The 72,089-nt window shown below is 36.7% G+C and overlaps 4 protein-coding genes and 1 long non-coding RNA gene across 7 annotated transcripts; 2 read left to right on the top strand and 3 right to left on the bottom strand.

Moving 5' to 3' along the window:
• Positions 1 to 11,369: 11,369 nt before the first annotated feature.
• Positions 11,370 to 13,426, bottom strand: LOC132300378 (anthocyanidin 3-O-glucosyltransferase 2-like). The gene has a single exon (XM_059797417.1). It carries the CDS (start codon positions 13,106 to 13,108, stop codon positions 11,675 to 11,677), a length of 1,434 nt encoding a protein of 477 aa, XP_059653400.1. The 5' UTR covers positions 13,109 to 13,426; the 3' UTR covers positions 11,370 to 11,674.
• A 15,812-nt stretch (positions 13,427 to 29,238) lies between these two features.
• LOC132300376 (uncharacterized) lies at positions 29,239 to 36,831 on the top strand. The gene is made up of 2 exons (XR_009480408.1): positions 29,239 to 29,454; positions 30,166 to 36,831. It is a non-coding gene; the product is annotated as an uncharacterized LOC132300376 (long non-coding RNA).
• A 373-nt stretch (positions 36,832 to 37,204) lies between these two features.
• LOC132300374 (anthocyanidin 3-O-glucosyltransferase 2-like) lies at positions 37,205 to 39,129 on the bottom strand. Its single transcript, XM_059797412.1, has one exon. The coding sequence runs from the start codon at positions 39,010 to 39,012 to the stop codon at positions 37,588 to 37,590; it is 1,425 nt and encodes a 474-aa protein (XP_059653395.1). The 5' UTR covers positions 39,013 to 39,129; the 3' UTR covers positions 37,205 to 37,587.
• A 2,014-nt stretch (positions 39,130 to 41,143) lies between these two features.
• On the top strand, positions 41,144 to 48,829 carry LOC132300375 (uncharacterized). 3 transcript variants are annotated; one of them, XM_059797415.1, is made up of 3 exons: positions 41,144 to 43,623; positions 43,861 to 44,009; positions 48,706 to 48,829. In XM_059797415.1, the coding sequence occupies exons 1-2, from the start codon at positions 42,420 to 42,422 to the stop codon at positions 43,896 to 43,898; spliced, it is 1,242 nt and encodes a 413-aa protein (XP_059653398.1). In that variant the 5' UTR covers positions 41,144 to 42,419; the 3' UTR covers positions 43,899 to 44,009; positions 48,706 to 48,829. The 3 variants fall into 3 exon arrangements, with proteins under 3 accessions (XP_059653398.1, XP_059653399.1, XP_059653397.1); XM_059797416.1 differs by lacking the exon at positions 48,706 to 48,829 and adding an exon at positions 47,748 to 48,453 and having other exon boundaries at positions 41,144 to 43,542; XM_059797414.1 differs by lacking the exon at positions 48,706 to 48,829 and adding an exon at positions 47,748 to 48,453.
• Positions 48,620 to 50,320, bottom strand: LOC132300373 (anthocyanidin 3-O-glucosyltransferase 2-like). Its single transcript, XM_059797411.1, has one exon. The coding sequence runs from the start codon at positions 50,238 to 50,240 to the stop codon at positions 48,813 to 48,815; it is 1,428 nt and encodes a 475-aa protein (XP_059653394.1). The 5' UTR covers positions 50,241 to 50,320; the 3' UTR covers positions 48,620 to 48,812.
• Between the last annotated feature and the right edge of the window lie 21,769 nt (positions 50,321 to 72,089).

Raw genomic sequence — 72,089 nt, 5'->3', positions numbered from 1 at the left:
ACCTCACCATTGAAGGCTAAATAATCTATCGAGTCATCGTCCATTCCATCATTCCCAAGACCGGTGGCTATTCTGACGTTTCCTACATGGAAACTCTTCTGACCTGCTGTGTGCTTAAGGGACGCAAAATTAACGTGCCTCACTTAATATACCATCACATAATGGATTATGTCAACCATAAGAAATGTCATATATACTACGCAATGCCTCTCACCAAGATCTTCCGAGCAAAAGGGGTTATGTTCGCTGGTCAGCCCAAAATGAACCTGCTATCTCAACATCACTTTGACAAGTCGGCTCTTCTACGTATGAGATTAAAAAGGGATGATGATGGAAATTGGTACGATCCCAAAATTGTAGGTGGTGATCAAACTGAAAACGAAACTGAAGATTCGGATGGAAAGGAAGCAGAGGGCAACCAAAGTGATGATAAAGTCCCTCCAGCTAATACGTAATTATCTCATATGGAAGTTGAGATTCCTCTTGACAATTTGCAGGCTGATCCATCTACTGACCCATCTATTCGAGAGCTCATCCTTCAGCAACTAGTTGTATCTTGTCAAACTCAAGAGGAAGTGGTCATGCTAAGGGCAGAACTGAGAAGCATGAATATTGATCTTCAGAAGTTGTACACCAATTTCGGTTTACCACCTCATTAGCTGTTTGCTCTTCCCCTCTTTTTGATGTGACAAAGGGGGAGAACAATGATGTGATCTGGCTAGCTTAGACTTTCACGTTTTGTTATCTTAACTATGGGTATATTTTGATAAAACTTTCGTATTTGGATAATGTGCTGTGATATTTTTAGCTATGACAATCTTGATAGTATATTTATCTCTTGTTATTATTTGGTTTTATTTTGATCCATGCATCATGAAAAATGTGAAATATTCTATATAGCATGTAGTAAGGGGGAGACATCATTTCCAAATTTAAAACATTTACTTGCAAATATTTTCAGTCATACCTGTCTTAAATTCCTTTTTCTACAAGCATGATCATTATATTCACTATGTGCAAATTGACAGGGGGAGTATTTTACAAATACAACCCAATATCATTTCTAGATCACATACTTGATTTGTCATCATCAAAAAGGGGGAGATTGTTGATCAAAGTCCTAATCCATTTGTTTTTATGATAACAAATCAGTTAAAGGAGTTTTATATTCTAATATTTCAATTGAGTTTAAATGCAAGGAAATAAATGCTTCTTAATTGAAGAAATGAAAGGATCTTCATGCCATCATATGGACTCAAATGCACATTCCTGAAACATAAAGAGGCTGCAAACATTCTATAAAGAATATGGTTAACTAACGCACAAGAGGATGTAAAAACAAGAGAATGCAAATGTTCTACAAGGCAGAGGCAAAAATTCAAAGAACAGCATACCATACATCGACCGGTTCATGCCATACGTCGACCGGTATGTATTCAGAGGCAAAATTCAAAGATCAACTCATATACGTCGACCAGTTTAAAGCATACGTAGACCAGTATCTATGCAGTAGCCAAATTCGAGGAGAAGCTCATATACGTCGACCGATTCATGCCATACGTCGACCGATATGTATTCAAAGGCGAAATTCAAAAGATCAACTCATATACGTCGATCGGTTTGCGCATACGTCGACCGGTATCCAGGCAGTACTGAAATCTCAGGAACTCAACATATACGTTGACCGGTAAGTAGCATACGTCGACCGGTTTGATAAAGGATACGTCGACCGGTTTATGTCGTACGTCGACCGGTTTGATAAAAGATTCAAACTTCTAACGGCTAGAATTTGATTTAATGCTTCCAACTACCTACAACAGCTCTATTGAACTCGAAATCTCTTCAAATACAGATAGATGGTCTATAAACAAAGGAACTTCTTTTAGAGATCATTAAATAATATCATCCAAGTGCATTCAAGAGCATCAAAAGGAGTCTGAAATTCTGATCTGAGCATTTACTTCTTATTCCTTCTCTTATATCAGTTTAAGAGACCAGAGCTTCATTTATTTCATCCTTCTACTCTAGTATGACAGTAATTCTTGTAATATCCTCTAGAGAAAGAGAGAGAGAAAGAAACAATATTGTAATCTACATATATCTCTACATTCTTGTAAGGGTTGGTGTGACCCAAAAGCAAAGCTAAGAAGAAGGGTGTTCTCCTAGCAAGAAAAGAAGCAAAGTCTTACTTCAAGTTGAAGGTTTGCTCTCCACCATTAAGGAGGAGCTTTAGTGATTTGGAAAGTCTCAAGGGAGGACCTTGAGCCGAGGAGTAGAAGCTTTCGAACCTCGCTAAATTACCGAGTCACTGTTTGCAATTCTCTATCTCTATACTCTTTAATTGTGCTTATATTGCTTGAATATTTTTATTATGTATTGCATTCTATTTAGTTGGAAACAAATTTTTAAAAATACGAACATTGGCCATTGACTCTATTCACCCCCCCCCCCCCTCTAGAGTCAATTATTGACTAACACAAACCTATGGAATCGATTATACAGAGACATTCACACCTGTAGACAAAATAAACACAGTTCGTGTTTTGTTGTCTTTAGCTGCGAACTTGGATTGGCCATTATAACAATTCGATGTGAAGAATGACTTTCTGCATGGTGAATTATCTGAAGAAGTCTACATGGATCTCCTACCAGGATGCATGATACTTGAAAAGTATAGTCGAAAGGCCTGCAGGTTAAAGAAATCATTATATGGGTTGAAACAATCTCTAAGAGCATGGTTTGGAAGATTCACAAAGTCTATGATAGCCTTTGGCTACCGTCAGAGCAATTCAGACCACACGTTATTTCTGAAGAAATATCAGGATAAGATCACTGCACTCATTGTATATGTAAATGACATAGTGGTTACACGAAATGATCCTAAAGAAATGAAGGCTCTCAAGAAATACTTGTCCAGAGAATTCAAAATGAAAGATCTAGGTCTTTTGAGATATTTTCTTGGGATCGAAGTATCTCGATTTAATAAAGGAATCTTTCTATCTCAAAGAAAATATGCCTTAGATCTATTATAAGTGACTGGCATGACAGCATATCAACCAGTTGAGACACCAGTGGAAAAGGACTGAAGTTATGTGTTAAGTCCAACTAAGTACCTACTAATAAAGGAAGATACCAAAGACTTGTAGGGAGATTGATGTACTTAGAACACACGAGACCAGATCTGGCTTATGTATTGAACATTGTTAGCCAATTTATGCATGATCCTAGAGAGCAACATATGAATACAGTTATGTGCATTTTGAGGTATTTGAAATCTGCTCCTGGAAAAGGAATTTTGTTCACTAAAAATGCTAATTATCAAAACATAGATGCATATATTGATGCTGATTAGGTTGGAGCTATAGATGATAGGCGATCTACTTCTGGTTACTTTACTTTTGTAGGAGGTAATCTTATTACATGGAGAAGCAAGAAACAAAATGTTATTACTCGCTCGAGTGCAGAAGCTAAATTAAGAGGTATAGCGCTTACAATTTGTGAAACATTGTGGTTAAGACTTCTCTTGCAAGATTTAGGTTATCTACCTGGGCAACCTATTCGACTATATTGTGACAATAAAGCAGCATGTAATATTGCCCATAATCCAGTTCAACATGATCATACGAAGCATGTTGAAATGTACAGATTCTTTATTCAGGAGAAGTTGGATGGGAAAATTATGGAGTTGCCTAAGATTCGATCTGAGAATCAATTAGCTGACATTCTCACCAAAGTAGTCTCAAAGCAAGTGTTTTCAAAAATTTTAGACAAGTTGGGCGTGTGTGATATCTATGCACCAACTTGAGGGGGAGTGTTAAGATTTTATCACTTATAGTACAGTTATAGGATTGAATTATTTACCCCTTGATTTAGAGCTAATTGGTAGGTAATTAGTTACCTATTTTAGCTCAATCCTATTCTATAAATTGGATGTAACACCATCAATGAATTATCGAATAGAGTTTTTAATTCTCATATTCTTTCTCTGAATTTCAAGTTCAAGTCAACGCGACAATGAGCACTGATGTGGATTGGAGGTGACAATCAATGACGGTAGTAGACCATCATATTCAATATCGCCGGCCCATCAACCAGCAGCCATTACTGCTGCTTCGAACTGCCGTCCTTCATCACCACAGACCCACTTCGCCGCTGTGCACCCATGCTCATCGGTGAAGACAGTTCCGCCGGTGAGTTTGCCGGCCACGTTAACCATCTACTACCGTCATCGATTATCACCTACTGCTCTTGTTGTCTCATGGTCATAGCCTATTGCTCTTGTTGTTTTATGCTGTCTTACAATCACGTCATCCATCATCATTGACGTTGGAACAACCTCACCCCCAATTCGGCGATTGCTAGCTGCCACCCATCACCGCTCACCGTTGTGGAATAGACCCACCTCTTACCGATCCATTCCTTGGATGTTGTTCCTTGCATTTTGGCGTTATCTATTACGCATTTCAAGCTTCCCGCCAAATAACTCATTCCACCAATAAACTCTACCGTCTTCACGACCATCTCACACATGTCCTCCATTGTCAGCGTTCTTCGAGCAGAACCTAGCTCACCACCAGCCTCATTGAATCTTTGACCACCAATTGCCAGTTTCTGTCCATTGCTGGCTTATTATAGGCTTTGCTTACTGCCATGCATTTCTGTGTGCCCACCGGATTTAGTTTGTGATTTGAGGATTAAATTTTAGGACATTTTGGTCATTTCAAATCGGTTTATTGGGGTAGTTAAGCCATTTTATATATGAAACAAAGTCAATTCAAAGTCAAAATGGTAATATAGTCATTTTACATCTAAAAGTACTCTGACATCATTAAAAGACATTTGGGGGTGTAAGTAGGGGTGTCAATTTTTACCGCCTCGCCCCATTAATAACAAATATGGGAACACTTTTTATACTACTCGGGCGGGCATGGATACAAATTTTGTACCCATTACGGGTACGGGGCGATTAGGGTTCAGTATACATATCCGTCGGGGCCCCGCCCTGCTAAGCATATAACTATATTTTATATATATATAATATTAATAACTTAATAATATTATGTTCTCGGAATTTTGTTATGTGCATGTTATTTTTTTATTTTTGTTGAGATTCATAATTTCATTTATGTTTGTGCCATTACCAAGCTTTCCACATTTAAATAACAGCAGCTTAAGTCCCAAAAAGTGGGAGAAAAAAATTTGTTAGCGAGGCGGGGCTGAACATGAAAATCTAACCTATCATGGGTCACGGGGTAGGTAGGACTTGACAAAAATTAAGCCGGACGGGGTGGGATTTAGGGAAACCCACTCTAAACCCGCTCCATTGCTATTTCTAGGCGTAAGTGAATTACAAATCATTCTTTGAAATATAAGTGAAAGTTAAAACTAAAATATTCATTTAAGTAAAATATGACGTGTCTGTATAATTTACCCTAGAGTGTTTTATCTTAAATTTTACTACCGTTAGTTTTATACCTACAAAATAAGAGTTGTAGTTCACAGACATCTCAAGATGAAAGTGACAATTCAAGTTCTTGTAGGAAGAATGAAGTGTGAGTTAGTTTTTAACGCAAAATATGATTTTTTTTATTTTTAATACCTTTTAATAACAATTGATCGGAGCCAATTGGGTACCTTCAAATAATTTATCCACTGGATTGAGCATTAGATTATTTCACCCAAGTTGCCCTCGAGGCAATAATTTCTCCAAACGAAATTCCCTCACAGTCCTCGACCTGCAAAACGATGAGATGAAAGAGTTTTGGTTCTATGACGTCTATGGCGCTACTGAGCCGTTTTTCGCCGCCTTCGACTATGGCTTAGGTGATGGGTGGCTCCGCCGCCGAGGTTAGAGTGCAATGCTTCTGAAGGAATAGGTATTCCTTGTTTTGGTTTCAATTTCTCGATATCATTCCTAGCTAATTACCGTTGCTGAAAGTGAACTTTTGATGACATTTCTGGATACATTCTGAACCACCGGAATGTCAATTATTGTAAAACACAATTCCATTTGAAAAAAATATATTCAAATTACAGAATTTATTTCTATGCTCATTTGTAATTTTGTGATTGAATTTGTTAGGGTTCGGTATCTAAGATTCCGGTGATTGATTCTTTTCATTTTATTAATATGTTACATTCTACTCTAACACAGAAACATACATGTATACATTCAAATTTTACTTTGAATACTTGCTTGTATGGAGCTTTCAACCCTTAGCAAAATAATTGTTTAGTAATTGACTCTATACAAGGTCTAGGACTGATTTTATGCTTATTCAATGTTTTAGATTGCTAACAATCCTTAATTTTGGTGGTGGTGGTTGTTGTTGTTGTTGTTGTTGTTGTTGTGTGTGTGTGTGTGTTTCTTTCACAATCGATTTCTCTGCATTTTGGTGGTTATTAATAGATATAAAAAATAAAAATCATAGTTTTGACCTGCAGTTCCATCATATGATTTCATTCATTTTAGAATTGTATTTATTTATCATCAATTGTCAATTACTCAATTGTTTCTGAAAGGGGAAACATTGAAATGTAGGCGGAGGGGAAAACATTGAAATGTAGGCGGAGCAGACTAAGGATTCATTTAAGCGGTCGGTACTCTCTGTTGGTCAATTTGTGATGCTTCAGAGGTTTAAGCAGGTACGCTACTCTCTGTTGTTCAATTTGTGATGCTTTATACTCCATACATTGAATTTTATATGATAAATATAAGTATGAATTTTTAATTTTTTTTCCCTCTTTTTTCCACCTAATGTTAACCGTCCGTGTCTAATTAGAGGTTTTACCCGGATCATGGCAATGCCTCTTTAAACTAGCACTTTATGGTGACACCAGAAGGGTGCATTCCTAGCTTAATTTATTGTGTTTCCTTAACATGTAATTGGGAGGGTCTCTACTAATAGTGAAGATGCATCTAATTAATGGATTGATAAAAGTTCTAACCATATGCAAGCTTCATCCTTAACATGTAATTGGGATGGTCTCTACTAATAGTGAAGATACATCTAATTAATGGATTGATAAAAGTTCTAACTATATGCAAGCTTAAAACTGAAAACATATTTCTCTCACTAAATGGATATGATTTATTATGCAATACAGTATGCTTGTTGATAGTAAACCTAGAAAAAATAGTATGTTATGTCTATAATGGTTATACTTATCGGGTTTGGGATTTTCTCATAGTATAATGATGTTTAAACCACTATTCACCCCATTGTATTGTAAAATTCATGGTAGTATATCATATTGATTGCACTGCTCGCAGATAGTTGTCCAAATGGTCAATATATTAATGACTGGGAATAATTCAAAGGTTTTCATTTTGGATGCACTTATTTCCTTTTACAAATTACTTGGTACTCTGTCGTTCATAGTATTGGTAACTTTACATTGAGATATTGGTATATTGATAATAGTGTAAAAATTGACTCTTTGCAATATAAATATGAAAAGTTAGGGTTACTTGCTTCGGTAGCCACTGTAGTTTTCCGTAGAATCTATTTGATATGGATTATGTTTACAATCCCTCTATTTTATGGGAGTCAAGAATGTCACTTGACGTTTGCTGTTTGTCACCTGATTTAAAGCAAGGGACAATAGGAAGTTTAGTTGCGTGATGCCAAAGTCGTCTTCACTTCTATTTATTTATTTTATCTTTCTTTGTTTCATTTTTCGTTTTTACACTTGGTTTTTATACCGGCTTTCCTTTTGATGGTTATAAGCTAGGTTCAATTGCTTTACTGTGGTTTTACACAAATAAGACACCTTATGAACTTTGGTTTAATAAAAAGCTAATCTTAATTTTATAAGAACTTCTGGCAGTACATGTCATATATTACAAGATAGAGAAAATGGTGTTGGGGTTTTCATTGTGATGATGTTGGTGGTCACGTGGGTATTATGGAAGATGAGTTTATGGGTATTATCCTCAATCAATCGACACAGCACTAGAAGATTACGAAATTTTATTAGTATGTATTACATTCGACAAATCTCCATAGCCTAGAGGATACATTGTTATGCCAATACAAGCTTAAAAAACCTAGAGTTATTTATGAAGAATAAGATGAAAGCTCATGTCTAGGTTTTGTAATCAGTGATGTGGAACATTCTTCTACTGCCAGGGTAGCATGGAGTTCTATTTCCGGTGCTTGTAATGAGGGGGGCTTGGCCTACAACATATCCTTGTACTATACTCAAGGCTCTAGGCTTAGTAGCAGGAGCAACTTTTAATTTATTATGAGCCCAAACGATCGATTTTTACGAATCTATTTGAATACTGGGAGTCAAGAACATGGCTATATATTTTTGGTTTGTCCCCTGCTTTGGGTTATAGTTTAGATTTGTAACAATTTGGGACAATAGGAGGTTTAGTTGCATGGTTCCAAAAATTATCCCCAATTCTATTTTCACTTGTATTCCTATACTCGATTTTCGTTAGGCCTGTCTTTGTAAAATATTTCCACTAGAAGCCAATCAATTATTGGTGGGGAATTTTTTATGTGAATAAATTTGAACAGACATATAATCCCAACTAATTCGCATAGTATTAAATAAATGGTCTCCTTTTATCCATAGATAATGAATCATATGGGAGAACTGCCCGACTCAATTACTTCAACTCAACAAAGCTTTTTCCCCAACTACTTTGAGAACTCCTCACATTATTTAGTGACTGCTAGTGATGAAAACTGTTTTCTTTTTTCAATCTTTCGGTCATCCGAACATCTCCCTCAGTCACCTAGGTCTTATGTTCTTGATGTAGGATAAGAAAGAGCTTTGTAACCAACCGATGCATGAGATAGAAGAGATATAAAGGAGAGAGAAGAACAAAGGCAAGAAGAGGATGATAGAGAAGAAGAGCAGAGAAAAAGCAGTTTAAGATGGGAATCGTATATCAGTAATAAATATTCAATCAATTAGCGTGGATAATCCTAGGATTATTACAAGAGCATTATTTAAAGGCAAAATCGTGCGCAAACCCGACAAAACCCTAATTACTATAAATTCAGAAATGGATATTGTCAAAAATGATAAACAACAAATATAAAGATAGATACTTAATAGCGTAAGTCCTAAAATTAGAAGAAAAGGCCCTAATAAATAAATATATATATTAATGTCTGCAGCTGACATAGGTATATGCATGATGTATGGTATATGGCTTTGAACTCCCTCATGATATGAATCAATTCTACCGGTGGAGAAGAACTTGTCTAGGGAGAGTTATAGTGGTAGTATAGCTTTAAAAATTGATGGGTGGACAGTAAGTCAAACCATGTTTGTAGTGTTTTTTCCATTATGAATGCTTGGTGACTTTTTTTCAACTCAAATTGGCTTGGGTTTTTTTTTTTTTTTTTTCTCTCTCTCAAATTTGACTCTTTTTAAACTCAAATTACCTTTTATAATTCAAATTTGACTTTTTTAAAACTCAAATTCACTTTTTAAAATTATATATATATAAAATTTATATATATATATCCGATGCAAAGGGGACGTTCCAGATGGACCCGGAGGCGGTGGTGACGCTTTAGCTTGTCGAAGAACCCGTCTAAGACGAGTGCTTTATACTGATAGGTACTCCCCTGTTGTTAGGTTTTGTAATCTGTAATCTGTATTGTATAATTATTATTCTTCTGTCAGTTCTATTTATGTTCATGTGATTAATTCTTTTGATTACCTAATAGTTCGTTTGTGAGTTCTGTTATTATTTACTAAATGATTTGGTTAAGATTCTGTTATTTTTTCCCTTTGATTTTTTTGGTTTTTTTTTTTTTTTTATTCAGAGTCTGACAATCTTTGCTGTTCATTTGGCGGGCAAATGTTCTTAATCTATCGATTGTTTTTTAATTCTTTTTGGGCCATATAATCTGTTTTGTTCAGTTAATTTTGTTTTGGCTCTATTACTATTCCATAATTTGTTTGAGGTTTTGACTTTAGGCATGAAGATTAAGACGGATACGCCTGTAATAAAGACGGTACAAGAAAGGGTGATGCAATTTTTGCTAATGAATCATCCCTTCGATTGCCCAAGATTTAGTTTTAGCCTAATACACAAATATTTATAGGCAAAATTGTGGGCAACCCCGACAAAACCCTAATTACTGTATATTCGAAAATGGATATTGTCAAAATGACAAATATAAAAGTAGATACTTAATAACAAAATTCCTAAAATTAGAAGAAAAAACCCTAAAATATAAACACACATATACCTCTACAGCTGACATATATGCATGATGAATGGCATTTGGATTTGAACTCCCTCCTGATCTAAATCAATTCTACTGGTGGAGAAGAGCTTGTCTTGCGAGAGTTATAATGGTATTATAGCTTTGAAGGATCAGGAAGTGCAGTAGTAAACTGTACTTCCTTATAAGGTTCATCTTACAAGCATACTGGCCTTTACTTTTAAAACATATTAATGCTTTCTATCCGGCTTCCTCTATTGTAGAATATTTCTTCCACATTAAGTAGAAGCAACATTTTCCTTGCAAAATTGGAGCTGCTTTGAGGAGTATAAATGTCTAGGTTTGGTATTTGTTACATCCTCCATCATTAAGATGAAAGATTTGGTCACATAATAATCCATTCTCAGGAGAGAAACATCTGGCACAAGTGACTTGGCCTCTTGAGATGTTTTATTGCATTCGTTTCCAATGACTAAAGACTGGGTTTACAATATATCTATACCTAGTTGAAGATCATGATAGTTTAGTTTATTCTAAACTGAATTCAGTAAATTTTTTGAATTTGTGATAATAAATATTCAACTATGTTCCCTATCCAATTTATTCCACATTTTTCTTTTGGACATAAAATGAGATAAATTGATTAAGATGGTTTGGACATTTGTAAAGATAAGATGGTTTGGACATTTGTAAAGACTACCGGTTAAGAACAGTGGCATGGTTCACATTGAAGGTAATGCTAGATGAAAGGGAAGTCCAAAATTTATATGGGTACAGTTAGTAAATAAAAACATTACAACATGTGGTTATGACCAATAAATTAGAATGCAAAAGTAGGATTCTTGTAAGAAACCCCAACTAGTTGAGAAAAGACTGTTTGCTGTTGTTGTATTCGTTCTTGTGTTTGATGCTGATATACATGTGTTTGTGGTGCAACTTGTACAGTAAATTTGTGCAGCTGAGTTCTATATAATTGGAACAATTGTATCTGGGAGAGGGAGATGATAAAAGAATGCTGTCTTGTTTAAGACTATTATGTTGCTCTCTGTTTCTTCTGATAGAAAGTAAGCTACATTTTCAAAGAATTATATAACGTGTTTACAGGCACACAATTGAAATTAGCTTTCATTTTAATCATTTCCCGCGCGTGTGTGTGTGTGTGAAGATAACTTTCTAGAAAATAGCCTTTGCTTTGTACGTGATTGTTATCTCAGGGGAAATACCTCAATACAATAGGATTAGCAATAGCTGCAATGTATATAAATCCTATCTAAGTGAACAGCCAATGTTAGTATCATTTTTCATTGAAACAAAATACATGCATTTGATAGCTCATTAAAGATATGACTTCCTGTTTTCATTTACTTCACATGCAACTTATGGAGAACATGTATCCGGTTGAAAGGAAGTGAAGGCCACCATGGTTCTCAGGAAAGTGTATTCCATGCACTGGGAGGCATCATTTATTCAGATTTTTAAGAGTGGAAATCCATACTTTTAATCACATCCTCAATTAGACGTCCCAGAGAAATGTAGGATGACCCACCCTCCATCATGGCTTCTCTGCTCTTTTCTTTCATCTCATTCACCTTCTTCCTAATTTCCTGGTCGTTCGTCATTACTTTTCTTATCCCAGTCTCTATCTCCTCTGCCGTCAAAGGCTCTTGGTTAATATCTCTACTGGGATCTTTCCTAAAGTCCATCTTGATCTCCACTGCTAACCCCAACTCTCTCACCATTTCAAAAGCATTCAATTGCTGCTCTGCGTACAGAGGCCATGCTGCCATGGGCACTCCACACCACACGCTCTCCAACGTAGAATTCCACCCGCAATGTGACACAAACCCTCCCACCGCCGGGTGTGACAGCACTGCCACTTGTGGCGCCCAGCCAATCACTTTTCCCATCCCTGCCATCCGTTCCAAGAATCCCTCCGGCAGGACTTCCTGTGGATTCTCGTATTCTTTTGGAAGCTCTACCTTTCCCTTTGGTGGAGGCTGACGCAGGGACCACAAGAAACGGTAGCCACTACGCTCTAGTGCATCCGCAATCTCTTTCACCTGTTCCTTACCGAAGCTTCCCAAGCTCCCGAAGCACAAGAACACCACTGACAATGGTGGCTGATCGTCGAGCCAGCTCATGATAGCATCGGATTGGTGGCTCCCATCACCAATCTTGAGGTTGAGTACAGGTCCCACCGGGTAGATTGGCGGGGTCTTACTGTCAGATAGGGACTTCACTGCATGGGATTCTAGCTCCATGAACGTGTTGACCAAGATGCCTTTTGTACGTCTGAACCTTCGGGCATGTGCTAGGAACCTGCTGCACTCATCTTGGTTTTGCAGCATCACAGACGGCAAGACCTTAGTCGGAACTGAATTGGCAAAACTTGGAACTGATAACTCAGTATCCGAGTCCTTGAACTGAATAATGTCTTTGTTTTGGTCATCTTGGATGAACTGGAGATGAAACATGAGGCCAAGAAAACCGGCACTGGACGTGAAGTAGATGTAGGTTGGGATCCCCAACTCGTCGGCCACATCGATCATGCTGCTGCAGAACACATCAACAACGAACCCAGCAAGCCTATTTGTTTGGATTCCGGCAGCAACATCTCTCACTCGAGTCTTGTTGGTTTCTATAAGGGTGGTCATGATGTGGAAACGGGACTTCTGTTCTGTACTTGGTTCTTCGTGAGGAAGTTCCACAAAACGTATGCGTGAGTTCGCGTCTTCAGCCGTTGATTGGGTATGAATACTGGTCTTGGTATCAAAGGGCACCTTCATTATGATGAATGTAATGAAGATCCGTTCGTCGCGGCGGATGAGGAGGTTGGCCATCTCCAGTGCCGATGTGAGGTGACCGACTCCGGGCGAGGGGATGAAGACCAGCTCTGCTATTTTCTTCATTTTTACTACGGCAATGCTGATATGGATAGGAAGACTTTGAACTTTTGATTCTATTTGCAGTACTAGATTAATGGTTGATATATACTAGATGTGTTTATATATATTTTAATATGTATGCAAGTGATGTAATGGCTTTGCTGGCGGAGAAACAGAGAGCTTTGAGAAATTATTACGAGGCGTATATATGGTCTTAGCAAATGTGACTGTAGAAGCAAAATAAAAAATAAAAAAATAATAATACAATTGCATACGTGTAAGTGATTTCGACCCTGTAAATTTATTATAGCCTTTATTATATATCTCATCATACGTTATATTTAATATAAACTAATATAATCTAATCCAGCCCACATCTACAAAACCATCAATAAAGGCAAAACGAAGATAATCAACAATGACGGAATTGCATTAATAAAAGGACGACTTTAACATAGTTGGCACTTTTGACTTTAGGAGGGCAGAAAAAACTTAATGAAAATAATTGGCCCTCCCCTCTTGAAGAGTCCAATGTCTGTCAAATCAGTGAATTTTGAAAATCTATCCTGGCCGTGGCTGCAATTCGGGCAGGTTCGAGTTGGTTTCGGTTATTCAATCCAAATTGCATACTTTTGCTTATTTTTAATATAAAAAATTGAGTTAATCAGCACTTAGCATATGTGCAGGCCCTCTTCCATATTTATTTTTTGAAGTTTTTAAGTACCCAAATAATTAATGCATTATTTTTTAAAAAAAAAATTATCAATATATCCTTTTAATTTAAGTATATATATTGTCAAGTTTGTAATTATTTAAAAATATAAAGAATAATGATAAAAAAAAATTAATATCTATTTACTTTTACTTTTTTTAAATGACAACTAATTTGAGACATCAAAAAAATAAAACAGCAAGTGATGTAATAATTGGCATCCTTTGTTTGTACCTATCAGTAAGAGAATGATTCTAATTGTCCGTTATATTTTGGCTCACCCCATATCTTTTGAAGAAAACATAGACAATATCTCCTCGTAAGTCCACAAAACAAAATCTCCTCATACATGATATATTTCTTTAAGAAAGCTCTTAGTACTGTGTGTGTGTGTGAAACACTTGGCTCCTTACACATGTTAGTAGGAACCTCCATTTCAGTAATGTTATGGCATAATTAGATTATATTAAATTGGATTAACTGATTTTCGATCTCGATCCAAGTTTAAATGAGTCAAATTTTTTTTTTTTGGATTTATTTTTTAATATTATAAAAACACATGTCACATTAATATAATGATACATCAACCCTAACGAAAAGGTTTTTACTTATATTTAAGGAGATAATTATATATAATATTTGATCAGCGGTTCAAACTACATTCATATGTGACCAAAAATCTCTCTTGCAAATTAGTACGGATCTTAATACAAATGGATCCCAGTTCTTTCTAAACTATTGGGTTTGGGGACCCTGATCGTTTGGGGTTGGGTGGAGCCCTAGACATTTGATTGGGAAAATTAAATTATTTTGGCTACTAAGGGTATTATGGTGATTATGATGTAACCCTAGTGTCAAGGCTACATGTTTCATTGTTGGCTACATAGTCATCTGTGAGAGGGCTTGTAATCGTATATCACTATATTCCTCCATTTTTTTTTATAATAGTGAAACCATTGTGAGCTGTTGACTTGTGATGCCCTGAACCCCATGATCCATTGCATTATCGACAATGACCTGAAATCCCGACCCGATACCAAGTTTGAAATGTAGAAGTAATAGCAAGCAAAAGACATCACTAGAGATGAAAACTATCTGTAAGGCAACAATAGAACCACGATGAGAGTCAACAAGACTTAAACCCAATACTATTGCGGAAACTAAGGACAAAAAGGTCATAACATACACGAATGAGGAAGCAAAGGTCAAAACAGTCATTATGAAGAATTAGGAGTAAAATGGTCGTTATGACATCATACTATAGGTGAATAGGTCTATCCTAGTATTGCGGATCAATATTAGACCTGAATACCAGATACAAACGCCTAAAAACAATATTGAGATGAAATGACAAAAATGTTGAGATTATATGTCCTACAAGTCAATTAATTAATATTAATTCGATATTTTATTTATAAATATGATATTCATACATTGGGCTTTACATATATTTGCATGAGATGCATTATTGTCCTCAAGTTACATTATAGGTGATTTAAGTGTATAAATGAGATTTACACATAGGAGATTTGGGCTCACCGATTTCTTGCACCTTGGCATTGTTCACAGTCAGTGATAAAAGTTGGGCACTTTTATCTGTAAGACTGTAACATACTTCACCTTTATAAGATAGGATGGTTTGTCTCGACCATTAGGGTAGTTGACTCTAAGGCAATGTGTTAGTGTGCTTGGAGTACACTGAACTAAATCACCATAAGATCACACCATACAAATTACTGTTATTATTTTGGTGTGATTCTTATCTACTAAATATATTAAGCTCTAAATCCTGAAAGGTTTAGTGGATTCAAGTTTCAGTGTTGGTCACTTTGACTTACCAACATGTGAGATCTTTTAAGGTCAATACTTTGTATCTTGGGTGGCTAATATTGGAGTTCTGGGAACACAAATGCTCAACATGGAATCCACACTATTTATAAGAGTTAGAATATCCCCTTGATGCAATTTAATAAGTTTGATGCAATTTAATAAATTTGATCACTGGAACCTGGCAGGGCATTTTAGTAAAATGTTTACTAAATTATTTATTTAGAAAAATATTTATTTTGAAAATTCTTTTATAAAAGAAATTCAGTGATCATAAGGATTAAATTGGTTACTCAAGGAATATAAGAAGGAAGCATGCCTTAGGTGGGACAGTATTTATTTTCCTAGGGGCTACTTATGGATATTCGGTAGTGGAGGGACTTGTATATAGTTATTTAGTATAAAAGGGCCTTGTTGTAATTTCTGAATCCTATAGTACAATTACAATATTATTGTGGTATTTATTGTAATTAATTAGATAGGATGGAGTTATCATAACTCTATCCTATCTAATTAGATAGTATCTCTATCTAATTGAAGCTAGGATAAGAATCCCTTTTGATCCTCATCTCTAGCCCTATCTAAATACACAATATATCTCTCAAGTTGAGATTCGGTAATTGAGATACAATCTTATAGAATACAGAATAAGGAGGGATATAAAGGTGAACGTTAACTGGTGTTCAAGGTCAAAGGAGGACCAATTTATTCTCGTAGTAGATTAATCGTCTAAAGGTATAAGTTTCCTTTACCGTATCAGAGCCAGGTTTCGATCCTGGGACCTGTGGGTTATGGGTCCACCATGTTTCCGCTGTGCCTTTAATTGGTATCAGAGCCACCCATGTGATTTTTATTAAATCATAGTAATGATTTGATTTTTTTGATAAAAGTTAATGTTTGATTATTTTTATTCAAGATCATGGAATTAATTTTGATAGCATGAATAAATTGATGTGTTATATTAATCTAGACCCCATCTGATTATTGTGTACCAAAGGTTTGTATTGGGTCAGTGCGTTGAGCAGCCGTTGGTAGCAAAAAAAGACTACCCAGTGGAAATTATCTTTTTGTTATTATTATTATTAGTGTAAAACAGTCCATTAGATGGGCTTCATTGTTATCTATTAATAATTTAATACAAAGGTTGTACCCTTTTCATGGTGATTCACACACACACACATAAATATGTATATATGTGTGTGGGACGCACTGGCTAGACAAAGGCTATATATAAAACAGTGTTATGTATGCAGTCCATATAAATTATTTTTTATAATGATGGGGTTCGTATGAGATCACTGTGTATAAATGATAAACAAGTTCCGTGGGCCACAACGAATTATTTATTTTTGATAGGAGTTTATCACTGTTTCATCGGTTTGGAGCTTGAGATAATATCGAGGGAAAATTATATTTTGGTGACCAAAATTAAACATAATTGTTATATAGTGATCTTAAAGTCAAGAAAAGGTGAATAGTGACCAATCTTGAAACTTAATTGATATTAAGTGATCATTTAAGGATAATTTGGTCAAAACACTTAAAAATTTAATAAATATTTTAAAAATAAATTTTAGATGACAAAATTGCTATTCAATATAAATAATAAGTCATTAAATTCATCCTCCTACTCTCTCTCTCTCTTTTTAATCCAACGTTTTTTTTTTTTTCCTTTTTAGTTTATAATTTACCAATTTAAAAAATTAAGATTTTTTTACCAACATTATCTTTTTTTCACCCTTTATCTATTTTTCAAGACTCTCAACCATCTAATATTTTCCTTTTTAGTTTACAATTTACCAATTTAAAAAATTAAAATTTCTTTATCAACATTATCTCTTTTTCATCCTTTATTTATTTTTTAAGACTCTCCAACATGAACGCCATTTACAGTGGCAAATCATACTTTTAAAACACCCTTTAACGGTTAGTAAAATTATGAAATTAATCAACAATAGTCATTATTTCTTAAATTATAACTAAGTAGTATTAAAAATTCCTAAAAATTACAATCTTATATCTTAAGAAAGATCTCTCAGACAAATCAACTCGTAAAGTATAATAATTATACCTTGAAAATAATGAATAAGAAGAAAATTTACAATTTTCTCGTCATGTCTCTTAGAATCTTGAAGAAAATGATGTATAATATTCATCATCAGTTCTTTCCCATCTTGATCTTCTCTTCAGAGACTCACCCTAATAATCTGTCGTCTTTTTGTTAGTCAATTTAAGTAATTGTTTATTTAGGTTAATGTAAACGGTAAATTTGTCTGCTTACATAATAATATATTATAAGAAGGCTATTTAGGTAATAAACCATCAAATGGTCACTTAATATCAATTAAGTTTCAAAATTGGTCAATATTCACCTTTTCTTGACTTTAAGGTCACTATATAGCAATTATGTTTAATTTTGGTCACCAAAATATAATTTTCCCTAATATCTATGGTATAAAAATTATTTGAATTTTTATAAACATATAAATATAATATATATATATATATATATATATATATATATATATTTGATTTGTTTACTGAAATTAACAACCATGAGATGGGTTTTCAGTTAAGAAGAATTGATGAATAAATGTTTACTGAAATTAACAACCATGAGATGGGTTTTCAGTTAAGAAGAATTGATGAATATAATATATATATATATATATATATTTAGCAATATATTTCTTTGATTGGTTAACCCATAAGATGGGAATCCTAACAGTGTATAATTAAAAGTTTTTATTTTTTACTTTTATTGTATCCAGCGGCTGCACATGGCTAGTACCAACACCCATGAGATTGGGTGTTAGTAAAGAAAATCCATTAATTACTAGATTTATGTTCCTTTTATAAAATATATGAGATTTTGATTTTCTAATTATGACCTTCCAGCAAAGGACTTTCTATTTGAGGATTGTCCATGTATATATGGTTTAGTGATGGTCAGTAACACCCATGTGATGGGTGTAATGCAACAATATATAATTAAAATATTACCAGAATAAAATTGTTTTTTGACCATAGTTGGTAGTGTCCAGGGATTTCTCTGGTTATTAGTCTGTAATTGATTAGATATATAGTATTAAATATATAAGGTAATTAGAAGTTTGATTGCCTTTTCCATATATTCATGTGATGAATACTGGAATAAAAAGGCAATGTTTGATTACCTTTTGTGAGTAAAACATGATGTATTTCCATATATTCATGTGATGAATACTGGAATAAAAAGGAAATGTTTGATTACCTTTTGTGTTACCCAATTTTGTGTAACTTCAACTACTAATTTATAATAATATATATTCATATTGCTTACACTGGTGAATAAAAAAAATAATAATAATAAAATGGATGTTTGTACTCCCAGCCACTGTAACCGGGTGATGCCCATGTGATGGGTATAATCAAAAGGAATTATTTTGATTACCTTACACTGGTGACCAGTAGATGCCCATGTGATGGGTATGATGAAATGTAATATTTTGATTATTTTTAAGTTCAAAATCGGTATTTTATTTCCTTACTAATGATATTGAAGTTTGGTCTTCATTTTAAATTACATATTGGATGATTGTTGCGGCTGCACAATGCAGCTACTGACATCATTGTTATATATATATATATATATATATATATATATATAAAAGAGGGTATCCACTGGTTCATGCATGACTTGCATGTGGTAAACCAAAAGTGATTAGATTACTTTTGGTTTTGACACAAATGTGACGTGTACATATTATATGTATGTCTATGATCATGTATTTGTACATGTTTAGCGATCTATGCATGTGATGTGTAGAAGTTACTTTTATGTTATCACTGTTTAAATTGTTTGACATGTAGCAAGTGTAATCTGTTTACCAATTGAATTTATATATATTGTTAAATGCATATGTTTATATAAATGGAATATCAAAGCTTGATTACAGGTGCAGCTAAATAATTAATCTCTCTCGTGGCTCCGTTGAGTTTTAATTTATTATTTAATTGCATGTGATGTAATTAAATAATTAGAGGCGGCGTTTTTAAAGGGCTGACCCAATAAAGGTTGGTTTTCCCTAGTCGAATAAGTTTATTTTATTTTATCTTATTTAGAATTTTTGTAAACCCTAAATTGGATATAGGACAAAGACTTGTGCTATATTTATTAAATTTAGGATTGAAATTCTTGAAGAGTTCAAAAAAGGATTCAAACAAAATAAGAGTTCAAGGCTTCCAATGAAGGAATTTGGAAGCACAAGGTGATCATGAGATGATATTTAACCGGCCATGAGAGGGGTTTAGCACTATTTATGGTGCAACATGATTTTTATTTGCATGTTTATATTCATGTGATGGTTATATGCTTAAATTATGAATTGCTCTAGTAGTGTTTTAGTTAATTTTAAACTAAATAAAATTGAAATTTTTTTTATTGGGGTTGTTTTGGGAAAATTAGCACTTTCCAAAATCTTTTCAAAAATTTAATTTTCTGAAAATTAAATATTTTATTTTAATTAAATTTTGTGGAAAGTGTAAGATTATCTCATAGTTAAGCTCAAGAATTTGAGCTAAGTTGACCCAAATGGATTAGGTTCATTGAGCCTAAAAGAAATTGTAAAATAGATTCCAATATTATTTAGATTAAAATTAATATTGTAATATGATGATATTATGCATAAGATGTATGGAATTTAAAAACTCTCTAATTTCAAAAGTTAAGTGGGAGCGGGATTTAATCTTAAATTCTACAGCTTTCCATTGTCGATCTATTGTAAGGTGGAACAAGTACCTCACCACCAATCTTGGGTGCTCCTCTGGAGGGTATTTGTTTCACTGGTTACTAGATATAGATCTCGCATAATAGAACTAACGGCAGGTGGATGGGAACGATTACCATTAGAAGACAGACTTCATTCAATTGCACTGCTTCTAGACAACGGTATGCACTTGACTAAGTGGGAGTACGCTCCACCTCAGGGGGTATTTTCACTTAGAGGCCAAGGATAAATCGGTTGCCATATTTCATTTGGCATGAGATGCCTAGACAGTAGGATATGGTGGAAATTGTTTCCGTCTAATCAAGGTAGTGACATGATCTCTTGGTAGTGGCATGTTCTTATTGCCCCCCTAAGAGAAACGAGTGAATACCTACATGGATTATGATTACCGATGTTTTCATTACATCAGTGGTTTAAAGAGGCCCACTGAGAGACTATATGTAATACCTCTAGTTTTAAAAAAGATAGTCCTGGCATTTGTAATTATGTATTTAGTTGCTTGAATTACATGAATTATTTGTTTTATTTGAATTGTTTGAATTGTTGGATTTATTTGCATTATTTGATTATTTGATTTAATTGTTTTAGTTAATTTAATTTCATTGTTTGATTTAATTAGAATAAATTGTTTTATTAAATTTTAATTTTATTTTTCCTTTATGGGAATTTACTTGTGGAGTAAGTAGATTAAATCTGTATCAGTTATAAGGTGTTTAATTAATGACGGGTATAGTGTTACACAGTAGGGTTCTCTAAGAAGTTACGATTATATAGCCGATGTATAGTATAACTTAGGTGGTTTGTGGGCCGACTAAGATTTACATTAGGGCTCTGGCTCTAATTGTACAAGGATTAGGGTTTAAGTGTTAAGCCTATAAATATGTTGTCATGTAGATTTAGGGTTTTGGGAAAAACAAAGGAAAAACAGAGAGTTAGTTCATAAAACGGAGGGTTGAGAACAAAGGCATCTTAGGAGCTGTCAAGGAGAAAAACAGAGAGGACCAAGGAAGGGTTGTGGTGGATTAAACCAAAACCATAAGGGGCTTGAAGATGGTCAGTAGTTACCGGAAATTAGAAAGACGGCGACAAAGTTTTGAGACCAAAACTACAGACAATTCTTTTCTTTCTCTTTCTCTTTAGCTCATGTTCTGTGCACCTAGATAGTCTCTAGGGTTTAATTAATCAATAACTGGAAGTTACATGTTTAATATATGGTATATGGATGATCTGTTTGTTTTGAAATCCAATCTGTTACAGTTCATGCATGTTTTATTTCAGTTTTCTGTTCTTTAAGCATGTTGTTTCTGTTATAACTTTAGTCTCTGTAATTGATTTCAACTTCTATAAACAAACCATGGGAAAGTTACTAGGGTGTTATAAGACTCTTAAGATGAGTTTTAGAAATCAACAGAGTGGTAGGAATGGTTCGGAGATAGGGTTGCAAATGAGCCGAGCCGAGCCGAGCTTTAGGCTGTTCGGGCTCGGCTCGTTTATTTATGGGATCAGCTCGGGCTCGGGCTCGGCTCGTGACGAGCTCAAAAATTTGAGCTCAGGCTCGGGCTCGTCTTGATTTTAAAAGCTCGGGCTCAGCTCGAGCTCGGCTCGTTTAACAAAAAAAAAAATTAAATATAAAATTCAAAATTAATTAGTATTCTACAGGCCACAATACCTTTTTCCATTGCTTTATCAATTATCACATAAGCAAAAAGAAAAAGGGCAAAAAAAAAAAAAAAAAGGTGCAGTAGTGCAAGCTTTTATGTTTCAAGAACAAATTAAGGGTTAATTTCGAAAAAAGAAAAAAGGACAAAATTGAGCATGAGTGCATTATGCATTTTCTATGAAAATACAACACATCAAAAAGTTATAAATTCCCATGATAATAATATCTATAGAACCACTGAAACATTGCATATATTAAGTAGAAAAAGAAATCACAAAGGAAAATAAGTTGGAGATAAATTAATTTAGCTACCTATGGCCATTGAGCATTAGTCTTCATAAATTTAGAGGAAGCAGAAGAAAAGGCTAAACAAAATTGTCTACAACTGCCTAAAGAATGTTTTGAGGTTGTCCAGATCCATGGAATTAAAGTGAAAATAAAGTTTTGCCAAAAAATTGCAGTACCTAATTGATGGCGAGGACAAAGGATGGCCAACGATGATGACGAGGATGGAGGGACAGCGGCACAGACGACGGCGGGAAACGGACGACGTCCATGGCGAAGACAGAGGACCGCGGCCGACGATAATGATGACAGACGATGCATTCAGATCTGAGAGAGAGAGTTATAGCGATTGAGTTGATTAGAGAGAGACAGAGAGGTAGTTGTGTAGATGGAAGGGTTGTCGTCGCCGGTGGAGTTGATTCGTAACTCGTGAGTGAGTGATAGAGAGAGAGAGACTGACGATGTTGTGGAGAAGAGGTAGATCTGAATAATGGGATGTAGTTTTAGGGTTTTTTGATATCTTACAAAATCAATGGATGAGATGGGCTCTAATTTAATGGGTGAGACAAAATCTTATTTGGGCTATGGATCTATGTTGGATTTTCTTTGGGCTAATGAGTTATAATTCTTGGGCCATATTAATGAAAAATATGAGCTGGTCCAAACTTAAAAATAATATGGACTAAACATTTTAAATGTACAATAAAAACAAATGGGCCTGATATATATAGAATGGGCCTGATATATGTAACGAGCCTGATACGAGCTTTGTTCACGAGCCCTAACGAGCCTTAATGAGCCCATGTTCACGAGCCGATGCGAGCCGAGCCCAACGTTGCTCAGGCTCGGCTCGTTTAGTAAACGGGCCTAGAAATTGGGCTCAAGCTCGGCTCGTTTACTTAATGAACGAGCCCGAGCCGAGCCCTTAACGAGCCGAGCCCGAGCTGTTCATGAACAGCTCGGTTCATTTGCAGCCCTATTCGGAGATGGAGCAGATGGGCTAAAGCGAAGCAGGAACGGACTGAAGCTCTCATAGGGGGAGAGAGCCGGCTTTATGGAGGGAGGAACTGGCTCCCCCATGAGTAGAGCCTACTCTAGAGGAAGTAGAGCAGGCTCTACCTCTAAAAGAGGCGGCTCTAGGCTCACAAGAGCCTACTCTTAAAAAATTAGAGCAGGCTCCCTTCAATTTATACATTCTATTATTGTTTTTACGAACTACTTGCTACTGTTTGGGCACTTGGGGTTCTTGAACAGTTTTAGGACTTTAATGGGGGTTTCAATAATTAATTTAGGATGTAATCAAGGTCTTGGATTGCATAAAATACCCTCTTTGTATTAATGGAATTAACAGTGCACTATTTAACAACTTGCACGCGGTTAACTGCTGGAAGGAAGTTAAATTGTCTAATTTTAATTTGACAATTTAAAGTGCTATAATATGATTCTAAATTAAATTTTAGATGTATAAGAGAGTCTTTTAATTAACAAATAGGACTTGTAGCATAGTTTATGGCTTGGTGCTAAAACAATAAAACAGTATACAAGGATGCAACCTAGTATGCTATTGATGGATAAAAGGAACTGAATTGCTAGAATTAAGTTTAGCAATTTCTTGGACAATATTATGATTTTAAAACTTATTTATATGCATGATAGAGTTGTTGATTTATTAAAACTAATCTATTCATGCTCTGGATGCTAGTTGTTGAATTGTTAAACAATACATGGTTTAACTCTTGGATTTAAATTGCTGAACCTTTAAATATCTTTCTGCAATTATTTGGATATTGGTTTTGGACTGTAAATTGCTAAACGATTATATATATGTTGTGATTTACATGGATATAGAGGATTCTATGCACCGGTATGGGACGGTGACATACTAGGAATGGTTTAGCTCAAAACGCCTAAACCTAACCTAATGGATTAAAGAAATGGATTGAAGAATATTAAATCCTAATTGTGACTAAGTCAGATCAACAACGACTAAGTTGAATGGCTTCCTGGATTAATTGGTTTGTAGTTAAGTCATATCAACTGAATAAGTTGAGTAACTAACTGGTTTGTGTATTGTGTGTCAGCTCAATGAACTATTGAATGATATACTCTGTTGGACGGATTTTAAATATATGGTTATGATACCACGAGATGAGCTTGAGTCTCGGACCGTTGGTTAGGGTGCGTATATGCAGTGGATGCGTAGTTGGCTATAGTAGTTTGAGGTGTACCCTGTTAGGTCTAGGTACTCATGTCCACCCTTGGGTGCGTATTCGCATGTTGCCTTCTATTCAGGTTGAGACCCCTACTGTAGTCCAGTGAATGTCTTTAGTGTGGATATATATATGTATGGACTAGATAGATTTTATGAGGTATCTACGGTGTATCTGCGTATCGGGTCACTGTATGGATTGCAGTTAGATTAGAACTTGCTCGTGAGCCTGACCCACTCTTCTATTATTCTTTTAAGGTGCAGGATGGTTCTAGCCTTAGAGCTTGATCGTGCTTGTTGAGGACAGTCTCACATTCATCTGTTTACGTAGGACTTCTCTCGATGATTCTAGCTTAAATTATTTTCAGTTTTCAGTTCAGTTGGGATATTATTTAGGGGTCCACTAGTTGGATTCCCGAGTTGTGCTCTTGGAGATTTTGGAAGATTTGAGTATTATTATTATTATTGTTTGGAGGATTTTATATTTCTTTTGGTTTCTTTATTTAAATTCTTAAATTTCTATTCTGTGTTCGTTTTAAAATACTTTAATTATTTGATATTCCCTCGGGTTTGGGCCTGGGCCTGATCAACCCGTGTCTCGGATCCAAGGAGTATCACACTATATGAAAACTAAAGTTTAATTTTTGTTTTAGAATGTATGCACTTTTATTTATGCATGAATGTTTATATTTCAGATGTCGAATGTTTTCAGTCCACTTGCTACTATACTTAAGGACAACAAATTAACCGAGTCAAACTATGTTGACTGGAAGAGAAATCTTCACATTGTTCTTATTGCACAGGAGTACAAATTTGTGCTCACTCAAGAGTGCCCTCCTATGCCTGGCCCTGATGACAGCTAGAAGTTAAAAAAAATGTATGAGAATTGGCAAAAGGCTGATGAAATGGCCAAGTGCTATATTTTAGCTTCAATGTCAAATGTTTTACAACATCAGCATCAGTCTTTTGTCAATGCTCATGACATTTTGTTGAACCTTAAGGAAATGTTTGGGGAACAAAGTAGAGCGGCACGACAAGTCGCAATGAAACAGATTATGAACGCTCGTATGCCCAAAGGAACTCCAGTTGGCGAACACCTTTTTAAAATGATTTCTTATTTCAATGAACTGGCAGACATAGATGGTGAGACCCAGGTTGATATAATTTTGCAATCATTGCCAGAGTCATTCAATCTATTCAAACTAAATTATTCTATGAATAGTATGGCTTATTCTTTATCAGAATTGATGAATGCTCTGCAAGCTGCAGAAGGTATTTTTAAGGGTCAAGGGAGTGTTCATACAGTGGAAAATGGTTCTTCTTCTCATGGAAAGCCGAAAGGCAAGAACCATAATAAGAAGCAAGGTTCCACTGTCCCCAAAAAGGTTGATACTAGTGGTGGAATTGTCGAGGCTAAGGGAAAGGCTAAAATCAAAGGAAATTGTTTCCATTGTGGTAAAGAAGGACACTGGAAAACGAATTGTCGGGTGTATCTAGCAAAGAAGCACTCTGAAGGTATGCTTCAGTCACTCATTATTCAGACATGATATGTGGTTGGATCTACGGATACCTAGTTTTTAGATTCTAGAGCTACTAACCATGTTTGCAATTTATTGTAGGAGTTCCAGGAAACCAGAAGACTGAGTGAAGGGAAGATATCTATCTTCATCTTGCTTCACAAGCAAGGGTAGTGGCAATATCAGTAGGAGTAGTTATTTTGAAATAAATGATAGGAGTTTATTATTAAATATTGTCTTTATGTACTAAAGAGTAGAAGATATTTGATTTCTATTTCAGTTTTTTCAAAATCTAGGTTTTCAATATTTTTAATTTAGAAGTTTTAATAAATAAAAATAAAAGGTTTATTTATTCTGGTATATTGAGGGATAGTCTTTATTTAATTACTCTTATACCTCACTCCTTATATGATACTGAAATAATTGAGACATCAGAAACTACGAGTCCAGAATCTCTTATTATATCGAAACCTTAACGTAGTGGGAGGGTTATCAGGCCATATGATAGGTTAATGCTCTTGGGAAAGTCTAATGAGGTGATCCCAGAAGAGCAAGATCCCTCTATACTTATGAAAAGGTTACAAATGATTGTGACACAAAACATTCGGTTTGTTTAGAATCTGAATGGGGTTTGTGTATATAAGAAGAGTGATGAAAGCGTGGTGGTGTTTTAAAGAAATAGTTCAGTATGGGGATATTGTTGTCACTAAGATTGCATCTGCAAATAACCTTGCAGATCCTTTCACTAAGACTTTACCAACTAGGGTTTTTGAGTCTCATATTGAAGGGATGGGTGTTAGATGTAATGGTAATTGGCTTTGAGTGCAAGTGGGAGATTGTTGGGATTATATGCCCTACAAGTCAATTAATTAATATTAATTCGATATTTTATTTATAAATATGATATCATACATTAGGCTTTACATATATTTGCATGAGATGCATTATTGTGCTCAAGTTGCATTATATGTGACTTAAGTGTGTAAATGAGATTTACATGCAGGAGATTTGGGCTCACCGGTTTCTTGCACCTTGGCATTGTTCACAGTCAGTGATAAAAGTTGGGTACTTTTATCTGTAAGACTGTAACACACTTTACCTCTATAAGATAGGATGGTTTGAATCGACCATTAGGGTAGTTGACTCTAAGGCAGTATGTTAGTGTGCTTGGAGTACACTGAACTGGATCATCATAAGATCACACCATACAAATTACTGTTATTATTTTGGTGTGATTCTTATCTACTAAATACATTAAGCTTTAAATCCTGAAAGGTTTAGTGGACTCAAGTTTCAGTATTGGTCACTTTGACTTACCAACATGTGAGATCTTTTAAGATTAATATCATGGTATCTTGGGTGGCTGATGTTGGAGCTCTGGGAACACAAATGCTCAGCATGGAATCCATACTCTTTATAAGAGTTAGAATATCCCCTTGATGCAATTTAATAAGTTTGATCACTGGAACCTGGTCAGGGCATTTTAGTAAAATGTTTACTAAATTATTTATTTAGAAAAATATTTATTTTAAAAATTCTTTTATAAAAGAAATTCAGTGATCATAAGGATTAAATTGGTTACTCAAGGAATATAAGAAGTAAGCATGCCTTAGGTGGGACAATATTTATTTTCCTATGGGCTACTTATGGATATTCAGTAGTGGAGGGACTTATATATAGTTATTTAGTATAAAAGGGCCTTGTTGTAATTTCTAAATCCTAGAGTACAATTACAATATTATTGTGGTGTTTATTGTAATTAATTAGATATGATAGAGTTATGAGATAACTCTATCTCTATCTAATTGAAGCTAGGATAAGAATCCATTTTGATCATTATCTCTAGCCCTATCTAAATACACGATATATCTCTCAGGTTGAGATTTGGTAATTGAGATACAATTTTACAGAATATAGAATAACGAGAGTGAGGGATATAGGGTTTCCACAAACCTGTGTAGTCCAAGGATATAGAGGTGAAGGTTAACTGGTGTTCAAGGTTAAAGGAGAACCAATTTATTCTTGTAGTGTTAACGATTAATCAATCATCCAAAGGTATAAGTTTCCTTTACCATATTAATTGATTTGATGAAATATCATGTGGATATGTTCCTGAAAATTTATTAAATGCTTCCGTTGTGCCTTCAAAAAATGTGCCTTAAAAGGACCTAGGAGCGCTCCAAAAGCACTGTGCGAGCGCTCGCACAGTCAGGAGTGTGGTTCGAAAGCGAGATCTCAAAAATTACCCCCTAGATCCCTACCAACACTGCTATGCCCATGGGGCAAGTCTTATATAATTAAGTAGTATTATAACTTAAGAGAAAATAAGTAAATAAGACTTACTAAGGTAACAATGTTCTATAATATTGGAATTATTTTTCTTATTCTCATTGGTTTATGTTGTATATATATAAATAAACATATAAAAAAATGATATCATAATAATAAGAGATTACTTACTACCCTTATTATTACATGAAATGTTATTACCTTTAACTCTATCCAACCCGCACACCCCCTTCGATTCCTCACTATCGTCCTCTTTCGACTTTGATCTCACATTGGATCAATTGTGGGAATGGTGGTGGTTGCGGGGGTGGGAGTGGAGGTTGTGGCGCTACATATTGTGGTGGTTGAGGCTAAATTTCTGTCAACCACCATGGCTATGGGGGGTTAATTTGTAAGAATACACGGTGGTGGTGATTTTTGGGTGGTAAAGATGGTGGTTATTTGCTGCAATACACAGAGTAGCGCTGGTGGGGTGGGGATGCTATGGTGGTTGTGGAGGTGAGAATGGTGGTTATGACAGAATCCATGTCTCGGCGGAATGCATGGCGCCATCATTGTTAATGAGTAGTTACTGATTGTTAATGGGAAATTCAACTTTGAGATGAAAAAAAAAATATAAAATATACTAATGTTATGTTTTGGGATACCGAATTCGTGTTTTGGATTTAAAGTTGAAATAAGTTTAGTTCAAAATAAAATGAGAGTAAAGTGTGAATTAAGTTCAGTTCAAAATAACATGAGAGTAGAGTCTGATTGAAATTATACAAATATGGGGTCTGCTTGTAGTATTGACAAACTACAGGGGTCTAAATGAATTTAACCCTAAAAAGAAAATCCACTCGCACTGGATTGGGCTCTAGATTATTTTATCCACGGCTGTGCCATCTAGTAGTACCGTACCAACATTGCTTTATACAAAATTCCCTCACGGTCCCCGACCTCTAAACCGATGAGATGAAGTTTTGGTTCCAAGAACATGGAGGAGGAGCTCCTCAATAACATCTATGGCGATACTGAGCCGTTTCCCGCCGCCTTCGACTATGGCTTTGGTGGTGGGTGTCTCCGCCGCCGAGGTTGGAATGCATGGCTTTTGAAGGAATAGGTATGGTTTTGTGTTCAATTTCTCGATATAATTTGTAGCTAATTACCGTTGCTGGAGGTCAAACTTTTGATGACATATATGGAATGCCAATTATTGTAACGCACAGTTCCATATGTAGAAAGCATACTCAAATTACAGAATTTATTTCTCTGTTCATTTGTAATTTTGTGATTAAAGCTGCTAGCCGCGGCTTCTGTTCGGTCAATTTAAGATTCCCAATTGGTGATTAATTCTTTTCATTTTATTAATATGTTACATGGTAACATTGAAACATACTTGTATACTTTCAATACTTGCTTATATGGTGCTTTCATCCCATAGATAAATAGTTGTATTGTGATTGACCCTATACAAGGTCTAGGACTGTTTATATGCTTATTCAATGGTTTAAGATTGCTAACAATGCATGATTTTGGACATGCAAGCAGTAATTTGGTGATTTTGCTACCCCCCCCCCCCCCCCCCCCCCCCCCCCCCCCCCTCCCTTTTCTCAATTTCTTTTGCTTGTCATGCTGTTAAACTGGTGGTGGTGGTTGATTTTTTTTACAATCAATTTCTCTGCATTTTGGTGGTCATTAATTAATATCATAAAAAACATCATAGTGCTGACCTGCAGTTCCATCATGACTTCATTCATTTTAGAATTGTATTTATTTATAATCAATTGTCAATTACTCAATTGTTTCTGAAAGGGGAAACAATGAACTGCAGGCAGACCAGACTAAGGAGACATTTAAGCAGGTACGGTACTCTCTTTTGGACAATTTGTGATGCTTCAGAGGTTTAAGCAGGTACGGTACTCTCTGTTGGTCAATTTGTGTTACTTCATTCTCCATACATTGAATTTTCTATGATAAAATTAAGAATTGATTTTCATTTTTTTTCCGGTTTTTTTTTTTTTTTTTTTTTTTTTTTTTTCTCCCACCTAATGTTAACTGTCCATTTCTAATTATTTTACACGGATCATGACGATGCCCATTTAAACTAGCACTTTATGTGACAGCAGAAGGGTGCATTCCTAGCTTAATTTATTGTGTTTCCTTATTGCGAGTACATTTTACATGTAATTGGGAGGGTTTGTAATTAATGGATTGATAAATTTTCTAACTATATGCAAGCTTGGTTAAGAAAATTGAACAACTATTGCTCTCACTAAATGGATATGATGGCTCCATTTTTATTATGTAATCAAAGGATTCTTCGGAGGAAAATAACTTATGCTTGTTGATCGTAGATGTGTGCATGAATAAACCTAGAAAAATTAGTTTGTTATGTCTATAATGATTATAGTTATCGGGTTTGGATTTTCTTACAGTTTAATAATGTTTAAACCACTATTCACCCCCCATTGTATTGTAAAATTCATTGTAGTACATCATATTGATTGCATTGCTTGCAGATAGTTTTCCAAATGGTCAATATACTAATGAAATAAAAGGAATAATTCAAAGTTCTTCATTTTGGATGCACTTATTTCCTTGCACAAATTACTTGGTACTCTGTAGTTATTGTTATTGGTGACTTTACATAGATATATTGGTTTATTGATAATAAAGTAAAAATTGCCTCATTGCAATATAAATATGTTATCTCTATGTTTTTTATTGTCTTTGGTATGTTCTGGGTCTTTCCAGAAACCACGATTGATATGTTAGAGGCTTGGAAAGGGTGTATACTAGAAAGCTGAGTTAGAGATGCTTGGAGGGCCACTCCCCTTTGTATTTGGCGGGGGTTTGTAGTGCGAGAGGAATAGGAGATCTTTTGAGGGAGAGGAGTCTCCCATTTGGTCACTTAAATACAATATTTTATCTTCTTTATTCTTTTGGGTAAATGGGCGGGATTGTACCTCTATGGAACATCTTTTGGATTTTGTGAATAGTTTAAGGTTATAGTCAGGGGCGGAGCCAGAAAGTTAAGGTGGGAGGGGCAGGGGTGAAGTGAGGATTTGAACTATGTAACAAAAATAAAGCAAATTTATTGTAATATAATTTTTTTTTTTTAAAAATACTAGTCATAGTATATATACCTTGAGAAAATTAAAAAATGAGAAAAATACAACTTAGACCAAAAAAAATAAAAATGATGTTAGAAAGAAAATTATGGAGAAGAAACGTAAAGAAATAAGCATTGTTAGAAAATCAATTTTCCTTATTGTTTCAGTTTTTTAAAAATCTAATTTTTCGAAGAAGAAAATTAAGTACTTTGATTCCACTTGGGAAGGATATACATAGATAAAAGATTAGAAAAACATAATGATTTTTAACTCAAAAAAATTATTTTAAATTCAACAAGATTATTATTGAGTTATTAACCAAGATACAAATAGTTATAAAATTTGTTAGGGTTAAGTGCAAAAAACCCACTCGTTATATACAAAAAGTGCAAGAAACATACCTATTAGATAATAAGTGCATATAAATCCCTATATTTTCAAACTTTGGAGCAAATTGCCCCCTATTTGTTAATTTTGACCAATTTTTATACAAAAATCCTAAAATGCCCTTGTTACTAATGTCAGCAAAAAAAATATAATTAAATATGCCACAGGCCTCAATTTACTCTCTCTCTTTGTAATATATATATATCACCTTCATCCCTCTCCCTAATTCTCCACCTACTGCCGCCACCTCCCCCACCACTTCAACCACCACCACGAACATAATCCCATGAACACAACCGAACCCTCCACCACCCACTGCCCATTGTTACTCCTTTGAGACATCTTTGTGGTGAGTTTGGCCACGACCTTTGCTATCCTCTGTTAAACCTTCTTGATTCCATATATTATGCAAATATAAAGGGAAAGCTCCGGGAAAGCATCTACAAAAATCACTGTATCCATTCAAAATTTATAATTAACATATCTCATTTTCCTTCCAAACAAACACTTTCTTAACACAAATTCATCCACCAATGGTTTCTTTCCTTCATATTCATCTATTCTGTTTACTCATCTTCATATTCTTCTTCTTCCCTCACATATTTTCATCTAGACACTTCAGCTCTCAAGTATCTTACCCAAGAAACATTCTTCCAAGCTCACTGACTCTCTGAAGCTCAAATTACTGGCATTAGTTCAAATATCTGATATGGGTTTAGTTGAATTTAGTTGAATTGCTTGTTATTATTCTCAATTTTTTGCTTTAAATTTTGTACTTTGCATCATCGATATATATTGACGGCAACTCTCATCTCCATTTCGTTATCATCAATACACCACCACCCACCTCGCTACCTCCATTGCCGCCACCGTCACACCATCACCACTACTTTTATCTAACACCCAAATAGGGCCAAATACCCATCAAAATCAATCAATCGATCAACACACTAAAAGAAAGAAATTGCGAACCAAGAAGCTGCGATTGTGAACAGAAATTGAGATATGGAGGTTAATTGTGGACATGGCGGAATCTGGGGTGGTCGTGAAGGATATGGTGGTGGTGAGAGATGAGATTGAATAGAAATTATGTTGGTCATGGGGGTTACAGTGATGGCTATGGCTGTAATTGTGAAATTGAGGTCTAGGAAAGCTCTGTAACAATGGCGTAGTACTCGATTTTGGTGGTTGAGGCATCCAAAGGTGATGAAGCCACCAGATGGAGTTGCAATTGCGAACCAAGAAGCTGCGATTGCGAACGGAAAGTGAGAACCTAGGTCAACCAACGGGCGGCGATGGAGTGGCGATTGAATATATGGTAGAAGGATGCATGGGATGATGTAGAAGGAGCAACAAAGAAGATGCGGTGGTCACGATTTTGAGGCTGGTGGAGGCGGTGGTTGGCGTTTCTGATGGTGGCAGTGAAGGAGACGGTTGACAGTGGTCGTTCTGTATAAAGAGAAGTAAAAGATAAAATGGGGGACACACACACACACACACACACACACACACTGTACACAATTATTTTTTATATACTTTATCAATTTTTTTATATTATTTTATTGTAAGGCTACATTAGTCCATTCATAGTTGAATTTGCTCAAAGTCCTTATGTGCACAAATTAAAAAATGCAAGGGTGTTTATTGAACAATATGGGGTTAATTGCACATTTTGCATATAATAGAAAGTCTCACCATACTTTAGTTTATCTTGTTTCCAAATATTCCTAGGACTTACCAATAAATATTTTTGTATAAATTTAGATATTTTTCCTGTAAATACTATTTTACAAAAATGTTTGACAAAAAATGCTTCATGCATTTTTACTAAACATGAGGGAATATTAGTTATTTTATTCCTTTTTTTCTCTATTTAATTAATATTATAGATATTGTACTTGTTTATATAAATAAAATAACAATGTGTTGCGATAACGACTATAATAATTATTTACAAAAAAAATAAAAATAGAAATGACTATAATAATAATGAGCTTAAATTTTTCTTTCATAATATTTGAGCTTTTAGAAGTATAGTTAAAAGAGTTGCAAGTTGAAATTTTTTTAAATTTGAAGGAGACACAAAGTAAATTTATTTTCAAACTCTTTATTTTGGGTCAATATATGTGTTTTTTTTAAAAATTGGGAAAAAAACTTGGATGGTCAATATATGTGTTAAAAATATTGGGGGGCCAATTAAATTTTTTAATAGATTTAGGGACAAAATTTAGAAATTAATTAATATTTAGGGATAGTAAAAAAAAAAATTAAAAAGTTTTGGGGAATCATGGCCCCCCCCCCCCCCCCCCCAAACAACCACAGCTCCGCCCCTGGTTATAATGCTGCTGTGTTTGGCTTCTGTTTTCTTTGGGAGCGCTCCCCTTTTGGGCGCCTTTTATGAAATCTTTACTTATCAAAAAAAAAAAAAAACAAAAAAAAATTTACTTCTGTGCAGCACGTGTTAATCCACTGTAGTTTTACTTAGAATCTATTTGAGTATGGATTATGTTTATAACCCTCAATTTTTTGGGAGTCAAGAATGTCACTTCATGTTTTTTGTTTGTTCCCTGATTTAAGGCAAGGGACAATAGGAAGTTTAGTTGCATGATGCCAAAGTTGTCTTTAGTTCTATTTATTTATTTATTTTATCTTTCATTTTTTTTTACACTTCGTTTTTATACTGTCTTTCCTTCTTGATGGTTACAAGCCAGGTTCAATTGCTTCACTGTTGTTTTAGACAAATAAGACACCTTATGAACTTTGGTTTAATAAAAAGCTAATCTTAATTTTCTAAGAACCTATGGTAGTACATATTATATATTAGGAGATAGAGAAAATGCTTCTTGGGGTTTTCGTTGTGATGTTGGTGGTCAGGTGGGTATTATGGAAGATGAGTTTTGGGGTTTCTTGTGTGCTACACTTGGTTTTTATACTGTCTTTCCTTCTTGATGGTTACAAGCCAGGTTCAACTGCTTCACTGTTGTTTTACACAAATAAGACACCTTATGAACTTTGGTTTAATAAAAAAGCTAATCTTAATTTTCTAAGAACCCATGGTAATATATATTATATATTAGGAGATAGAGAAAATGCTTCTTGGGGCTTTCGTTGTGATGTTGTTGGTGGTCAGGTGGGTATTATGGAAGATGAGTTTTGGGGTTTCTTGTGTGCTACTGGAAGATGAGTTTTGGGGTTGCATGGCAATGTTGAGGTTACGGAACTGGCGTCAAGGCATTGTTTTGACTCGGACCCACAGAATTCTGGCTACTATATATTGCTATCAAATAAATGTCCATTCTAATGTTGGTAAATGGGAATAAAACTAGAATAGATATATTTTGTTTCCTTCTCACGCGAGCCCACATCCTTGCTTCTCTATCTACCTCTAATTACTCCAGTGTACTTTGATTGATACATCATAAAGACATTAGAAGATTGCGTAATTTTATTAGTTTGCATTAGATTTGAAAAATCTCCATAGCCTAGAGGATACATTATTATGCCAAAAATCATTTAAGATTTTGTTGATTCATGTACAACAATGACTCTTTCAGTGTTGGATATATCAGTACAAGTTCAAAAACCTAGAGTTATTTATGAAGAATAAGATGGCAGCTCAAATATAGGTTTTGTAATCAATGATGTGGTTGTGGAACATTCTTCTACTGCCTGGGTAGCATGGGATTCTTTTTCCTGTGATTATAATGAGGGGGACCTTGGCCTACAGAACATCCTTGTACAATGCTCAAGGCTGAGTAGAAGGAGCAACTTTTAATATATTATGTGTCCAAATGATAGATTGTTACGAATCTATTTGAATATGGGTTATGTTTATAGTCCCTCAAGTTCATGGATGGGAGTCAAGACTCAAGAGCATGGCTAGATATTTTTGGTTTGTCCCCTGCTTTGAGGTACAGTCTAGATTCCTAACAATTCCGGACAATAGGAGGTTTAGTTGCATGGTTCCAAAAATTATCCCCATTTCTACTTTTGTTCATATTCTTCTACTCAATTTTCTTTTACGCCTCCTAAAATACTTCCAGTAGAAGACATTCAATTATTTGTGGGGAATTTTTATGTGAATAAGTTTGTTTTTTAAAAAAAAAAAAAAAATTAATTTTTTGTCTTTTAACTCAGTTCTACTCAACATTACAGACATATAATCCCAACAACTTCGAATAGGATTAAACAAATTGTCTCCGTTTATCTATAGATAATGAATCACATGGGAGAGAGCTGCCCAACTCAAGTATTGAACTCAACAAAGCTTTTTCTCCAACTACTTTGAGAACACCTCACATTATTTAGTAACTGCTAGTGATGAAAACTATTTTCTTTTTTCAATCTTTCGATCATCTAAACTTCTCTCTCTGGTCACCTAGATCATATTTTCTTGATTTAGGATAGAGTAATGCTATTAAGGGAGGCTCTCTTGGGTGTATTGACGAGCTCTCCTTTTACGCAATTAGATTAGGAAAGTTTAGAGATATGTACCAGGTGAAAAAGCGGACTTTTAAGGAGATCGAAAATGGCATTTCCTTAAAAATAGAAAAAAAGAAAAAAAGGAAACACAGAACCAATAACGCGAATTTTCTCTCCTCTCTGTGTCTCTTGATCTCTCGCTCCCCTGGCTCTCCAAATCTATGCATGGGGAATATGTACGACTCATCTTTGGGATATTGCGCGATTTTTTATTCATGATGGCAGATTCAGGTCTTTTTTGTCTCTAACCTCTATTTTCAAATCTGTTCATTTATTTATTTTTTAATACATTGAGGTGGTGCAAATTGGAGCAGATCTTCTGGGGTTATAGTTTCAAATCAACCAAAAGATAAAAAGAATAGTAGTATCAGAAAAATAAGAGGATTAAATGTTTGGATAAAAATAAAAATGTAAAAGGTTATTGACAGAAAGGGATTAAGAGGAAAACAATAAAACAATAGTGATTTTATTTTATTTTATATATATATATATATATATATATATATATATATATATATATTTTCACACAACAAGAAGAAAAATTACTGTGATTAGAGTTTAGTCTTGGGATTTACCAAAAACAATAATAAATGGAAATTTCATGAACTTGGATCTTAGAAGATTGTCTAGCTAAAGATATAGTGGTTCAGGAAAAATTGAGATTTTTTATATGTTACACATGGAGAGATTTTTTTATTTATTTTTATCATTGCAAAGGCGCAAAGGCCAAGCCATCATTAGCGGTACAGAGACAAAAGCCAAGCTAGAAAATACATATAAATCTTAAAGCAAAACAAGAAAAATGAAGAATAGGCTCCAGATTTGTAAAGAACAAGAGTCAAAGCTCTGCAACGAAAACTATCAAGGGGGGAAATGCAACAACAGAAGTGATCCAAAGGTCTAGTTATCATTAAAGCAACAGTTTTAAAGTAACATTCACAAGGCGCTCTTACAAAGGGAAGACCCCCAAAATCCAGCACAAGATCAAATCAAGGAGAAAAAGATAAGATCAAGTTGGAAACAACCAAAACCGAAATACATTGGACAGTTAGTTGGAGAGAAAACAGATCCACTCATGTTAGCCGAAAACAAGCAACATGAGCAGATCTAGCTTAACAAAAACAAAAACGGTGTTACAAAATACATACAGACCTAACTTATTGAAACATGCTGAATTTATTGCAGCCATAGGAGATAGAACATCACCTCCCCACTCCGGAGCAGGGAGAAAAACGGAGGGGAGGAGAGGGTCTGGTTTAGAGGAGAAAGCTTTATTCTTGTTCAACGGATTTTTGAGTTGGGAACTCCATATTCTTAATTAGGTCCTCAATCAAACATCCCAGATAAATGTAGGATGACCCACCCTCCATCATGGCTTCTCTGCTTTTTTCTTTCATCTCATTCACCTTCTTCCTAATTTCCTCGTCGATCGTCATAACTTTTCTTATCCCAGTCTCTATCTCCTCTGCCATCAAAGGCTCTGGGTAGATATCCGTCATCATATCTTTCCTATAGTCCATCTTGATCTCCACTGCTAACCCCAACTCTCTCACCATTTCAAAAGCATTCATTTGCTGCTCTGCGTACAGAGGCCATGCTGCCATGGGCACTCCACACCATACGCTCTCCAATGTAGAATTCCACCCGCAATGTGACACAAACCCTCCCACCGCTGGGTGTGACAGCACTGCCACTTGTGGCGCCCAACCAATCACTTTTCCCATCCCTGCCATCCGTTCCAAGAATCCCTCAGGCAGGACTTCTTGCGGATCCTCATATTCTTTTGGAATCTCGACCTTTCCCTTTGGTTTAGGCTGACGCAGGGCCCACAAGAAACGGTAGCCACTGCACTCTAGTGCGTCCGCAATCTCTTTCACCTGTTCCTTACTGAAGCTTCCCAAACTCCCGAAGCACAAGAACACCACCGACGATGGTGGCTGATCGTCAAGCCAGCTCATGATAGCATCGGATTGGTGGCTCCTCTCACCACTCTTGAGGTTGAGTATAGGTCCCACCGGGTAGACTGGCGGGGTCTTACCATCTGATAGGGACTTCACTGCATGGGATTCTAGCTCCATGAACGTGTTGACCGCGATGCCCTTAGTCTGTCTGAACCGTCGGGCAATTTCTATGTACAGGCTGTACACATCTGGGTTTTCCACCCCAGTTGGCAAGACCTTAGCGGGAACAGAATTCGTAAAACTTGGAACGGACAACTCAGTATCCAAGTCCTTGAACTGAGTAATGTCTATGTTTTGGTCATCGTGGATGGACTGGAGATGAAACACGAGGCCAAGATAACCAGCACTTGATGTGAAGTAGACGTAGGATGGGACCCCCAACTCATCAGCTACATCGATCATGCCGGTGCAGAGCATGTCAACAACAAATCCAGCAAGTCTATTATTGGTTTGGATTCCGGCAGCAACATCTCTCACTGGAGTCTTGTTGTTTTCTACAAGGGTGTTCATGAATTGTATCCCGGGCTTGCTTTTTGATTCTTCGAAAGGAAGTTCCACAAAACGTATGCGAGAGTTCGCGTCTTCAGACATTGATGGCTTGCGCACCTTCATTACGATTACTGTAATGAAGAGCCGTTCGTCGCGGCGGATGAGGAGGTTGGCCATCTCCACTGCCGATTCTATGTGACCGACTGGGGGTGCAGGGATGAAGACCAGCTCTGCTACTTTCTTCATTTTTTACTACTACAATGCGGATATGGTTGGGAAGACTTTGTACTTAGATTTATGGTTGATATTTGCTTTCTAGTAATTGCAGTGTGTATATATAGACCAGTCAGACCATTAAGTGTATGAAAGTGATGAAATGGCTTTGCTGGCGGAAACAGACAGCTTCTCAAGTTTCCACAACGACCATCTAAATATATTATATATCTCATTATATATTTAACATAAAGTAATATAATCCAATCTAGTCCACATCTACCAAACCTAGACCATTGACTAAGGCACAGGCGCACAATGTTTAATCTCAAAGGCACTTTTGACTTTAGTGGCGACAGGACAAAGGCACGTTTGATTTTATTGGCTCGTGAATCAAAACTTGTCATGGAAATTGTAAAAAAAGTTCAATAAAATTGATGTATTTACGGTATGATTAATCAAGACGATGTCATAATCTTTACATTTATACAATATTAATATTGCTTGAAAATTTTAAATTAAGCATGTGAGGGTTAATTAGTTAAAATATATATATATATATATATTTGAGGAAAATATATAGTAGTTGGTAGAAATTTGAAAGATAAGTTCTTGAGATTTTACTGTCGAATCGTACTCTTAACTCTTAACTTAAATAATGTGTGTATTGTTGCGAGATTGATACACATATTTTAAGAGAAAAAAATTTATATACGTGTGACGGGATCTTGAAGGAATGGCATAATTTTTTTTTGAAAATTTTTAAATGTTGGTGTTAATTTTCTATTAACAATCTAACTGGCATCCTTTGTTTGGGACCTACCCGTAAAAGAGATTCTATTTTGTCCGCTTTATTTTGGCACAACCCCAAGTCTTTGAAGAAAATATATAAAATATCACAAGTCCACCAAGCGGTTTATGAACATAATATGGGCTGGGGTTTCTTGAAGGCCCAAAAAGTCCTTCCAAGTTTGAAAAAAAAATTGTTACTTTTGGTGACATATATAAAGGACTTTTTTGAAAAACCAATGGTCAGAAGTTCATTGATAAGTAAGAAAATGTAAATTTATTATTTTATTAATTTACCCATATACTTTTTATAAATTGACAAAATTATCTTATATTCTTTCTTGGTCACTCTTACATCAACACCTTCCACTCCCATTGCCACTGCCAATGATAAGGGCACAAAACTTATTATTTTATGTACTCAATATATATTAGGGTTAAGTATATAAAAAAACTCCCTAAACTATTGGCCTTTTACAAATAGCTCATTTGAACTAAAATCGTCCACCTGAATTATTGATTTGTTATAATTAAAGATAAATTTATTATAAAAGATTATTTTATCCTTTCTCATTAAAATTTTCATTTCTTATTAATTTATTTTTATTTTCTTTTTTCTTATGTAAATATTAATTATACTATTTTCTAAATATTATACTATTTATCTTATGTAAATATTAATTATACTTTTTTTTTTATGTAAATATTATACTATTTATCTTAATTTTATTCTTAGTATCAATTTATCATAAAAATGAAAAAAAAAAGATTTGTAACTACCATTTTCTAAATTGATTAATTTATTATTAAAATTTTATTATTTATAATAAAACGTATTAAACATTTTTATCGTAAAAATATATCATTTTTTTCATACAATATATTGATGAAAAATTAATAAAATACTTTTGAAAAAAATACCTTCTTTTCATGTAATATATTCATTAAAAATTAAAAAATTAATTAATTTTTTTAAAAAATTTATACTAAAATTTTTTATTTAAATAATTAATTAAAAAATTTAAAGGTAAATTTATGCAAATTTAATGAAAAATATCTCATCAAATTAGTATGAATTTTTTCATAATTTATTTAGATAAGAAAAATATATTAAAATGTAATTCAATACGAAAGAGCATTATGGTCATTTAATGAAATATAATATAGTCTTTGAGGTATGTTGCAACAAGATAAAAAAGTTTAAGGGATTTTATGCACAAAATTTAGTTCAAGGAGGTTATTTGCAAATTCAAACATAGTTATCCCATATATTATTAGTTTTTATATTATCTAAATATTATTATATGTATATTATATGTTTTATTTGTATTAATTAAATAAAGAGAAGAGAAGAAGCAAAAATAGATGACGAAGTTAAGAAATTGGAGCTGCAGCGAAAAAAGTTCTATTTTTTGCTAACGGGATGTGAAACACAAGTAGCTCTCCGGGAATGCTTAGAAATCCAATGTTCGAGTCCATGGTGCGACCAAAGTCCTCTTCACTTCTACTTATTTATTTTATCTTTTTTTTTGTCAATTTTTTTTTTTTTTTTTTTTTTTTTTTTTAACACTTGGTTTTTTTTCACTGTAGCTTAACTCAAGTAAGACACCTTATGAACTTGGGTTTAATAAAAAGCTAATCTCAAGTATCTAAGAACTTTTGGTAGTACATGTAATATGTTACGAGATAGAGAAAATTCTTTATTAATATGCATTATGTTGGAACATTTTATATGTGTGTGTATATACATATACATATATATATATATGTTTGTATAGGGTTTACAGAAAATAGAAAATTGCTTTCCAAATCTTCAGCTTTATCTCTCTCTCTCAAGAACAAAGAATCTACATGGTATCAGAGCAACGATTCGACCATTGTCATTGCCACCGAACTGCTAGGGTGTGTACTAGCTTGTGGGTGTGATTGCTTGGAGAGTTGCAGAGGCTACAGAGTTCCCATCTGCGAATTTGCTTGGAGAGTTACAGAGCTCCCATCCGTGAAGATTCATCGGTTCTTTCGCCCGATTTTTTTTTTCGTTGACGACTACCGATCTGTTCGCTGTTGCAGAGGACTCACTTTTTCCGTTTTTCTGCGTGTTGATTGCTGGGTGGTTGAGTTCTTGCCGGTGCGTCATCGTCGGCCGAGTCACGATCGCGACCTACCTTTTATTCTTCTTTACAGATCGTAGTGCATGACTGAAATGTGGTCGGCGGTAGATTTGTAGTCTTCGCCGTTACCTGTAGAGTTGCAGAATTGATCCCGGCGTCATCGGCGGTGTTTGGGAAGAAGAACAGCTCTGTTTGGCTACAGGAGTAAGCTAGCCCAAACCAGTTCTACTGGAACCCGTTTTCTTCAGTGACCCGGTTCAGATTTGCAACCCGGATTTTCAACCCGATTCGAGATCCGATCATATTTGGAATCCGACCTGGAACGGTTCTGCTCTGAATTTTCTTGCCTTCTCTGGTGAAGCAGAAACTGATCTTCTCCTAGTTCTTCCTCCTTTATTTACTTAAAAAAAAAAAAAACTTGGGAGTCAGTGTGCGTGCAAGCTCTTTCTTCTCAGGACAGAGTTGGGAGTCAGTGTGAGAGCACAGCTTCCTTCATCTCGGGAGAGATAAGTTTTTTTTTTTTTGGTTTAGCATTCCTCCATGTCAGAAACTTCAATTGTTGCCACTGAACCTACTGGAATTAAGTCCCCTGTTCCACATTTTGATTATGTCGGACTGCAAATTACCACTATAAAATTATGTAATTCCAATTACTTAGTCTGGGCTCAAGCTGTGAAAATTTCTTTAGGCGCCCTACGAAAACTGAAATTTGTTACACATGACCCTCCATCTAAAACTGCAACAGGATATGATGACTGGGAAACTGATAATTATATGGTTATGTCAGGGCTGTGGAATAGTATGGAACCTTCCATTGCATCCAATTTTATGTTTGTGAACACTGCAAAGGAAATTTGGGATGCCGTTAAAGAAACCTACCCTATGGACACCTACCCTATGGACACGGATGTTTCTCGCATATATTCACTATATGAAAAGATGTTTCATTCTCGTCAGTCCGGTCAAGGCATAGCCGAGTATTACAGTACTTTCAAATGCTTGTTGGATGAGTTGAATCAGTACCACCCCTTGACTACTGATCTTGAAGTTCTCAAGCGACAACGTGAAGAATTTTATGTTTCTATTTTTCTTGCGGGATTAGACCCTAATCTTCAGAGTATTCGGGATCACATACTGGCCGGTGGTGGAGGACTCCCATCTTTGGGTAACATTTTTGCTCGACTACTACGGGTTTCACAACCCTCACATGGAACGTCCACTGTGAAAGAAAATTCAGCTATGATGATTCCTTCTGTCACCCCACAGTTTTCTAAAAGTCGCGGTCATCCCAGTAGCAACCGAGGGTATGGAGGCAATTTAAGTGGTTCTCGTGACAATGGCGGTCGCGATAGAGGTTGTGGTCGCCGTGGTTGTGGACGTACCGAAACTCGTTACTGTGGCCATTGTCGGGGTACTAATCATTCTATTGAGTACTGTTGGGCTCTTCATGGAAAACCAGCATGGGCGAATCAAGTAGTCTCTTCCTCTCACACTGTTTGTTCTCCTCCCTCCCTTAGCCGAGACTGCCCACCTTCTACGGCTTCTGTATTGCCATGGAGTTCATCTACTAGTGACAGTGTCACACTATCTCGAGCCGAGTTCAGTGCCTTGGTCAACCAGGCGCATCACAAGTCTGCTAATGTTGTTAACTTTGCCCAGTCAGGTAACATTACATGTTTTTCGGATCTACAGAATTCATCCTCCCCTTGGGTTCTTGACTCTAGGGCATCTACCCATCTCACGGGTAATGAATCTCTATTTTTAAATTTTCACAAGTCTGGCTTCACATCTTTTGTTACTTTGTCATATGGTAGAACTCAGTCCCATTATTGGGCAGGGCACAGTTAGACTAACTCCTTCCATTTCATTATCTTCTGTGCAACTAGTTCCTTAATTTCCTTTTAATTTATTATCTGTGAGTAAACTGACTGAAGCACTCAATTGTTCTGTGACCTTTTGTCCTTCATTTTGTGTCTTTCAGGACCTCAAAACGAAGAAGACAATTGGTGGCAGCATTAAAAAGAATGGCATCTATTACTTGGATTTCCAGTCGTCTACTAGTGGTATGGCTCTCCATTCACAGGTTTCTGTACGCCAGTGGCATTATCGGTTAGGTCATCCCTCCTTGAGGTACTTCAAGTATGCTTTACCTTTTCTTGAGTCAGTGTCTACTTTAGACTATGAGTCGTGTCAATTGGCAAGCACCATAAAGTATCTTTTGCTCCCCGTATTGACAATCGTCGGCCTTCTTTATTTGAATTGGTGTAGATTGACATTTGGGGTTCTGCTTGTCATGTCAGTATTTCAGGTTTTTCCTATTTTGTTACCTTTGTTAGGGGACTATTCAAGGATGACTTGAATGTTTTTAATGAAAGACCGTTCTGAATTTTTTTCCATATTTCAATTATTTTTTTAAAGAAATTAAGGTCCAATTTGGATGTGTTATACGAACTTTACAATCTAATAATGCTATGGAATATGTCAAAGGTGCTATTTCTACATTTTGTGACTCTTATGGTATTTTGCACCAAACTTCTTGTTCTTATACTCCGCAATAAAATGGCGTAGCAGATCGGAAAAATAGGCATTTAATTGAAATAGCTCGGACATTAATGATCTATATGCATCTTCCCAATGCATTTTGGGGAGATGCTATTTTAATTGCTTGCTACTTAATTAATTGTATGCCATCTTCCGTTCTTAACTAGAAACGCCCTTATTCAATTGTTTTCCCTGCTCGTCCTTTATTTGCGTTGTCTCCTTGTGTTTTTGGGTGTGTGTGCTTTGCTCACATATTAAATTGTCTCCTCATGCCATTAAATGTGTCTTTGTTGGTTATTCTCGAACTCAAAAGGGTTATAAATGTTGGGATCCTAGCGCTCGTAGTGCTTTTGTGTGTATGGAAGTCACCTTTTTTTGAGGACACTCCGTACTTCTCTTGGTTCATCCTTAAATACTGATTTGTTGCTTCCATTACCTGTTGTGTATCCTTTACCTGAGTTTGTCACAACACAGACAATTCAAGTGTATATTCGACGACCACATGAGCCCTCCCCCCAATTGTCTACTTCTATTGAGGATCCTCCTCTGGTTGATGATCGTCCTATTGCCTTGCATAAAGGTTCTCGCTCTTGTGTTACTGCACATCCCATATCTAACTTTGTCTCCTATAATCATGTTTCACCGTCTCTCTCTTGTTTTTTATCCAAATTGTTTGCTACTCTTGTTCCCAAGATTTTGCAAGATGCTCTTTCTCATCTTGGTTGGGTCGATGAAATGGATGCCCTTCATCATAATATGACATTATCTTGTTCCTTTACCTCTTGGTTGCAAATCGGTTGGTTGTAAATGGGTTTACACTGATAAATACCTTCATGAGGGTTCTATTAAGTGTTTGAAAGTTAGACTTGTTGCAAAGGGGTACACTCAAACCTATGGTGTTGATTATGATGAGACTTTTTCCCCTGTTGCTAAGATTTCTTTTATTCGGGTACTTATTTCCATTGCTTTTAATCACAATTGGCTGTTGTTTCAATTGGATGTCAAAAATGCCTTCTTACATTGTGACTTAGCTGAAGAAGTTTATATGGAGTAACCACCTAGGTTTGTTGCTCAGGGTGAGTATTGTCATACTGTTTATCGCCTTAGGAATGCCTTTTATGGATTGAAACAATCTCCAAGGGCTTGGTTTGGAAAGTTCTCTGTGGTCTTAACAGATGCCAGATAGACCATTTAGTGTTTCACACTAAAGTTGGTTTCATCTTCTTGTGGTGTATGTAGATGACATTATGATCGCATGTTATGATTTTGAAGGCATTGTTAAATTAAAGTTGTTTCTACAGAATTGGTTCCACATTAAAGCCTTGGGTCAACTCAGATATTTGTTGGGTATTGAAGTTGCTAGATCCAAGGAAGGTATAAGTTTATCTTAAAGAAAATATGTGTTGGATTTATTAGAAGAAATATGTATGTTAGGTGGTCGTCTTGTTGATTCTCCTATGGATTTAAATACAAAACTCTTGTTAGATGAGGGTGATCTATTTGATGATCCTGGCAGATATCGATGTCTTGTTGGAAAATTAATTTATCTCACTATCACTCGGCCTACTATCTCGTATGCAAATAGTGTTTTAAGTTAGTTTATGGGAGCTCCTAGGATGCCACATTGGAATGCAGTTCTTCGGATTATTCGATATCTTAAGCAAGCTCCGGGTTTTAGGTTGCTATATAAACCGAATGGACATCTTAGGATGGAAGGTTTCACCGATGCTGACTGGGCTGGTTCTCCCTCAGATAGGAGATCCGCTACAGGCTACTGCACATTTGTAGGCGGAAATCTTGTTACATGGAGAAGTAAAAAGCAAACAATGGGAGCATGGTCTAGTGCTGAAGCTGAGTACAGGGTGATGTCTTATACCTCTAGTGAGTCGACATGGCTACAACATTTTCTTGAGGAACTTGGGCTAATAGTCAAAACTCCTATTCCATTGTTCTGTGATAACCAAACGACTGTTTATATTGCATCCAATCCTGTGTTTCATGAGAGCACCAAGCATATTGAAGTTGATTGTCACTTTATTTGAGAAAAAATACTAAGTGGGAATATTTTTACTCCATTTGTGAAGTCTGAAGTCTGAAGATCAACTAAGTGATATGTTTACTAAGGCTCTTGGTCATAATCAGTTGAAGGCTATCTGTTTCAAGCTGGGATTAGATGATATATATTCTCCAAACTTAATTGAGGGGGAGTGTTAAAACATTTTATATGTATATATATTTATGTTGGGCCAAATTATAATTATGTGGGTGCTATGTAATTTGGCCTATCTCATGTTTGTATATATTCCCTTTTATGTTTAGGGTTTACAGAAAATAGAAAATTGCTTTCCAAATCTTCATCTCTCTCTCTCTCTCTCTCTCTCACTCACAATAAGAAAGAGTCTACACATTACATGTGACAAATCTCCATAGCCTAGAGGATACATTGTTATGCCAAAAATCATTTAAAATTTTGTTGATTCATGTACAACAATAACTTTTACCATATATATCAATACAAGCTCAAAAACCTAGAGTTATTTATGAAGAATAAGATGAAAGCTCAAATCTAGGTTTTGTAATCAATGATGTGGAACCTTCTTCTGCCAGGGTAGCATGGAATTCTATTTCCTTTGATTATAATGAGGTGGGCCTTGGCCTACAGAACATCTTTGTACAATGCTCAAGGCTGAGTAAAAGGAGCAACTTTTAATATATTATGAGCCCGAACAATGGATTGTTACAAATTTATTTGAATATGGGTTATGTTTATAGTCCCTCAACTTCATGGATGGGAGTCAAGAACATGGCTAGATATTTTTGGTTTGTCCTCTGCTTTGATGTATAGTTTAGATTCGTAACAATTCGGGACAATAGGAGGTTTAGTTGCATGGTTCCAAAAATTATCCCTATATCTTCTTTTGCTCATATTCTTGTACTCAATTTTCTTTTACGCCTCGTAAAATACATCCACTAGAAGACAATCAATTAGTTGTGTGGAATTTTTTTTATGTGAATAAGGTTGTATTTTTTTAAGAATTATTTTTTGTCTCTTAACTCTATTCTACTCAACAGCACAGACATATAATCCCAACAACTTCGCATAGCATTAAATAACGGTGTATTTTTATCTATAGATAATTTATCACATGGGAGAAGTGAGAACTACCCAACTCAATTACTCAATTCAACAAAGTTTTTTTCCCAACTACTTTGACAACTACTCACATTATTTAGTGACTGTTAGTGATAAAACTATTTTCTTTTTTCAATCCTTCGATCATCTGAACTTCTCCCTCGGGTCACCCTGATCATATGTTCTTGATTTAGGTAAGGAGAGATTTGTTACCAACTGATGCATGCGATAGAAGAGAAATAGAGGAGAAGAAAAGAGGCAAGAAGAGGAAGATACAGAAGAAGAGAGAAAAGGCAGTTTAAGATGGGAATCATATTTCAATAATCAATATTCAATCAGTTAGCCTGGATAATTATAAAGGCATTAATTATAGGGAAAGTGGTGGGCAAACCCTACAAAACCCTAATTACTATATATTGATTATGATGGTTTGGACATTTGTAAAGAAAGAAGATCATTAAGTGTATAAGAACAGTGAAGTGGTTCACATTGAAGGTAATGCTAGATGAAAGGGAAGACTAAAATTTATACAGGTAGAGTTCGTATATAAAAACATTACAACATGTGATTTGACCGGAGTTACAACCTTAAATAAAGTAGAATGAAAAGCTAGGATTCTTGTAAGCAACCCAAGTAGTTGAGAAAATATTGTTTGCTATTGTTGTGTTCTTTTTGTGTTTGATGCTGATATATGTTGTGTTTGTGGTCCGACTTGTACAATTGTACAGTATATTTGTTCTGCTGAGTTCTATATGATTGGAACATGATATATGGGAGAGGGAGACGATATAAAAGAATGCTGTCTTGTTTGAGACTATTATGTGGTCTCTGTTTCTTCTGATGGAAAGTGAGATCAGATAAGTCTGCACATTCTTTTGATTGTATTATGCATATATACAAGCAACATTTTCAAAGAATTTATATAACTTGTTTACTGGCGCACAATGTGAAGACAACTTTCTAGGAAATTGCCTTTGTTTTGCACGTGATAGTAATCTCATAATGGGAAAATACCTCAATACAATAGGATTAGCAATAGGTGCAATATATATAAATCCTATTTAAATAACAGCCAATGATATCATTTTTCATTAAAACAAAATAGATGCATTTGATAGCTCATTAAAGATCTGACTTCCTGTTTTGATTTAGTTCACATGCAGCTCATGGAGAACCTGTATCCAGTTGAAAATAAGTGAAGACCACCATTGTTCGTGGAAAAGTGTACGTGCACTGAGAGGCATCCTTTATTCAGATTTTTAAGAGTGGAAATCCATATTTTTAATCACATCCTCGATCAGACGTCCCAAAGAAATGTAGGATGACCCACCCTCCATCATGGCTTCTCTGCTTTTCTCTTTCATCTCATTCACCTTCTTTCTAACTTCCCCATCATCCCTCATAACTTTTCTTATCCCGGTCTCTATCTCCTCCGCTGTCAAGGGCACTTGATTTATTTCTCTTCTTGGATCTCTCCTATAGTCCATCTTGATCTCCACTGCTACTCCCAACTCTCTCACAATTTCAAAAGCATTCAATTGCTGCTCTGCATACAGAGGCCATGCTGCCATGGGCACTCCGCACCACATGCTCTCCAGCGTAGAATTCCACCCGCAGTGCGATACAAACCCTCCCACTGCCGGGTGTGACAGCACTGCCACTTGTGGCGCCCAACCGATCACTTTTCCCATCCCTGCCATCCGTTCCAAGAATCCCTCTGGCAGGACTTCTTGCAGATTCTCATATTCTTTTGGAAGCTCTACCTTTCCCTTGGGTGGAGGCTGACGCAGGGACCACAAGAAACGGTAGCCGCTGCACTCTAGTGCATCCGCAATCTCTTTCACCTGTTCCTTACCGAAGCTTCCCATACTCCCGAAGCACAAGAACACCACCGACGATGGTGGCTGATCGTCGAGCCAGCTCATGATAGCATCGGATTGGTGGCTCCTCTCACCACTCTTGAGGTTGAGTACAGGTCCCACCGGGTAGATTGGCGGGGTCTTACCGTCCGATAGGGACTTCACTGCATGGGATTCTAGCTCCATGAACGTGTTGACCATGATGCCCTTAGTCTGTCTTAACCTTCGGGCAATTGCTATGAACAGGCTGCAGTCATCTTCGTTATACAGCACCATCGATGGCAAGACCTTAGACGGAACAGAATTCGCAAAATATGGAATTGACAACTCTGTTTCCGAGTCCTTGAACTGAGTAATGTCTATGTTTTGATCATCGTGGATGGACTGGAGATGGAACATGAGGCCAAGAAAACCAGCACCAGATGCGAAGTAGACGTAGGATGGCACCCCCAACTCATCAGCCACATCGATCATGCCGCTGCAGAGCAAGTCAACAACAAACCCAGCAAGTCTATTGGTTTGGATTCCGGCAGCAATATCTCTCACTCGGGTCTTGTTGTTTTCTGTAAGGGAGGTAGCGAAGTGGACACCGGGCTTGCTATTTGATTCTTGGTAAGAAAGTTCCACGAAACGTATGCGTGACTTCGCATCTTCAGACATTGATTCGGTATGAATACTGGTCTTGGTGTCATAGGCCCCCTTCATTACTATTACTGTAATGAAGAGCCGTTCGTCGCCGCGGATGAGGAGGTTGGCCATCTCCGCTACCGATACTAGGTGACCGACTGCGGGCCAAGGGATGAAGACCAGCTCTGCTACTTTCTTCATTTTTTACTATTACAACGCTGCTATGGTTGGAAAGACTTTGAACTTGTGATTCTATTTATGGTCGATATATGCTTTCTGGTACTTGCTGGTGTGTGTATATATATATATAGGCTACTCGGACCATTAAGTATGAATGCGAGTGATGTAATGGCTTTGCTGGCGGAGAAAAAGACAGATTCTCAAGTTTCCACAACGACCATGTAAATATATTATACTATCTCATTATATATCTATATTTAACATAAAGTAATACTATAATCCAATCCAGTCAACACATCTACCAGACCATTGAAAGGGCCCAATGAAGACAATCAACAATGACGGAGTTGGAATTGTATGATAGAAGGATAAGAGCACAAGTGACTTTAAGTGGCTTGATTTATGGGCACCATTCAATCAGAACTTACTATGTAAAATTAAAAAAAAATAATAATAAAGTAAATAAATTGATGCATTTACTTTTGTGTCAGGTGTGATTAGTCAAGACAATGTTATAATTTTTATATTTATATGGTATTTATACTGCTTGAAAATTTTAAAATAAGTGAGGGTTAATTACTCGGCAAAAAAAAAAGGAAAAAGAAAATTGAGGGAAAGAGAGGAGGAAAAGGCTTAATGGAAATAATTGGCCTTGCCTCAACTTATTTGCACAATTGTGAGTGGGCTGTCCATGGAAAGTCTTAGCCTAACTTCTTATTAATGCAGAAGCAGAAAAAGATAAAATGAAACGAAAAATTCACTATAAAAAAACAAAAATAAATAATTTGGTCAGTGCCTCTTTTTTGTTTTTTTTTTTTTTTTTTTTTTGTTTTTTTGGCAAACAAAGCCAACAAGACAAACAACTAGGGTAGCGTTTGGGAGTACTTTCAAATCTCAAATGGCCTTTTGGTAAGCAGGCCTTTACATAAGTACCGTTACAAGAAGACCTTTAATACAAAAAATATGTTTGGTGAGCATCAATTTGGCAAGTAGTTTTAAATCACAAAAAAGCCATTTCATGCATTCGGTGACACGAGTAAAACAATTTTCAATTTACAAAGTTACCCTCATTTCATGGAGTTGAATATAAATTGAGCCATATAAAAGGACTACAGAAGCTAACATTATTCTTTTCAATTGTGTCATCTATATAACTCAATTATGTATAAATAACTCACCAAATAGTAATAAATTTTATTTAAAGAAAAATAAATATGGGACAATAGATTTATTTTCAAAAAAAATAAAAAGAAAGAAGCAATTAGTTTTTTATTTTATTTTAAAAAAGGTGAAAATAAATTGTAAATGAATTTGAACTAATAGGAAAAAGTAACAAATAATTTATCTAATTGCTTCACATATTGATGCGGCGATTCCATTGCGTATGACCCTCATTTCACCCAAAGGTTGTTGGTATACTGTGCTAGTCTGCCTTTTGATATTATCATTGTCACCAACATAATCTTCATCCTCATCATACATTCGAAATTCATCATGGCTATTGCTTCTTGTGTTATATAATTGTGTAGTGCCATTGATGCAAATACAATCGATCTTTGTGTTTCGAATGAAAAAGGAGCTACATGCTTTAAAATTGACCAACGAGCTTTCCAAACGCCAAAACAACGTTCAATTACATTTCTTAGTGACAAATGAGTATAATTAAAAGCTTCTTTAATTCTTTTTGGTTGACGACTTTTTTGAAAATCTTGTAAATGATATCGTACTTCTTTATATGGTGCTAAATATCCTAATATATTAGGGTACCCAGTGTCAGCAACGTAATATTTACCTGTAAAAAAAAAAAAAAAAAAAAAAAAATTAATGTTAACGAAATAATATAGTTAAAGTATACAATTTTTATTTTTCATAATGTCAATACGAACCCCTTGGGGATTTCCGAAAGTTTATCTCGCCTATCAATGACTTTGTTAAATATACGAGAATCATGAGCTGAGCCTTCCCACCCAACCCAAACAAATGTGAATCGCATGTCAAATGAACAAACAACCATGACATTTTGTGTGCAATATCCTTTACGTCCACAAAATGCAAGTTGTTTATTTACTGGAATGACTGCATCAACATGTGTTCCATCAATTGCACCAACACAACCCTAAACATAAATTGTTATATGTTTGAAGGGGCATAAAATCCTATTTGGCCGAATCCGGCCCAACCCACCTATTCGGAAAGAAATTCCAGTGATTGCCTAGTCCACTCATTTTTTAGTATCGGGCTTGACTTTGTGGTGCAATATCCCAAGAGGAAACCAAGCCCACAAGGAATTTTAGGGCAAAGGTGGACTTCTATAAATGGAAGGAGAGAGCGAATGTAGAGGAGGATATTGGTTTGGAGTGCAAGAAAATTCTTTCCTAATATAGAGAAACATTTTTTTTGCATCTTCATTTGGCGCCGTCTGTGGGAAACGCGACGAGTGATTTCCCAATAGTTTTTCGACCCAATTGATGACACAGCTACGTTTCGGGACAATGATCGGTGAAGAAGGCACGCAGCATCAGGAGGTTAACCGAAACGATCGACGGGAGGAACTTTGGTAGCTGATCTAGACCTTACGCAAGGAGAATGCGGAAGTCGTGGAGATCTTGTGCAAAGAGAACGCAGAGCTCCAATCATGATTGGAACGTGGGATAGAGCCTCATCCTCCACCGTCGCTAGCAAATCAGGCGGAATAAATGAGGTAGACCCTCATAATGATCGCATTGGGTTTGTACACCATGACCCCCGTTCGGTGGCAAACTAAGAGACCAAACGATCGACCAAGAGAGCACCAATAGTATAATTGCTCAGAAGTCGAACAAATACCAGGTGTTCAAAGTAATGTGAAAGGCAAATATCTGAACGCAAGTTCGACAAGAGGTGGGCAAACGACTTAAGGACCTAAAAGCACCTACACCCGCTGACATGGCTGCGAAGGCCTCCGCTGATGACGGTGGCGGTCGCTACACCATAAGCTTAAGAGTGTGCATTAAGGCGAAGGCCAAGTTTTACATTTATAAAGCCACTACTACCTTCACTAAAAATATAATTAGGGCAAGTAGGAATCGTCCCAAGGGATTAGAGTCGAATTTGGTTGTGGAATCACAATTAGGGTTAGTAGGTCGAGTGATCAAACAAATAGTTGGTTGGTTGATTAAACTAGAGAACAAATTAAACTAAATAATTGAATGCAATAAAGAGTAAGTAAGAGAGAGATTTTGGGGTTTAGAGGTCACCACCAAACAATACTTTTCTACACCCTTAACAAGTGACTAATGAGGGAAATGTGTGTTGCAATATTGATGTGTGTGTGTGTTTGGTTGATTCAACTAGTAAGGATGACCAATTAGGTATATATTGTCTAAGCAACATGTGAAAAACACAATATATCTAACAATTAAGTATATATTATCTAAGTAGCATGTGAAAAGCACAATATATCTAATAAGTCATTAATCCTTTCATTAAGCTCACAAGCCAAATACACCACAAGGTTAGAGACATATGCTACTTGCATTCAAAAGTTTGGAACATCAAACAACAAGTATGGATTGTCCTCCTATCTAACAACTATACTACCACTACACTACAATTAAGCTAATGACATGAAATTAAACTAATTAAGCTAAGGGAGAGGCACAATCCATCAAGAAATGAGCATGAACCACCAAGAAAATTACAAGAACATTCCATTAAGCACTATGTCTTGACAATCTCTAGATCTATGGCATTAATACACATAGACATGCATCAATAACATAAGAAATAGAGACAAACACATGAACATCTATTCTAGCATACATGACATATGGATAGAATGAAATGATCAATTGGAAGCATTAAACCACATAAATCATTGAATAAACAAGATCTATATATATATAAGTGCCAAAACATGTATTACAACACTAATCCTTTAATAATACACAAAATCAAGATGTAAAAAGCATGCTTGGGGCTAACTCTAGCCCCAAGAGGATGTCTAGCCACTCATGGTAATGTTTCTCCAACCCTCAAGGGCAAACTCCATGGAAGAAATCCACTCCTTGGTTGATGAAGAGCTCCCAAGCTTGTGTCTCTAGCCTCCTCCTCCTTTCTTCCTCCCTAAGAATAGCCTCTATTGTGATAGATGGATCTTTAGTATCCTCCTCAAAAAGTGTATCATATTCTATATATAGGTAGGTCAAGTGACACACAAAATGAGTTGGGGTCGTGCACAAAATATTCCCCAATGATTGGATAAGGACAACTTTCAATGAGCTGGAAATTTAACTTTTTCGCACTGGAGGAAGTTCGATCGATCGAACCTTGGACTTGGATCGATCGAACATAGCTGAGATCTATCGAACTGAAGTTGGATCGATCCTCAATGGCAGTGCCTTTTTGAATAAAAACAAATCTGAGATATTTCGAAGATATTTTTGGGAAAAGGACAAAAGTGGTTGGTAGGGTGGTACAACTAGATAAGATCAATCATTTGGATAAGGATAAGGTAGTTCGATCGATCGAAGAATGATGTTGGATCGATCGAACTTTGAGATCTCTGAAAATGTCATCATGGCTCTGATCCATCTTGAAGTGCTGAGATCGATCATGTTGGATCAATTGAACTTTGATCTAAGATTGATTGAAGATGTTAATTTTCACCTTTTTCTTCCTTTTGTTTCCACTTAGCTCATTTCTTTGATTCATCCCAGAATTGCTTTATTTCTGCTCTTATTTGGCTGAGTTAGCTTATTTTCGGGATAAGTGCCTGAAAATGGAAATAACACGAAATCAATCTAAAACGGTAAAGTAAGATAGATAAAGGTACTAGAATGCCTAAGCTTAAGGGGTTTAAATATACGCTTGTTAGCGCTCATCACACCCCCAAACTTAAATATTGCTAGTCTCTAACAATGAACTAGAAAGTAAAGGAATGAAATGAACAACTATACAACTATGAAATAGAAGCAATAAATAGATAACGCCACTTTCGTAAGAAACACGATTGCACTTAGCATATGCAACAAGCCTTTTAAATCCCTAGGTTACCCCTAGTGGACGAGTGAAGTCTCGTGAGGGTTTCCAGAAATGATACCCACAAATATTAAGCTCATTCTCACAAAAGAGACACCAATATTGCAAACAAGCATTGGGAGAAAACTACCTCAAGTATGCAATTTTTCAAACATTTCTAAGCAATCTCCCAAAATCTCAACATCAAGCAAGCAAGTATGGTCCTCCACACATCAAGAAAATGATCATGCAAATCAAAACAACTCTAGAATCCTTTTGAGTATACCAGCATCAAATATGTTGCTATCTTAACCAACTAAAGAAATGATCACATCCTTACTCTCAAACTAGCACACAAATCTAGTACCGATCATCAAGACAAAAAGTAGACCTTTTATTAAAGCTTTATTGTTCTAGGTGCGCTTAATCTTTTCACTCGATTTTTTTTTTAATTTTTTTTTTAGGATCAAAGATGGAAGTATGGTGCAATGTGTTGATCTATTAAGCTTTCTAGTGATTCATGAGGTCGATGTTAGGTTAATAACTCTTAAACCAGACGGCTTTAGGGCACTAGGTGTTCAAACACCCCTACAGACTTACAAGATCAAATCAACTAGGTTACAAATCAAGATAACCTCCATCTAATCATTTCCCACTTCTCACATTTTGGGAGAAGTCTTCACTTTTTTATTGCTTTTGCAACTCTTTTTTTTTTTTTTTTTTTTTTTTTTTAAGGATAAATTATTAACCTAGAGTTTGGGCCCTCCATCTTTCGGCGCAAGAAATTCAGTGCTTGATGAGGCTAGAATCCCGGCTACTTATTGAAAAGGGGTTGTTATCCACCTTTATCAAGAATGAAAGCTTTCAATGCACTACTAGCCCAATTGGGATATAACCAATTCAATAATCAATAAAGCATGTACCCCACAAATGAATGCTAGTGTGCGCCTGTGCTAGTGTAGAATATTACAGTGAATCTCAAAACAATCACAAAATCAAGATGATATAGACCACAAGTGCAAGCAAGACATCAATCTTTCGAAAAATTTACTCCTAAATGGCATCCATAAGGCATACAAGGAGTATTGAACTCTCAAGTCAAGTAATTTTTAAATTTTAAGCAATATAGTCCCCAAAAGATCAAAATCATCGCTAATATGGACTAATCATAGAAAATCTCTCAAATACACAAGTCATGCTCAAAATTTTGAATTTGAAAGCAAACACTGTAGTATACACCATTACCCCCAAACTTAAACGGCACAATGTCCTCAATGTGCAAAGAGAACAAAGGGAAAGAGTATACCAGTGCAATTAAGGCAAAGAATGGCTGGGACTGAAGTATCCAAAGTGGGTGGCATGGCCCCCCAAACTTAGGATTAACTATGGTCCTGAAATTTGGCACTTGGATAAACTCATCAGATAACAAAAGGGATAATCAGTGCACAGTGGACATGCAAGTGTAAATGGGATAATTAAATAAAGTAGTGAGAGAGGTATAAGGGTGGTCCTGAAAATTATGTAGTATTCTCTCTCACTGTAGTCACTGTGATGCACCTGATGGAGTCAAACAAACAGATATAAGAATATGATAAATGACATCCATAACAAAAGTATATATAAAGAAAATAAAGTATAGAGTACATCAAAAGAGTAAAGTTGACATATTTGGTTGCAAATAATATACAGTGACAAAAGTAACAGATATGAATCAGGGAGATGGAGTATAGATAGATAGAAGAAACAGGGAATCTCAGGTGGACGAGGCAGGACGGGCAGGGCGAGCTCCGCGGATATCGTTAGATAAGTCTTGGAGTGTAGTCATGACATCCGTGCGGAATGTAATAAAATCAGCTCGGTGGGCCACAGCATCGGCTCGAATGGCAGCAGTATCAGCTCTGATTGCGACCACTGCATCCTCAAGAGCCTGAAGACGCTCTCCAAAGCCGGGAGTCTGACTAGGAGCCTCAGGTAAGGATGAATCAGAAGAAAGATCCCGAGTCTGTTTCTCTGCATGAATGGGTGATCCAACCGGAGAGTGCTGCTCTGCGTCATCTGCAGGTCGCTCTAAATCAATGTCTATATGCTCGACAGCTGGATCAATTGGTGCGTCATCCACTATAGGGTCTGCTGCTGTTGCTGGGGCCTCAGCCTCTAAATCCTCTAAAGCTAAGTCCTCTGTCGCCTGAGCTGCAGCCTTCTGTAATCGGGAAATAATAGCATTATAGCTCTTGTCCCAGTCCTTCTCCAAGAAGTGACAGGAACCTCTCTTAGGGTGCTCCCGAGGATGGAAAGGATAACGCTGATCAATCAGGATCTGGGTGATGAGGTGGCCAATGGGAGAGACTTAGCCCTTTTGGGCCTCTCCTTGCTGATATACTCATCGTAGAGCTTCCTCATCATGCTCCAGATGAGCGTGGGGATAGATACCCAGTGGCCTGTATAAAATGCATAGAGGGCTGTTAGATAGTCTCCTCGCTGCTGAATCTTGTGCCCGGCCATATATATGTTCCGAAAGAGAATGAAATCAAAGAACCATAGGTCATCTGGAAGATAAGTGCGGGTGGCGAAAGTCTCGCCAACGGCATGGTGACCTGTCAAGAAAACTGCCATGTCGGCAAAAGGAGGCCTGTATAGCCTGGGATAAAGCTCCTGTAGCTCCAGAGGGCATCAGTGTGGACAATAGCACAATCTGGCTAGTGTGTCCACAGTAATAGAAATCTGGTGACCATCTATGGTAGTGACCAGCTCTGCCGTGGTACGCGGGGACGGTCAGAGGTTCTGAAAGAACACCCAAACTAGCCGCGGGTAGACTGGCTCAGTTATTAGGGCAAGAATAGTTACAAAGCCCCTCCGGATAATATCATCATAAGCTGATCGGGTCAGTACCGATCTGAGAAGAAATATGTGTCGAAAACTGACTCATGGGCCACTGTCATCTGTGCATATCTAGGCGCGGGCCTGTCACGTTCTCGAGCTGGCTGAGGTGGCTGGTGTGGTGGAGTAGATGGAGATGGTGTAAACGCAGGCTGAGCCTGAAAAGTAGATGGAGAATGCTTAGCCTGAGCCGCATGAGAAGGTGACTGAGGTAGAGTAGGCTCTAATGGCTCCTCCTGTGCATGAGAAGGACCGGCCTCGGCATTGAAAGTGTGCATGCCCCGGCGGTGATAGTGACCGCAGGCTACAGTCTTGCGCTTAGGCATGGCCTGAAAATAATTTAAAACTTGCAAGGGGAGTTAGTGCCAGAATAAAGAATTGAAAGCACAAAATAGAAACATGCATGTCAAATAAGATAGACAAAACATATATGACACAAATCTATACAAGTGACAGGATGTGGAGCATGCTAAGCAGTATAAGTGTAAAATGCATCCAATGTGGAAAATCACAGGCATTGGGCATGAATGAGATAGCATGGATACAAGATAAGATGCATAGAATGTGTGTATGAAATCTATGAAGTTCGATCGATCTCAAAACTTTAATCGATCAATCTCTCAAGATTGATCTGAGAAATAAGTTCAATCGATCGAACTGTGCGATGTGAAAATTGAAAAGTCACAGATCTGTGACGTGGATGGCACGGGGCCTTCACGACATGGTCGTGGGCCCATCAACACAACAATTCCTCAATCCTAGTCACTTTACAAAGCCTATACTCCCAAAATCAATTCAAAAATAAAAAATATACAAAACATATAAACATATATATACACATATATACATAGTGCCTCAAGCTTCATCAATGGAGGAAATCATCATCAATATATCATGGATTCAACATTTAAAACATGTATTTAACAACTTGAAGCTTGAAATCAAAGATGAGGTTTGGATCTTACCCAAAATCGATGAGAGAAGATGAGATGCGAATGGGGTGATGCAAACTCAGATCCGAGAGGAGAGAGAAGAGAGAGAGAGAGTCGAAGCTCACTGGATCTCGCCGGAGATGATGATGGAGATGGGTGCACAGTGGTGACGGGAATGAGGAAGTGAGGGTTTGGAAGAGGGTTGGATTGATCTAATGAATCGATCTTGAGGCCCTCAGGTTCTATTTTTTTAAAAACTTTTCCTGTCCAGTTCGATCGATCGAACTGAGATTTCAGATCGATCGAACTGTGATGATCTCTCTTCAAAATATTTTTGGAATTTTTGAAAAATTAAAAACTAAAATTAAAAATTAAAAATCAAAATTGAAAAATAGAAAATATTTTTGAATTTTTGAAAAATAAGAATAAAAATAAAATAAAATAAAATAAAATCTTTTTGGATTTTTGAAATAAATAAAGTAAAATCTCTTATTTTTTTTTTTTCGTTTTCTTTTTTTTTTTTTTTTTTTCTGGATTTGAAAAATTAAGTAAATAAAAGAAAATCTTTTTGGTATTTTTGGAAAATAAAATAAAAATATTTTTGGATTTTTAAAATTAAAAAGTCAAACAAAGTCAAAGATGGTGAGATAAAGAACATAGATCGATCTGAACAAAATGTTTGATCGATTAGACAGAGAGCAAAAATATGTAGGTTTTTGGTTCAAAAATTGGGCTAAGTGTTGGATCGATCGAAAAAGTTATGATCGATCTGAGAACAAGTTCGAACGATGGTACAGAGAGGTGATTTGGATGCAGGTCTAAATTTTGTCCAAGTGTTGGATGCAGATAGAAGTTCGATCGAACTTATGCAAAATGCTCAATCACAACATAAAAACTCATATAATCCTAATCACAGTCCCTAGCCATGTGTATGAACCCAAAGCCAATATCTAGACATCGTAAAAAATGAAATTTAAGATAGAAATGAGGAAGGAATAGGGTTTTCACACCCTACGAAATGTCGTGCTAGTTTTTAACGTCTCTAGCAAGACATTGGGCTTTTTTAGCCCGGATCAAAGATCTTGTAATGCATCCCCTCCTTATTGGGGTGATAGATGCTTTGAACTCCACCCAACAAATGGTTCTTTGAAGAACTTGTTGAATTTAGCTCAAAATAAACTTTTGATCCCTTGTCAATGCAATCACAATCTTTTGGCTTCCATGCCCTTTCAAATCAAGAATTTGAAACAACACTTTGAGAATGCAAGGTTGAAGATGATCCCTTTGAAGTTTTGGTCTTACACAAAAGCCCACTTCATTGACATTGAAGATCATGACATTTATCTACAACATTAACCTCTCTTTCATATTTGTCAAATGAGTTAGGTGTGGGATTGAAGATATTCAACTTCACCTTCATGTGGCCAAATGAGATCTTCATTATCCCCATCCTACAATTGATGTTGGCATTAGCGGTTGCCAAGAAAGGACGGCCAAGGATAACGGGAATTTGGCTTTTAGGATTGGGGACCGGTTCCATGTCAATGACAACGAAATCAACGGGGAAGAAAATTTTGTCAATCTTTATCAAAACATCCTCAATGATACCCCTAGGCTTTTTAATAGATCGGTCGGCAAGTTGTAAAACTACCGACGTCGGTTTCAATTCACCTAGGCCCAATTTGACATAAACCGAGTATGGAAGAAGGTTAACACTTGCTCCTAAGTCAAGAAGCGCCCGATTAATGATATGATCACCAATGATGCATGAAGTAGTAGGTGAACCGGGGTCCTTAAACCTTGGTAGAGTGTTATGTTACAAAATTGAGCTTACTTGCTCGGTCAAAACCACTTTTCTTGGTGCTTGGCTCTTGTTCTTCATCTTTTGGATGCACAAGTCTTTCAAGAATTTGGCATAAGCCGGAATTAGCTTGATTGCATCCAAAAGTGGAAGATTGACTTTCACTTGCCTAAACATTTCCATGATTTCATTGGTTTTTGCCTTTTGCTTGTCTTTTGAAATGGATCATTTGAAGGCATCCAGAAATGGAGCTTTTGGCTCAAAAACATTTTCAGCATTTTCTTTTGAAAACTCTTCAACACAAGAATTTTTCAAATCACTTTGTTTCAAATCATTTTTTAACAAAACCTTTTCAAATTCATTTTTCGGCAAATCTTTCTTCAAATCATTTTCAAAATCTTCAAATCACATTTTGAAGCTTTCTCATTCACAAGATCATGTATATGCAATGAAGGAGGAATGGGATATGAAACGGGACGGGTGTCAACTCGTGGTTGCACCGATTCACTCTCTTCATTGAGTATTTCAACTTGATTGTCCACAATCCTACCACTCCGCAAAGTAGTGGCCTTCCGATGAGGAATGGGTTTCCACAACACATTGTTGCTTAGGTGGGGCATTCATAGGCATCTTTCCCTTCTCTCTTGCATTAAGAGTGCTTACTATTTGCCCTACTTGGGTTTCTAGCTTTGCAATAGATTGAGAGTGGAAATGAAGCAATTGTGTGTTTGCCTCAAGAGTGCCCAAAGCATTGAAAACTTTTTCTTCAAAGGCGGGACTTCTAGCGTTTCCTTGGGAATAAGATTGGTTGGGAAAATGAGAGTTAACAAATTGATTCCCTTGTGATTGATAACGTCTATAACCTTGGGATCCTTGGTTTTGAAGTGGAGGTGGAATGTACTTCCCTTGAAAACCGCCTTGGAAAGGGTTTGAGCCCTCTCCTTGGTTTTTCCAAGAGAAGTTCGGATGATTTCTCCAACTTGGATTATAATGAGTACCATAAGGATTGTTCCCTTGGTTCACAAAAGCTGCATTGACTTGTTCATTAGATTCATTATGCACTTGTCCGTGAGGACAATGAGAAGTAAAATAAGAACACTAGAACAAGTCATACATGATTCATTTGATGCACGATGAGAATGGTTAGGGAAGGAAGATACTTGGTTCGCCGAGTTTTGGTTAATTAAAAATTGATCAAACCTTTGAGATAAGGACTTCATTTCGACGGCTATTTCACTTAAATGGTCGACTTGATGTAAGCCAACACTCTTCCTACCTTATGAATTTCTACTATTCTTGGATGATAATGTTCTATGCAAAGACTTTTCACTCATGCTCTCATAAAGCCGCCAAACGTCATCCTCATGCCTATTAATGTATGAGCCACCCATGGAAGCATTAACCATGCCTTTGTAATTGTCCGATAAGCTCTCAAAGAAATATTGAACTAATTGCCACTTGGGCATGTCATGATGTGGACACTTCCTAAGCAATTCATTAAAGCGTTCCCATGCCTCATGAAACGTTTCTCCATCCCCATGTGTGAATTCTCTAATAAAAGTTCTCATGGCATTGATCTTAGAAATCGGATAGTACTTCTTCAAAAACTCTTGTTGCATTTCTGCCCAAGAAGTCATTGAAAAAGGCCTAAGATTGTTAAACCAATACTTTGCCTTGTCCTTTAAGGTGAATGGAAAAAGTTTCAGTCTTAAGACCTCTTTCGGCATGTCCGTATATTTTATGGTGGAACATACTTCATGAAACTCATCCAAATGCTTGTAAGGTTCTTCACTTGGAAGTCCATGATAGTTAGAAAGCATTTGAATGGTTTGTGGCTTGATTTCATAGTGATGTGCTCTAAATGGTGGCAATTGAATGCATGTGGATGCATTGTATTCACTAGGTACACAGTGAACTCTTAAAGCAAGTGGAGGATTAGCAATTTGAGGTGTAACATGGGCACCTTGATTTTGATTTCCTTGAATAATGGGAGGTTGTGGAGCATACATTGGCCTTGGCATTTCAAATGGAACTTGGCCTTGTTGTTGTTGTGGTTGGTGAATGAATGTCCTAGGCATATCTAATGGTACTTGAATGTTCTCATGATGCACATTTGGATGGAGGATACCTTGTTGGTCTATGTGACCAAGGTCCTTTACATGCTCTTCATTATAGCCTTCCATTGGTGTAATGGATTGGGTAGAACTAGAACTTCCTCTTCCCCTAGGATTTCTAACTACGGATTCAAGATGCAAATCAAGAGGGGCAAGAGTTGGTCTTAGTGATCTACGACCATGCATGCACAATGTAAAACACACAAACACAAAGAATGAACAAGCACTTCGATTTCACAACAATTCAATGAAACTTCATCCACAAACACTTAACCCATACTCCTATGCTTTAACAACAATGATGCAAAGAACAATTAAGAATTCCTCCACGCGGGCTCACGATTTATCTAAGAATTTAAAAACAAGCCTCCACGCGGGCCGACGATTTAATTAAGGGATTGAGTAAAGAAAGTCTCACAAAGGTCCTTTAGCACTTCAACTCCAAATTTAAAGCTTAGCTTAGCAATTTTTTTTTTTCTTTTTTTTTTAGTTTTTAGCCTTTTTCCTTTCTTGCTTATCTCATTTGCTTGAATGCTCCTTTGCTTGCTTCCTAGCTCAATGCACCTTGTCAAAGATGAACAAACACAATAAGTAATCAAAAGAAAAATAAAAACAAAGTAAAGACACGATCAAAAGAGTACTAATTCCTAATTGATTCCACAAATACGACGTTGCTTAATCCCTGGCAACGGTGCCAAAAACTTGACGGTGGCGGTCGCTACACCATAAGCTTAAGAGTGTGCGTTAAAGCGAAGGCCAAGTTTTACATTTATAAAAGCCACTACTACCTTCACTAAAAATATAATTAGGGCAAGTAGGAATCGTCCCAAGGGATTGGAGTCGAATTTGGTTGTGGAATCACAATTAGGGTTAGTAGGTCGAGTGATCAAACAAATAGTTGGTTGGTTGATTAAACTAGAGAACAAATTAAACTAAATAATTGAATGCAATAAAGAGTAAGTAAGAGAGAGATTTTGGTGTTTAGAGGTCACCACCAAACAATACTTTTCTACACCCATAACAAGTGACTAATGAGGGAAATGTGTGTTGCAATATTGATGTGTGTGTGTGTTTGGTTGATTCAACTAGTAAGGATGACCAATTAAGTATATATTATCTAAGCAACATGTGAAAAACATAATATATCTAACAATTAAGTATATATTATCTAAGTAGCATGTGAAAAGCACAATATATCTAACAAGTCATTAATCCTTTCATTAAGCTCACAAGCCAAATACACCACAAGGTTAGAGACATATGCTACTTGCATTCAAAAGTATGGAACATCAAACAACAAGTATGGATTGTCCTCCCATCTAACAACTATACTACCACTACACTACAATTAAGCTAATGACATGAAATTAAAATAATTAAGCTAAGGGAGAGGCACAATCCATTAAGAAATGAGCATGAACCATCAAGAAAATTACAAGAGCATTCCATTAAGCACTATGTCTTGACAATCTCTAGATCTATGGCATTAATACACATAGACATGCATCAATAACACAAGAAATAGAGACAAACACATGAACATCTATTCTAGCATACATGACATATGGATAGAATGAAATGATCAATTGGAAGTATTAAACCACATAAATCATTGAATAAACAAGATCTATATATATAAAAGTGCCGAAACATGTATTACAACACTAATCCTTTAATAATACACAAAATCAAGATGTAGAAAGCATGCTTGGGGCTAACTCTAGCCCCAAGAGGATGTCTAGCCACTCATGGTAATGTTTCTCCAACCCTCAAGGGTAAACTCCATAGAAGAAATCCACTCCTTGGTTGATGAAGAGCTCCCAAGCTTGTGTCTCTAGCCTCCTCCTCCTTTCTTCCTCCCTAAGAATAGCCTCTATTGTGATAGATAGATCTTTAGTATCCTCCTCAAAAAGTGTATCATATTCTATATATAGGTAGGTCAAGTGACACACAAAATGAGCTGGGGTCGTGCACAAAATATTCCCCAATGATTGGATAAGGACAGCTTTCAATGAGCTGGAAATTTAACTTTTTCGCACTGGAGGAAGTTCGATCGATCAAACCTTGGACTTTGATCTATCGAACATAGCTGAGATCTATTGAACTGAAGTTGGATCGATCCTCAATGGCGGTGCCTTTTTGGATAAAAACAAATCTGAGATATTTCAAAGATATTTTTGGGAAAAGGACAAAAGTAGTTGGTAGGATGGTACAACTAGATAAGATCAATCATTTGGATAAGGACAAGGTAGTTCGATCGATCGAAGAATGATGTTGGATCGATCGAACTTTGAGATCTCTGAAAATGTCATCATGGCTCTGATCCATCTTGAAGTGCTGAGATCGATCATGTTGGATCGATCGAACTTTGATTTGAGATTGATCGAAGATGTTGATTTCCACCTTTTTTTTTTCCCTTTTGCTTCCACTTGGCTCCTTTCTTTGATTTATCCCAGAATTGCTTCATTTCTGCTCTTATTTGGCCGAGTTAGCTTATTTTGGGATAAGTGCCTGAAAATAGAAATAACATGAAATCAATCTAAAATGGTAAAGTAAGATAGATAAAGGTACTAGAATGCCTAAGCATTAGGGGTTTAAATACGCACTTTTCAGCGCTCATCAGTTGATATGGTTGATTCACATTTAATTGAAGAGATACTGAAAGGACCAGGCCAAAGAAGTTCAGCATCCCACCGTTCACGTCATTCAACGGCTCAATGGACCCAATGGATCACGTTTACCATGTCTAACTAAAGATGGCCTTGCATAACGATGATGATACCCTAATGTACCGAGTGTTCCCAACGAGTCTAACCGGGCCAGCTTTTAAGTGGTTCAAACACCTGCCGAAGGGGACTATTGGAAGTTTTTGCCAGTTGTGTGAAGTGTTCGTGGCACAGTATTTCTGCAATTAATATATTAAAAAGAGCGTATCGAGCCTATTCACCATAAAGCAACACAAGGGAAAGAGGCTGCAAGCTTTCCTCACCAGGTTTAACCTCGAGCTGAGTATGGTCGAAGAAAGCGATTAGAGAGCAGCAGTTGAAGCTTTCAATCTGGTTATCATTCTTAGTACTCTCTTTTACGGTGCTTTAGTGCGCAAGACGCCTAAGAATATGGGAGACTTGGGTGCCAAAGCACAAGGCTACATACAAATAGAAAATAAGGAGGCTATATGAATGCATTAGGCCACCATAGTTACCATTGAAGGTCGTTCGTGTGATAAGGTTAAGGGGCAGAAGTTGCCAAGTCAAGCATCGCAACCCCCATAGAGGCACCTAAGCGTCAGAGGGAAGAGGAAGTCATCACACCACTTAGGACTTCCTTGGCAAAGCTTTACTAAGAGAACAAGGCCAAGTTATCACCACTGCAGCCGATCAAACAACTAGATCAATCCAAGCACTATGACTTTCATTGTGATTTTGGACATCAAACCAACGAATGCCGAAATCTCAGAACGCAAGTGGAGATGATGATTACTGAGGGGGAGTTATCCAACTATATGTTGCCTAAGGGACAATATAACCTTACCTAAACGGTAAAGCCGAACGCACAAGGAAGAGTGCATGACAAGACGAACCCTCTGGAAATCTAACCCGTAAAAATTACAAACACTATCCATAGGCGTCATAAAGGAGATGGGGATATTGAAGAGTTACTCTGAAGGCGCCTAAGACAGGCACAAAAGCTTAGAAGGGTGAACAATGTCAGCATCACAATACGAATGGAGGTGGACACCTAAATCAAGTTTGTGGGATCCGATCTATAGAGGGTACAAACTCCATTTGAAGATCCCCTCGTAATTAGCCATATGGTAGCAAGTTGTTTGGTGAAACTAGTCTTAGTCGACCCAGGAAGCAGTGCGAACATAATCACCAAATCAACATTTTGGCAATTGATAATCGACCCAAAGCAGGTTAAACCTATTGGGAATCCGTTGGTGGGGTTCAATGGGAAAAGAGTGGAACCAATCAGGGTGATAGAGTTACTCATCTGTGCAGCCCAGAGGAATCTGAAAGAGAATTTTGTCATAGTGGATGTTCATTCTACGTACAACCTTCTAATGGGAAGGGGATAGATCCACCGCATGCAAGGAGTACCATCCACACTGCACTAGATAATAAGATGCCTTAGTCTAAATGGAAGTAATATAATTAACATTCGAGGAGACTAGGTGGCAGCAAAGGAATGTTATGCGGTGACTATTAGGTTCAAGGACAGGGGAAAGGCGTAGCCTATACCCAAAGTAACAAATAGCAATTACAACCCACTCTATTCAATCACGATCAGTTGAGTAAAAAGATGGAGGAGTAATTCCTCATGGAGGAGTAATTAGACGAAGTCCAAATCGACCCAGCCCACCCACATAGAGTGGTCAGGATTGGATCCTTGCAGTCCAAGGGAAAAAAGGCTAAACTGACAAAGTTGCCTAATACCAATTCAGACATTTTCATTTGGAGCCACTTGGACATGCCCAGGGTGCACCCCGAGGTTGCATGTCACATCCTTAATGTCGACCCAGGTTTTTGCCCTGTTCGTCAAAAGCAAATAAGAATTGCCTTAGAGAGAAATCGAATCATAGCCGAAGAGGTTGACCATCTGCTAGAGGCAGGGGTTCATAAGGGAAGTGTACTACCCATAATTGCTGTCGAACGTGGTGATAGTTCAGAAGAAGAATGGCAAATAGAGAGTGTGTATTAATTTTAGCAATCTAAATAAGGCTTGTCCCAAGGATAACTACTCTCCCCCAAAGATTGACTAAATGGTAGATGCCATTACTGGGTTCGAACGTTTGGCACTTTTATATGCATATTCAGGATACAACCAGATCCCAATGGACCATGAAGATAAAAAGAAGTCATCGTTCATCACAGAACGAGGAATATAGTGCAATAGAGTTATGCCATTTGGATTAAAAAATGCCGGGGCAACTTACCAGCACCTCATCAATAAAATATTTAAGAGCCAGATGGGCTAAAAAGTGGAGGCCTACATTGATGACATGGTGGTAAAAAGTAAAATGAAGCGAAATCACCTTTGTGACTTACAAAATGTATTTGATACTCTAAGGAGGCATGACATGAGGTTGAATCCTTCAAAATGTTCATTTGGGGTTTTCTTAGGCTAGTTCCTAAGCCACATAATCAATTACAGAGGCATTAAGGCTAACCTAATCTAAGCCACAACACTAGTATAGAACGAAGAGCCCAAGTCTCTTAAGGATGTATAGGTTTTGACAGGAAGAATAGCCGCATTGAACAAATTCATATCGCGTCTATCAAATAAGTGCAAGCCCTTCCTTGATACTATTAGAACAAGAGGGAAGCAGACCTGGGGGGCTGAGCAGCAAGAGGTTTTAGCCAACCTGAAAGAGTATATGCAGAAACCACCGATCTTCTCTGCCCCCGAATAGGGCGAGACATTATACCTATATCTCTCTGTGTCAAACGTGATGACGAGTGCAGCATTGATAAGGGAAAAGAATTGGAAACAGAAACCAGTGTTCTATACGAGTAAGATAATGGGGGATGCCAAACGGAAGTACCCGAAGATGGAAAAAATTATTTTCGTATTGGTTAACACGAAAATAAAATTGTGACACTACTTTGAGTCTCATCTAATAGTAGTGCTAACCAGTTACCCTTTGAGGGCTATTCTGCATAAACGAGCCTCTACGGAAGGATTGCCAAGTGGGCGATCGAGCTGAGCCCTTTCGAGATAAGCTACGAGCCTTGCACTATGATCAAGGGGTAGGCCGTGATAGATTTTTTACTGGACCATGAGCCCGATGAAGAATTCAACGCACCCATAGAGCACCAATGGTATCTCTACGTTGATAAATCATCGAATCAAGCAGGGTCAGGGGTCGGTGTTGTAATCAAAACTCCAAATAGAACATTTTTAACCCAAGCGATTAGACTTGAGTTCCCCACAAAAAACAACGAAGTAGAGTATGAAGCTCTATTTGCTGGTCTGTGACTGGCTAAGTAATTGTAGGTACAAAACTTGCATGTGTTCAATTATCTTCAATTGGTTGTGAAATAGGTGGTAGGTGATTACAACGCCAGGGACGAACACATGGATGCTTACCAATCGGTAGTAGAAAACGATGCACAGGGGTTCGGCCAAATCAAATTTGACCAAATCCCTAGGGGGGAGAATTAGAGGGTCGGTCAATTGGCAAGTGCAACATCCAGTTTAGGGGATAATTTGACTAGGGTAGTCCCAATGGACACCTTAGCTTGCCCCTTCATACTAGAACCTGAACATGTCTATGTTATCCCATATGAGCTGAGATGGATTGACCAAACCATAATTTACATCAAAACCATTACATTACCTGATAGTAAAGAAGAAGCTAAAGCGATCAGGTTAAAGGCAACAAAGTATTTGGTCGCCCATGGGAAACTATATCGAAGGTCATACTCAAGCCCCTATCTACGATGCCTAACCCCCTCCAAAGCGGAAGAGGTTCTCCAAACAATTCACATTAGCGTGTGTGAAAATCACACTAGAGGTCACTCATTAGCTCATAAGGCCTTAACGCAAGGCTACTTCTTGCCACACATGTCAAGGGACGCAGAGGAATTCCAGAAGATGTGACAAGTGTTAAAGGTACAGGCCACTCATGCATCAACCCTCAGAGGACTTACACTTTATGGCGATTCCATGACCATTCGCTCAATGGGGGATGAATGTGGTAGGGCCGCTCCCACCTGCTCGATCACAGAACACGTATGTTTTGTTAGCTACAGACTACTTTACCAAATGGGTAGATGCTAAGCCTTACTTATCTGTGACCCACACTCAAGAGAAACACTTCATTTGGAATAACATCATCTGCCGATTTTGAATTCCTAGATCGATCATGATGGACAATGGGAAAAATTTGGATAACCAACATGTCAGAGAGCTCTTCAATGAGTATGGAATCTACCAAAAATTAGCAGCCATTAGCCACCCACATGGAAATATCCAGGTAGAAATCACGAATAGAAAAATCTTCGATTGTATCAAAAACAGATCAGAAAAAGAAAAAAAGGAACTGGCTAGACAAGCTCTCGAAGGTACTGTAAGCCTCCTGAACAACCCCAAGAAAACCAACTAGAGAAATCTGTTCGCCATGCCTTACAGATCCGAGGCAGTGATCCCAACAGAGCATATGATGCCCACACTCAGAAGCACTAATTGGGATCCCTCAGTAAACGATCGTCTGCTTGAATGGAACCTTGATATGATAGATGAGAAAAGGGAAAACGCAGTGATCCGATTGGCTTCATACCAGCAAATCCTGGCATAATCGAAAGGTGACACACCGAACCTTCACTACGGGAGAATTAGTTTTAAAGTGAAAGGTGGGACTGGTACCAAAAATGGAACCCCATTAGGAGGAGCCCTACTAAATAGCTGAAGTCGTAGTCAAAGGAGGCTATAGGCTCGAAACTCTATGAGGGAAGTAAGTGAACAAACCTTGGAATGCCACCTACCTAAAGAGGTACTATCAGCCTATAATTAAAGCTGCATCCAAATTATAATCCGTTGTTTATGTTAGCACTTTATCGAGTGCCATAGCGCTTGGAGCTAAGTGGTCAATAAAAACATTTTTCCAAAATTTCAAGTCAGGGAGTCAAGTGGCATTATTAGGCGATAACATATCACTTAGGAAATCCTACAAAAATTCTAAGTGAGAGAGGCAAGTGGCACTATTAGGCGATCACCTAACACTTAAGAAATCCTATAAAAATTCCAAGTGAGAGAGGTAAGTGACACTATTAGCCGATCCCCTAACACTTAGGAAATCCTACAAAAATTCCAAGTGAGAGAGGCAAGTGGCACTATTAGCTAATTGTCTATCACTTAGGAAATCCTACAAAAATTCCAAGTGAGAGAGGAAAGTGGCACTATTAGCTAATCGCCTATCACTTAGGAAATCCTACAAAAATTCCAAGTGAGAGAGGCAAATGGCACTATTAGCAAATTGCCTTTCACTTAGGAAATCCTACAAAAATTCTAAGTGAGAGAGGCAAGTGGCACTATTAGCCGATTGCCTAACACTTAGGAAATCTTACAAAAATTCCAAGTGAGAGAGGCAAGTGGCACTATTAGCTGATTACCTAACACTTAGGAAATCTTACAAAAATTCCAAGTGAGAGAGACAAGTGGCACTATTAGCACTTAAAAAAATTCCAAGTGAGAGAGGCAAGTGGCATTATTAGCCAATCGCCTATCACTTAGGAAATCCTACAAAAATTTAAAGGGAGAAAGGCAAGTGGTACCATTAGCCGATCACCTAACACTTAGAAAATTATACAAAAAGATGAAAAAAACTTAGCCACTACATCATCGATTATGTTATTTATTCAATTAAAAAGAGAAGAAGCATAGATGAGTTGAGCAGAAAAAAAAAATACTCTTCGTATATAAAAAGGGGAAATAATCCCATTACATCAAATGTCTCCTTGAAAAAAGGAAACTTAAATAAAATAAAATAAAATAAAATAAACAACAAACAAAACTACAAGTTAACTTAAGTGGCCTGGTCTTAGCCTTCTGCATTTGGAGTGAGGGAGTCAAAACTGGTGGGTTCCTCCTTAATTACAGTAGTGGCAGAAGCCATGATCAAGTCAGTAATTTCCCCGCCAGAAACTCCTGCCTTACCCTGAGAAGGCAGATCGGAAGCTACTCCAACTGGAACAGATGGAAGAACGGGGGGAGAAGGAAGAAGTACGGCGAGGGCTGCAATGTAATTCTAGAAAACCCTCGCGGCCAGGTTTTCAATCCGATCCACATAAGACCTAGGAGGATCAATGGACAGCTCCGCATTGTGGGCGTCCGGAGTAGCAAATGCCCTTTAAGGCCCTTCGGGTAAAGGATAGTCAAAGAACCCCTCCCTGTAACCCTTGGCATGCCTCAGGGCAGCCGTTCGAGAGAAGCGAGCCACCACAGCCTCAACCCTTCTGGGAACCCAACCAAGCAGGTCTATAAGCCGAACCCTATTGGAACTAACAGCCTTAAGCTGTTTCTTAGCCTCTAGCTATTTTTTAGCCTCGAGCCTGGTTACCTTCTCAGCCTCCAAGGCCTTCCTTAGATCGTCCTTCTCCTCTTAAAGTCAGCCAAGATAGGCTTTTGCCTTGCCCATATCAGTGTA

Source organism: Cornus florida, unplaced genomic scaffold (genome assembly GCF_030987335.1).
Source record: "Cornus florida cultivar Cherokee Brave unplaced genomic scaffold, ASM3098733v1 CherokeeBrave_3.0.0_Hap2_Chr03, whole genome shotgun sequence".
Classification (NCBI taxonomy): Eukaryota; Viridiplantae; Streptophyta; class Magnoliopsida; order Cornales; family Cornaceae; genus Cornus; species Cornus florida.
Note: the sequence above shows the minus strand (reverse complement) of the source record. Positions and strands in the feature narration are given on the sequence as shown.

Excerpts from the sequence above, each read along its gene's own strand:
- LOC132300374 (XM_059797412.1), bottom strand. The coding sequence starts at position 39,012 with ATGAAGAAAGTAGCAGAGCTGGTCTTCATCCCTGCACCCCCAGTCGGT.
- LOC132300373 (XM_059797411.1), bottom strand. The coding sequence starts at position 50,240 with ATGAAGAAAGTAGCAGAGCTGGTCTTCATCCCTTGGCCCGCAGTCGGT.
- LOC132300378 (XM_059797417.1), bottom strand. The coding sequence starts at position 13,108 with ATGAAGAAAATAGCAGAGCTGGTCTTCATCCCCTCGCCCGGAGTCGGT.
- LOC132300375 (XM_059797415.1), top strand. The coding sequence starts at position 42,420 with ATGTCAGAAACTTCAATTGTTGCCACTGAACCTACTGGAATTAAGTCC. Across the intron at positions 43,624-43,860 it reads GGCATCTACCCATCTCACGG|GACCTCAAAACGAAGAAGAC; the intron begins GTAATGAATCTC and ends TGTGTCTTTCAG.